Source organism: Podarcis vaucheri (genome assembly GCF_965113315.1).
Source record: "Podarcis vaucheri genome assembly, chromosome: Z".
Classification (NCBI taxonomy): Eukaryota; Metazoa; Chordata; class Lepidosauria; order Squamata; family Lacertidae; genus Podarcis; species Podarcis vaucheri.
Genome location: NC_138758.1, coordinates 51,847,772 through 51,918,505, shown reverse-complemented (window position 1 = coordinate 51,918,505; position 70,734 = coordinate 51,847,772). Strand labels below are relative to the sequence as shown.

Below are 70,734 nucleotides of genomic sequence, written 5' to 3'. Positions count from 1 at the left end.
TGCGGGCAGAGGGGACTTTCCCACTGAATCTTCATCGCCAGCCGAGTCCTTGGGAAGAGGAGAAAGCGCCCAAGGATGTTGAAGCCCCCCCTCCCTGCAAAGCCCCTCTTTGCCCAAAATAGCCGGCCACTTAGCGGCCTGCCCAAGGAAGTAGCCACTTTGCCCAGGAGCTTCTATGCTCTCTGCTGAGGAGCAGAGGCAGCCCTGCCCACACAGCCAAGGCCTTGAACCCGCTCAAGATTTATTTGCCGCGACATTGGCACCAACTCCGAACATCTGGCATTCAGCTGATAATGGCCTGCGGTGCAGAGGAAGCAACACTTTCCCTTTTCTGCGCTCTTCTCAGCGGGGCAGCAGGCGAGGAGCCGCCAGGCAGAATAGGCCTTCTGGCTGGTGTGCAAAAACAGCTCTGCTCTGGTGGGGACTGGCTGCAGCACTCTGCACGCGCTCAGAGGCACCCTGCATCCCAGCCAGCAAAGCAGTAAAACACACACAAAAACTCCAGGCCAGAGTCTTCGTATCTTTGATTCTTGTAAAACGGGGAACGGCAGTTCCCAAACGAAATCCTGCAAGAGAAGCAAGTTCACAAAATCTTGATAAAATCATCAACTGCTGTTGGGGCCACCAAGCTAGGACACAGGGATTTTTTTGGGGGTGGGTGGGGTGTCCCAGGGATGCAGTAATGGCACCCCAGTCCAAAAGGGTCGCTGAGGGCAGACAAGTGCAGCTCTACATTTTGTGCAGAAGGGAAATAATGACCGACCCCCCCCACCATCCTGTGTCTGTAGCCTCACGGAGGAAAAAGAGAAGCTGCTTCCCCAGATGGTGCTACTGTTTGAACCTTGAACTGTCACCCAGGAACATGGATGCTACGTACTGGTTGCTTAGCGACAAATTCATTTCCCGGGCTGCTGGTGTTGGGGTAGGGAGAAGGTCCCCGGGGGTGTCTTTCTGCCCCCGTCCGTTCCTGCTTGCAACACCACCACCATCCTGCCATCACAAAGGCGGCACTGCTGAGAACCACCAGTGACATCCTGGGAGGTGAAGTTTTGACTCCGGGGGGGGGCTGTATTCCCCCCCCCCGTCCTCCCCTGACCGCTCACCCCGTCATTCACAGCTCTTTTATCAGCAGAGCCTCCTCTTGAGACATTTCTTCCTGCAGTTGCACAATTCACACGCACGCCATGCAATGCGCTGCTTCTCTCCCTAGTGAATTCTAGATGTTGGTGGCCTTCAGCTGCAGGCTGGCCAGGCAGGGCTGGGGGGAGTTGCAGCCTCTGACGCTATGGGTTCCCCATTCCTGATTTGCTCTCTAATCGTCTCCTAGACGCACTCACTTCCAGGCTCCCCAGTGCTCCCCCAGGTCCTGCCCCCACAAAGTCCCCATCCTTGTGCACATCCCATGGCTGCCCCCTTCCTCAGCAGGGGATTCGAGAGCTGTGTGAGCAGCTCTAGTGGGAGGGAGCAGCCGGTTTAACATCCTTTTTAATAGGCACCAAGACTTTCTGTCACCATTTTGCTTGTAACTGCTGGTCATAACACCCTGGAGAATTGCACCGCTCATGCTGCGTGTGACTTAACTGGTGCAAGGCTTGCGTGGGGAATCAGAGCAGAGTGAGGCCTCAGAGGGGTACAGAGCCCTCATTCTCATGTGCCAAGTTCTCTCGGTCCCAAACATTGGGAGGGCAGGTGGGGTTCTGGGGACACAGGTGGCATTGCACTGAAATACATACATCACGGACAGAAATGTTTTTACTTGGGAGATCACCTTGCCCCATATATGCCCACTCAACGCCTTCAATTGGCGGAACTGGCACTGTTACAGGCATGACATAATATGCATTCCACACTTGTAAGAAATTGGTATTTTAGTGTGGCAGCACCTACACTTTGGAACTCCTTACCTATTGATATCAGGCAGACGCCTTCCAGTCTACTTTTTTAAAAGGTAAAGGTAAACGGGCCCCTGACCATTAGGTCCAGTCGTGACTGACTCTGGGGTTGTGGCGCTCATCTCGCTTTATTGGCCGAGGGAGCCGGCGTGCAGCTTCCGGGTCATGTGGCCAGCAGGACTAAGCTGTTTCTGGCGAACCAGAGCAGCGCCCGAAACGCTGTTTACCTTCCCTACTTGCACTTTGATGTGCTTTCAAACTGCTAGGTTGGCAGGAGCTGGGACGGAGTAACGGGAGCTCACCCCAACATGGGGATTCGAACCGCCGATCTTCTGATCGGCAAGCCCTAGGCTCTGTGGTTAAGCCCACAGCGCCACCCGCGTCTACATTTTTAGGCACCTGCTAAAAACATTCCTGTTTGGACAAGCCTACCCAAGTTGCTGCAAGTTCCCATCTGTTTGAGTCTATTGTTATTTTCACTTTTCCAAAGTCTCGAATTACTCTTGTTAATTCTTCTTATTGATAATTGTATTGTTTTATAATTATTTTTAAAACTGCTTTGAGGTTCTGTTTTGGGCTTCTTTAAAAAAACAACAACAAGCAGTGTATAAATCTTACGAAATTAATAACAAGCAAATAGTATATTAAGCGTACAAATCTGTCAATTGACTCAGGGCATGTCTGTATCTGGACTGCTGGGCTGGCAGGAAAATGATGTGTTGATTCCATGCTGTCGAAGAGAAAGGATACCCACCATAGTGTTTCTTCTATGCAGACTGACAACCCGACATAAGAAGGATAAAACCCAGAGACCCCTTATGCAAAGAAGACAAGGTTTGATCTCCCTTTCCCCTTTCAAGACTTGGACTCTATGACTTAGGTAACTTTACTTATTCTACATGCCTATTTCAGGGTCCTATAAGGACCTTCCCCAGGCCATCTGCTTCAACCCCTTGCCATTCAAGAATCGCAGCTAAAGAATCCCTGACAAACTGATAGCCAACCTCTGCTTAAAATGCTCCAATGAAGGAAAAATCCCCCGCTCTCCCAGGTGGTCCGTTCCACTGCTGAGCGACTCTTGCTGACAGAAAGTTCTTCCTAGTGATTAGTAATATTCTCTTTTCTTGTCATTTGAAGCCATTGGTTCGGCTCCCGCCCTCTGGAGCAGCAGAAAACAAGCTTGCTCCATCCAATATGGGAAAGCTCTTCAGATATTTGATTATGGCTACCATATCTCCAGGGACGCGGGTGGCGCTGTGGGTTAAACCACAGAGCCTAGGATTTGCCAATCAGAAGGTCGACGGTTCGAATGCCCGTGACGGGGTGAGCTCCCATTGCTCGGTCCCTGCTCCTGCCAACCTAGCAGTTCAAAAACACGTCAAAGTGCAAGTAGATAAATAGGTACCACTCTGGTGGGGAAGGTAAATGGCATTTCCATGCGCTGCTCTGGTTTTCCAGAAGTGGCTTAGTCATGCTGGCCACATGACCCGGAAGCTGTACGCCGGCTCCCTCGGCCAATAAAGCGAGATGAGCGCCACAACCCCAGAGTCAGCCACAACTGGACTTAATTGTCAGGGGTCCCTTTACCTTTACCTGCCATATCTCCTCTCAGTCTCCTCTTCTCCAAATTGAACATACCCAACTCCCACAACAGTTCATCAAAAAAGTTTGTAAGAAGCTGTGCAAGGGGCTAGTTAAAGATTCAGAAATATTTAATTCTGACCATAAACATACTGTACTGCAAAAGCTTTTTAAAAATTGTTTTGTTTTTTCATCTTTCAATTTTCACCTGTTGTTTTAATTGTTATCTTACATACATTCAAAAAATATTTTCCAAAATGCCAACAGCACCCCTAACCCCAAAGACTTCTATAAACACATGGAAACCTTCAGAGAGACTTGCTAGAGTGAAACTGTTCGAATCTTCCATGTGACATGATCATAGAATTGTAGAGTTGGAAGGGAGGGACCACAAGGGTCATCTAGTCCAACCCCCTGCAATGTGGGGATTTTTGCCCATCATGCACTTGAACCCTCAACCCTTTAGATTAAGCGTCTCATGCTCTGCTGACTAAACTTCACCATGTCTGCCTGCACCTCTGTTATTCCTTGTAACTGTGTTCAGTCTTCATGGGAGAACCTCCATGTTATATTTTGTTGTTTGTTCATTAAGTTTTGACAATTTAATAAAAATATTTGGGTTTTTTTTGTGGTGGAAAGATTTATGAACCCCAAACATTCATGTCTTTGAGTCTTCCTTAGGGCTTTCATAAATAATGTAAATCCAATCTCTTAACAAAACTCAGTTAACGACATTCGTCAAAACTAACGAGGGTAGCCATGTGTCCTACTTTACAGAGGAGAGAGCTCTGATTTGAAGGACAACGCTCTATTCCGAAGGGCCACTGGCTCCAAGTCAGTGATAAAGAATGACCAGAAGGGACTTTTGCAGAGCTTCTGCAGCTGCTGACCAACAAACTGAGCAGGCAGCCACACAGGCCAGCCCCTTCCATGATATTCATTATAGTGGCACCTCGGGTTAAGTACTTAATTCATTCCAGAGGTCCGTTCTTAACCAGAAACTGTTCTTAACCTGAAGCACCACTTTAGCTAATGGAGCCTCCTGCTGCCGCCGCGCCGCCGGAGCATGATTTCTGTTCTCATCCTGAAGCAAAGTTCTTAACCTGAAGCACTATTTCTGGGTTAGCGGAGTCTGTAACCTGAAGCGTCTGTAACCTGAAGTGTCTGTAACCTGAGGTACCACTGTATTGTTGTTGTTGTTGTTGTTGTTGTTGTTATTATTATTATTATTATTATTATTATTATTATTATTATTATTTTACCATTATTTCTTGTTATAAACGAAGGTCCCCCTTTCTTCCACTCACAGCCCCCAAATCTATTAGGATATTCTAATTCTATACATTTCCATATTCTGCTTTACATATTTTTATATTACATATTACCATGATTTCTTGTTATAAATGAAGGTCCACCCGCCAATCTTTTTTTCGGGGAGGGGGAGCCAGCCAAATCCTTTACAATATTCTAATACAGTGTTTCCTCGGGTTAAGTACTTAATTCGTTCCGGAGGTCCGTTCTTAACCAGAAACTGTTCTTAACCTGAAGCGCCACTTTAGCTGATGGGGCCTCCTGCTGCTGCCACGCCGCCGGAGCCCGATTTCTCTTCTCATCCTGAAGCAAAGTTCTTAACCTGAAGCACTATTTCTGGGTTAGCGGAGTCTGTAACCTGAAGCGTCTGTAACCTGAGGTGCCACTGTAAACTTCTGTCGAAATTGCAGTCATTATTTCTAAATTTGCATTGATGCTATCAGTTGACATACGCAAATTTTATGCAGACCTCTTTCTCCCTCCTTCTGGTGCTGATAATGCCAAGGTTGCAGGTTCTATCCCCGTAAGGGGCCGCTGCATGTTCCTGCCTTTCAGGGGGTTGGACTAGATGGCCCTCAGGGACCCTTCCAACCCTACGATTCTCTCTCTCTCTTTGGCCATGTCTAAGCCACCACCCTAAAACAAACCTTTCTTTTCTTCAAATAATCTTTATTAGTTTCTCAATTAGATACTCCACATACACATATTGTATTACATTTTACATTTATACTTGCTCTTCAGAGCTGACTTCCCTCCTTCCTCCTTCTGGTTTTTTATATCACATACAATTTTGTCACTTTATTTTCTTCCATTTTATATATTGTGATTCATTTTCCATATTTGCCCATAGTGTATCCATAAACAAATAAGTCCTCATGTTTATACAATTCTTGTTGTCTGTCTGTATTCATTTACCACTACTGTTAGTTAAACTGGTTTCCTTATACATTTTGCTTCTTCTTATTTTCATCATCCATCACTGTTCTTAATCTTTCCCGTTATGAGGTTTGTTTCCAATTCTACTGGTTTTACTATTTCATCTTATCTTTCCTATATACAACATAAATTTTCCCCATTCTTTATGAAATGTTTCTTCGCCCTGCTGTCTAATTTTCCCTGTTAATTTGGCTATTTATGCATATTCCATTGCCTCCTGTCACCATTCTTCTGCTGTTGGTAATTGCTGCTGTTTCCAAACCTGGCCTAGCGGTAGCCTCTCCGCTGTTGCTGCATATAAAAACAGTTTCTGGTCATTCTTAACTCTATCTTCTCCTACCATTCCTAACAAGAATGCCACTGGCTTTTTTCAAAAACATTTCTCTAAAGATCTTCTTTAGCTCATTGTATATATTTTTGATTTATATTGTATCTTACCGGCCCAGTGTTTTTTCCTACTTTCTTCAGTTTAAGCTTGAATTTTGCTATAAGGAGCTGATGATCTGAGCCACAGTCCGCTCCAGGTCTTGTTTTTGCTGACTGTATAGAGCTTCTCCATCTTTGGCTGCAGAGAATATAATCAATCTGATTTCGATGTTGCCCATCTGGGGATGTCCATGTGTAGAGTCGTCTCTTGTGTTGTTGGAAAAGCGTGTTTGTGATGACCAGCTTGTTCTCTCAGCCCTGAGTGCTCACGGGAAGGACAGATCCTGAAGCTGAGGCTCCAAGACTTTGGCCACCTCCTGAGAAGAGAAGACTCCCTGGAAAAGACCCTGATGCTGGGAAAGATAGAGGGCACAAGGAGAAGGGGACGACAGAGGACGAGATGGTGGGACAGTGTCCTTGAAGCTACCAGCATGAGTTTGACCAAACTGCGGGAGGCAGTGGAAGACAGGAGGGCCTGGCGTGCTCTGGTCCAGGGGGTCACAAAGAGGCAGACATGACTAAATGACTAAACAACAACAACATATATTTTTGGGGAAGCAAAGCTTTCTTCTTGGTGGGCTGTGTCTCCTTAATGTTACTTGAAGTGCTATCTCATATGTCTACTCAGAAATGAGCCCCAGATACTTCAGGGATGCTTATTCCCAAGCAAGGGGGCCCAGGACAGGTAAGTTAGCGCCACAGCTCAACAGGGCACACGATCCGCATTCAGAAGGCCACGGGTTTGATCAGCCACACTGATTATTTGTTAAATTTATATCCTGCTTTTCCATGTATGGTAGGAATGTGTATAGATGCTAGGCGATAATATTTATTAGATCTTATCCTTCCTCCCTCGTGTTTGTGAGTTCAGCAGAGTGCATCCCTTTGCAGCTTAAACGGGAAGCCTAGATATCATTGTCCAGTTTTAGCCTTTTACTTTAAGTAATCCAGGATGCTTTAAAGCAGGCTGGATTTTCCTGGTATTTCCTCCTTTTCTCCCACTTAAAACAGTAATCACACAAGCAGTCTTGCAAGAGATAAAAATAACATTTACTCACTCAGGATACTTGTGGAAGAGTAACAGACACAGCAGCTTTGTTCAGGCTTAACATGGCAATTCAGTTACAAAGACACACTTAAATCCCGCTTAGGATGGGAGTCTGAGCAACGGAGCTCAGGCATGTAGGTTGTTCTCACCTTTCTGGCTTGGTGATGAGATGAAGAAGTGAGAGTGACTGAGGGGCCAAAAAAAGAGCCCAGAGGAAGAGACCGGCCAGGTGAGGAGGTTGCCTGTGGCTACACCCTTCCGCTCTCGGGGTTCAGAGGGAGTGGCTCTCTCAGAGGTCTCTCTGGCAAACCAAACTTAGCAAAACATAACTATACAGCTTTTAGAAGACATTTGAAGGCTGCTCTGTACAGGGAAGTTTTTAATGCTTTACAGTCATACCTTGGGTTACAGACGCTTCAGGTTGCGTTTTTTCAGGATGCGGACTGCCGAAACCCAGAATTACCGGAACGGGTTACTTCCAGGTTTCAGTGGTCGCGCATGCGCAGAAGCGCTAAATTGCACTTGCACATGCGCAGAAGCACCAAATCGCAACCCGCGCGTGCACAAACACGCCACTGCAGGTTTTGAACGTGCTTCCTACATGAATCACGTTTGCAACCCAAGCATCCACTATATTATGTTTTGCCAGATGGGCAGGGTATAAATAATGAAATTATTATTATTATTATTATTATTATTATTATTATTATTTAAATAAGAAGAGCTGAGAACATGGAAAACAATAATTAAAAAAACAAACATTGATAAAAATTTATATATGTTATATATATATATATATCTTCATAGAATTGTAGAGTTGGAAGGGACTGTGTGGGCCATATATTTGTGTGTGTTAAAAACATACAGATAACACACTGAAAACAGCACAGCAACAGTCTTTTCCTTAAAAACAGTCAGCCCAAAGTCTGTTGGAATGAAACAGTCTGCCAGCAGAAAGACAGCAAGGAAGGAGCCATCCTGGCTTCTCCAGGGAGGGAATTCCAAAGTTGCCTGGGAGGAGCCACCACTGAGAAGGCCCTCTCCTGCATCCCCACCAAAGGTCGTGGGGGCCAAAAGAAGGTCCTGAAGACCTCAGAGCCTGGGCAGGTTCTTTTGAAGTCATGTGGTTTTTTAGGCACACCTAAGCCGTGTTGCTTTTTGGGTTCAGCTTCTGTTAGTTTTTAGTTGCATCCTCGCATACATGTGCAAATATAAAAGTTTATTATTTATGTGGTGATTCTGTCAGGCCTTTTAAACTTCACATAGCTTAGGGCCTCAGTGTGTCTTAAACTAGCCATTCGAGTCACCCTCAGCTGGTGGAGCCTTCACAGCGTCCAAACTGGCCCCTACAAATCAACCCGGAATGTCAAGTACCCTTCATAAGGTAAAGGTAAAGGGACCCCTGACCATTAGGTCCAGTCGTGGCCGACTCTGGGGTTGCGGCACTCATCTCGCTTTATTGGCCGAGGGAGCCGGCGTGCAGCTTCCAGGTCATGTGGCCAGCAGGACTAAGCCGCTTCTGGTGAACCAGAGCAGCGCACGGAAACGCTGTTTACCTTTCCGCCGGAGCGGTACCTATTTATCTACTTGCACTTCAACGTGCTTTCGAACTGCTAGCTTGGCAGGAGCAGGGACCGAGCAACGGGAGCTCAACCTGTCGTGGGGATTCGAAACGCCAACCCTCTGATCGGCAAGTCCTAGGCTCTGTGGTTTAACCCACAGCGCCACCCACGTCCCTAGTACCTTTCATACATATTTGTAAAAAGAGCCGTATCAAAAGCAAAAAAACCAACACCATAAGTAGGCAGTTTGTGTCTGTCAAAAGGAACTGTGTTGGTCCGCTGTGGGCCAACTGCTGTGGTTTGACCAGTCCAGAAGAAGCCAGACCACAGTGAGCAGTTAAACTAGGGAACTCCCTGCCACAGGAGCAGAGGGCTATGGAAGGCTCTTGGCGGCAATGGCTGTGCTGCTCTGCGTCCACAGCTGGAAGCCGCAGGAGGGGAGAGGGCTCCTGCGTTCAGGTTGTGATTGAGGGCTTCCCATTGAGACATGTGGCTGCCCACTGGGCTACAGAGTCTCCTTTGGCCTGATCCTCAGGCTCTCAGGCACCAGCCTCCATCTCAGCAGAGCGTCTGGCTGGGCAGGGCATCTCTCTGCCCCGGGGGAGACCTTGCTAGGGCCCAGCAGGGCTGAGCAATAAATCAGGCTGAGTTCCTCTCCCTCCCTCAATTTTTTAATGAGCTTCTTCTCTGGCCATGAAAGCCCCCACGAGCACCCTTTAGCAACTTCCTTTCCCCTCCTGCTTGAGCTATGGCAAAGGTCCCAGTTTATCTTCCTGGCTGCCACATTCTGAGGCTGGTTTATGAGCCCCCGTTTCATATCACAATTTCTTTTCTTTTCTTAACATGGTCATGGAGAAAGCCAAGGAGGCAACTAAACTGTGTCCACCTTGACCACCATTTGGAGGCAGGAAGTGAACTGGATGAAGGTCCAGTAGCGGCTGGGACTCCTGACCCGGGGGTGCCCACGTTGTGAGGGTGAGGGGAGCCCCAGTCAATCCTTTCCAGACTGAAACCTAAGCCCAAGGATCTGGCTGTTTCCACTCCTGGAGACTCACGCGAGGGCACTTGCCTTCTCCAGCTCAGCGAACAACGCAGAGCAAGAAGGCTTTCCCAATTAGTGATTTAAAGCAGACTATGCCAAGGCCATTTGCAACAGCCGCAACTCCTCCACTCCTGAAACCATCTCTCACCTATGTCATGGGATGAGGTAGGCTGGCACCACCAGTTGAACCGTCCATCCTGCACTATCTGTGCTCTGGTCGCTTGGAAGATTTAAACCCCAGTAAGGTACGTGGCTGGCGCTGTGGGTTGAACCACAGAGCCTAGGGCTTGCCGATCAGAAGGTCAGCGGTTTGAATCCCCGCGACGGGGTGAGCTCCTGTTGCTCAGTCCCTGCTCCTGCCGATCTACCAGTTTGAAGTGCAAGTAGATAAATAGGTACTGCTCTGGCGGGAAGGTAAACGGTGTTTCCATGCGCTGTTCTGGTTTGCCAGAAGCGGATTAGTCCTGCTGGCCACATGACCCGGAAGTTGTACGCTGGCTCCCTCGGCCAGTAAAGCGAGATGAGCGCCGCAACCCCAGAGTCGGCCACGACTGGACCTAATGGTCAGGGGTCCCTTTACCTTTACCTAAGGTACTGAACTGGGCCTAGGTTTCTGCATTGGCTTCCTGCCTCCTGCAGAGATCCTCTTTTTCACGGTGTTGGCTTTGCAACTCCAGCAAATCTGTGCCTGTCAGACCAGGGGGTGGGAAGTGGGAAGTGGGGCGGAGAGGCTGAGCTGCCTGCCTGCCTGCTTGCTCCCCACACAAGGAGGGCCAGTGCTACTCTCTTCCCCAATGGGCAGGGTGGACGCTAAGCTACAATTCAGGACAGCTTTTGCAGGATCCGTTTCAGCGCCAACCTGGACTTAACATGAGTCCATACGCAGCCCCCGCCCTTTAGGTCGCAAGCTCTGTTCTGGAACTTACGTGTGAAGGAAGGAGGTTTCTTTGTGGATAAACAGCAGTGCCTTATATATAACCACAGCCTTCTCATACCTGGAAGCCTGGAAGCCACCATGTTTCAGTTTAGGAAGTTAGTGCTCAAAGGGACTGGAGAATGGCTCAAAATGCTGTAAATCCAGACACCAGGCAAATCTTATTGGGTGGGGCTCTTTTGCCCTTGACTTATCGTTGAGTGTTAGTTGTGCATCTTATTATAGCTATAGCGATGCATCACAATTTTATGTGTGATTCTTCTGTAAGCTGAAGACTTTTGCAATAAAAATATACGGCAAGGAGGGGGAGAGATGATAATAATAATAATAATAATAATAATAATAATAATAATAATAATAATAGTTGTTGCTGTTGTTTGTACCCTGTCCATCTGATTGGGTTTCCGCAGCCACTCTGGGTGGTTTCCAAGACATGAAAACTTAATAAAACATCAAACATTAAAAACTTCCCTAAACAGGGCTGCCTTCATATATCTTCTAAAAGTCAGGTAGTTGTTTATTTCCTTGACATCTGATGGGAGTGCGTTCCACATGGCAGGCACCACCACCGAGAAGGCCCTCTGCCTACTTCCCTGTTACTCACTTGTCACAGTGAGGAAACCACCAGAAGGCCCTCAGAGCTGGACCTCAGTGGAGGTGAAGACGCTCCTTCAGGTACATTGGGCTGAGGCCATTTAGGGCTTTAAAGGTCAGCACCAACACTTTGAACTGTGCTCAGAAACGTGTTGTTGTTGTTGTTTAGTTATTTAGTCGTGTCCGACTCTTCGTGACCCCCTGGACCAGAGCAAGCCAGGCACTCCTGTCTTCCACTGCCTCCCGCAGTTTGGTCAAACTCATGTTTGACCAAACTCATGCTCGGAAACGTACTGGGAGCCAATGCAGATCTCTCAGGACCGGTGTCATGTGGTCTTGCCAGCCGCTTCCAGTCACCAGTCTGGCTGCTGCATTCTGGATTAGTTGTAGTTTCCGAGTCACCTTCAAAGGTAGCCCCACGTAGAGTGCATTGCAGTAGTCCAAGCAGGAGATAACAAGAGCATGCACCACTCTGGTGAGACAGTCTGCAGGCAGATAGGGTCTCAGCCTACGTACCAGATGGAGCTGGTAAACAGCTGCCCTGGACACAGAGTTGACCTGCGCCTCCATGGACAGCTGTGAGTCCAAAATGACTCCCAGGCTGCGCACTTCAGTGGCACAGTTACCCCATTCAGCGGCGGAGCAAGCCGATTGGGTGCCTGGGGTGGCACGCGTGCCCTGTGCCTAGGGATGGGGCCAGCTGCCCGTGGGGCAGGGCAAGCCGGGGCAGGACGCTCCGTGGGGCCTCCCAGGAGTGTGCCTGCCTCCTCCCACTCAGCCGCCCTACAGCTGAGGGGGAGATGGCAGCTGGACCATTTGGGGCAGGCAGAGCATGCACACGCCCAAGCACCACGTCTCTCCCAAAAGAGATGTGTGGCTCGGGCGCATTGCAGCCCCACCAAAGCTCACTATGGCCAATGGCAGGACTCTTCTGGCAGATGAGAACAACAGCAGCAACAACAACAACAACAATTTTTTATTTATACCCCGCCCTCCCCAGCCAAGATCAGGCTCAGGGCGGCTAACAACCAATAATAAAAACAAGATTAAAATACAACATTAAAACATTAGGATGCAGCCTCATCACAGGAGGAGAAAGGAAAAAGAAAGAGGGGGAGGGGATCAAATTGGCTCCAAGCCAAAGGCGAGGCGGAACAACTCTGCCTTACAGGCCCTGCGGAAAGAAATCAGATCCTGCAGGGCCCTGGTCTCACGAGGCAGAGCGTTCCACCAGGCCGGGGCCAGTGTTGAAAAGGCCCTGGCCCTGGTTGAGGCTAATCTGACTTCCTTAGGGCTCGGGACTTCTAGGGTGTTGCTATATATGGACCTTAAGGTCCTCCATGGGGCATACCGGGAGAGGCGGTCCCGTAGGTACGAGGGTCCTAGGCCATGATCCACAACATCTGTGTGAAGCACATTGAAAGCACAACTAAAGCACCTGAGAACTGCAGTTTGTGAAAGATGCCCTGAACTCTCAGTGAGGGGAAAACCAAATTTCCCAGAATTCTTTGGTCATGTATGTTGAATAGGCTTTCAATGTCCGGTGTGTAGATGGGCCTGAAGTCTCCAAAATAAGCCTTTCTCCACTTTGCAGGAAACCTGTGGTTAGGGATGATGAGAGCTACAGCCACCGGGATTGGCAGGTGGGAGGAGGGGCTCCCCACCCCGGCATGAAATGAACCCCTCAGCAAGCACCCCTGCCTGGGCGTGGGAGGCTCCGAATCAGAGGGATGGCCTCATAAACCATTGATGCAATACCTATAAAGCGCATTTGAACACTGTGTCCACACACTGTCTCTCTGAAGCACGTTCCAAACACAGCCTTTCCCCCAGGGAATCCTGGGCACTGGACGTATTCCCAGCAACCCTGAACTGAATCCAGTGCCCAGAATTGATTTGCAGAGTGGAGCTGAGGAGAAGAAGGGCTTCAGACTTGGATTAGAAATATCCTGTGTGTATGCAGTCTAGTAGCTTTGCTTTTTGACCCTCCAGAAGAGAATTTCACTGTTTGTTCATGTGCCGGCATAAGAACCAGTGCCGGATTTACGTATAAGCTAAACAGCAAAAGCTTAGGGCCACACTCTCTTGGGAAACCCCCCCCCCCAATTATGAGTCTTTGTAAATTGTAAAGGAATTTTTGTTATTGCCCAATGCCAATGTGTTTACATTATTAAGTTTGTTATGAATAAAAAAATCATTTTAAGTTAGAGCTTAATAATTATTTCACTATTAATATACTTCTTCTTAATTGTATTTCACTATTAATATACTTCTTAAGTGTTTTTCGGTTACCAGTTACTTTGACAAAATGCATATTTTGTTATGTGCAAATGGCTTTAGATACCTATTAGGTCCATAGTTCTAGTTACAGGTAGGTAGCCGTGTTGGTCTGCCGTAGTCGAAAAAATTTAAAAATTCCTTCCAGTAGCACCTTAGAGACCAACTAAGTTTGTGATTGGTATGAGATTTGGTGTGCATGAAGTATCTGAAGAAGTGTGCATGCACACGAAAGCTCATACCAATAACAAACTTAGTTGGTCTCTAAGGTGCTACTGGAAGGAATTTTTTTATTAGGTCCATAAATTACCATATAGCATATATTCAACATAAAAAAGCAGCGACCATTTGTTGTTGACAAAGGACAGCTGGACATAGAAAGGGCCCCATTACCTTCAGGAGCTGAGGGCCGCATCAAACCTCAATCCGGCCCTGATAAGAGCCTGCTGAATCAGGCCAGTCATAGAATCACAGAATTGTAGAATTGGAAAGGGACCCTGGGGGTCATCTAGTCCAGCCCCCTGCAAAGCAGGGATCTCAGCTCAAGCATCCATGACAGATGGCCATCCAACCTCTACTTAGAAACCTCCAAATAAGGAGAGTCCACAGCCTGTTCCACGGTCAAACAGCTCTTACTGTCAAAAAGTTTTTCCGTTTGTTTAGTCGGAATCTCCTCTCGTCACTTGAAGCCATTGGTTTCTCCAGAGTAGGAGGAAACACACTTGCTCCCTCTTCCACCTGACAGCCCTTGAGATATTTGAAGATGGCCATCATGTGTCCTCTCACTCTCCTCTTCTCTAGGCTACACAGACCCATCTCCTTCAAGTGTTCCTCATAAGGCTTGGCTTCCAGGTCCTTGATCATTCTTGGTCGCCCTCCTCTGCACACCTTCCAGCTTGTCAGCGTCCTTCTTAAATTGTGGTGCCCAAAATTGGACACAGTATTCCAGATGTGGTCTGACCAAGGCAGAATAGAGTGGGACTATGACTTCCCTTGATCTGGACACTCGACTTCTCTTGATGCATTTGCCTTTTTTTCCTGCTGCATCACCCTGCGGACTCATGTTGAGCTTGTGGTCCACTAAGAACCCTAGATCCTCTCCACATGTCCTGCTAGTCAGCCAGGTCTCCCTCGTCTTATATTTGTGCATCTGCCTAACTGCAGAACCTGACATTTGTCCATACTGAAATTTGTTTTGTTAGTTTGGGCCCAGTTCTCCAATCTGTTATAAGGTCATTTTGAATTCTGGTTCTGCCTTCTGAAGCATTAGCCACCTTTCCAGTTTTAGTGCCACCTGCAAATTCCTTCACCTAAGTTGTTTATAAAGACACTGAACGACAACAGGCCCAGGACAGAACCCTGCGACACCCCACCTGTCACTTATCTCCAGGATTAAAAGGAACCATTAGTTAGCACTCTTTGTGTTCAGTCAGTTAAAGATAAAGGTAAAGGACCATTAGGTCCAGTCGTGACTGACTCTGGGGTTGTGGCGCTCATCTCGCTTTACTGGCCAAGGGAGCCGGCGTACAGCTTCCGGGTCATGTGGCCAGCAGGTCTAAGCCGCTTCTGGCGAACCAGAGCAGCGCACAGAAACGCCGTTTACCTTCCTGCCAGAGCGGTACCTATGTATCTACTTGCACTTTTTGGTGTGCTTTGAACTGCTAGGTTGGCAGGAGCAGGGACTGAGCAACGGGAGCTCACTCTGTCGTGGGGATTCGAACCACCAACCAAGTCCTAGGCTCTGTGGTTTAACCCATAGCGCCACCCTCGCCCCTAATATATGCTCTTAGGCTCCACTTTTTCTGGGCCCAAATGCCCGATAATTCCTTTGAGGGGAAATGGCTTCCACATCAGTTTTCCTGTCACACTCTCTTCTCCTGCATTTCCACCCGTGATCTTTCCTTTCTCCTGCGCTTGGAAGGGGAGCCTCTCCAACGGTCTTTTAAGTGGGTGGTCTGTTTGGCTGCTGAAGAGGTCAGACCTTTCCTTGCAGGTAGCCCAGTATCTTCCAAGATGACACTCCCCTTGACCCTTTGCTCCCCAGGAGTAGACGTGCGACGTGTCTCTCTCGACCGAGCAACAGCTGATGGCGCTGCGTACATGATGCTGAACCAAGGCGCTCCAGACCAGATCGAAGTCCCAAGGGAAGAGGTGGAGAGGCTGAGAGTGAGAGGTGGAGAGGGGGTTTACTTATTTCTAACGTATTGCCTTCTGATGCCACTTTTCTTGATTCTGCCCCTCCTCGTTTGCACCCTGTGAGGGAGGTGAAGCTGAGAGGCAGCGACTGGCCCCCAAGGTCACCCAGGGAGCTTCAGGGCTGAGCGGGAATTCGAACCCTGGTCTCTCCCAGGGCCTGCTCCAACACTCTGACCCCTGCACCCAACGGCGGCAACTTAAGGCCCATGGGCCAGAAGAGGCACAGGAAGGCCGTTTAACCGGCCCCCAAACCAACCGATGTTGTAAATGACTATGTTAATGTTAAAATGAAAAGAAAGAAAGATGAAAATTGACTAAGTAAATTTTATGTGAAAATAGTTTTGGAAAACCACTACAATGGAACCGCTACAATATGGAAACTGAGCTAGGGGGATTCAAGGAAGTCATTCAACAATGTTAACTAAAGTGGAATTATTGTATGTTTGTTTGCACATGCCCAGACGCCGGAAATCGCTTCTGCGCATGTCCCCAGTGCCAGAAATTGCTTCTGTGCAGGTGTGATTTTCAGCATCTGGGCATGCGCAGAAGCGTTTTCTGGCACCACAGACATGCGCAGAGGCAATTTCTGGCATGGCACTGCGCTGGTCTGGATTAGGGTTAGGGTTAGGGTTACGGTAAGGGTAAGGGTTAGGGTTAGGGCTAGGGTTAGGGTAAGGGGTAGGGGTAGGGGTAGGGGTAGGGGTAGGGGTTAGGGTTAAGGGTAGGGGTAGGGGTAGGGGTAGGGGTAGGGGTTAGGGTTAAGGGTAGGGTTACGGTTAGGGGTAGGGGTTAGGGGTTAGGGGTAGGGGTAGGGGTAGGGTTAGGGTTAGGTTTAGGTTTAGGGGTAGGGGTTAGGGTTAGGGGTAGGGTTAGGGTTAGGGTTAGGGTTAGGATTAGGGTTAGGGTTAGGGCTAGGGCTAGGGCTAGGGCTAGGGCTAGGGCTAGGGGTAGGGTTAGGGGTTAGGATTAGGGTTAGGGTTAGGGTTTAGGGTTAGGGCGCTCATCACCAAACTCTGGGGTTGCGGCAAGTCCTAGGCTCTGTGGTTTAACCCACAGCGCCCCCCGCGTCCCGTTCGGTCAGTTAACCAGCTACAAATCCACCTAACAGTTTCCTTGTTCAACCGACATTCCACCAGCTTCCTTCCAAGAATATCATGGGGGACTTTGTCAAAATCAAGAGACACTTTGCCTAGAGTGTAAGGTCCAACAAATTCCTCCATTGCCTTGCTGGCAATTTCATCTCCCAGAAGGTGGAAGAAGCAACAATGGGATCGCCCACCTTGGACGTGGTCCTCCCCAACAGGCCCCTCTATTCCAGCATCCTTTTCTCACAGTGGATAAACAGTCACCTCTGACGCAAGCGGGACTCCAGCTCAAGAGCCCTCTCCGCTCCCAACAACTTCAAACTATGAAAGCAGAGCACAGTCATCGGGGTTGGTAGCTATTGATAGCCCTCTCCTCTTCCATTAATTTGCCTGATCCTCTTTTAAAACCATCCAAGTTAGTGCCTCTTGTGGGAGTGAGTTCCACAGTTTAACAATTTGTTAAAGTGGAAGGGTGCAGCCTGTCCCCTTCAGGCATTCCCTAAAATGGGCCAATCGCCAGCCAGGGAAAAGGGGGTTGGTTTTTGGATGCAGCAACCTGGACACTGAGGAGGCACTTGGGGTGAGGGTGGGGACACAATTTGTGGGGTGCGCCAAAGGCTCACCTTCTTCCAACTCACCTAAGCCTTGGGGGTGTGTGTGGCCATTTCCTCCTGCCGTAGAGGTTATATCAGGGGTCAGCAAACTTTTTCAGCAGGGGGCCGGTCCACTGTCCCCCCCGACCTTATAGGGGGCCGGACTATATTTTGAAATAAAAAATTAAAAAATGAACGAATGTCTATGCCCCACAAATAGCGTTTTAAATAAAAGCCCACATTAAACTCATGTAAAAAGACGCTGATTACCGTACTGTCCACGGGCCGGATTTAGAAGGTGTTTGGGTCAGATCCGGCCCCCCGGCCTTAGTTTGCCTACCCATGGGTTATAATCATTTGTAGGAGGAGCACTGCATCCATTTCCCTCGGGGCTCGTTTTTCAATTGTGTACAAAGGTATTTCAGGAAGAACTCTTGCTTTGCTTGCTCCTTCGCCTTTTCTGTCTTTTGTTTGTGGTGCTGAGGTCCATCTGGTTGTTTTCTATCAGCTGTAACTCACTAAAAAGATGAATACATTGGTACCTCGGGTTAAGTACTTAATTCGCTCTGGAGGTCCGTTCTTAACCTGATACTGTTCTTAACCTGAAGCACCACTTTAGCTAATGGGGCCTCCCGCTGCCGCCGCGCTGCCGGAGCACGATTTCTGTTCTCATCCTGAAGCAAAGTTCTTAACCCGAGGTACTATTTCTAGGGTAGCGGAGTCTGTAACCTGAAGTGTATGTAACCCGAGGTACCATTGTATAAGATTAAGCTGTAGGTGTAAAATTTAAAATGAAGTGCATTTTCACTTCGCGTGTGTGTGTGTGTGACGTAACTACCTAGCAACTCTGCGGTCTATTTCATTTACACATAAAAAAGAATTCCAATGTATGTACTACTTGAAAACTGATTGCATTCTTCAAAATATAAAATAAAAGTAAACTATGATTAGGAATAGATATAACAAAAACTAATTTGAATAAAACTGCGCCTCTCAGAGTTCTCTACTGAGGTCTGCGCCCTAGGCGGCCTGATGAGAGCCCCAGCCCTGTGCGCGTGTTTGTGCGCGTGTGAGCGGGGGTTGCGGGGAGGCTGCACCGAGCGCCTTCAGGGGTTCCTTCCCGGCCTCTGACGAGGATCTCTTGGCCCTTTCGGCCTGGTGGGACTCCGACTCCCACGGGGAAGCACGGACAATGGCCAGGGACGTTGAGAGTTTGACGCGGCCCTGCCGGAGAGCGGCGCGCAGGCCGAGGAAGAGCGCAGGGGAAGAGCGCAGCCAGGCGGGAGCGCGTCAGTCTGTCGGTAGACGTTCCCGGGGACGACGCTGGAGGCCTTCAGAACCCGAACCAGACACCTGGGTCCGCCTTGCTCAGCGCCTCAGCGGCTCTCCAAGGCAAGGAGAGTCCCTTTCAGCCCTGCTTGGAGACGCTGAGCGGGATGAACTCGAGGACGTCCTGAGCGCCAGGCGGACGCTCCGCCACTGAACCGCGTTGGTCCTTCTCCTCTGCGCCCTGTAGCGCATCAGCCGCCCCCAGAGGAGACCTGGTTGGGGGAAATACTCTTGTGTAAAAGGGAGAACCGCTGCAGAAAGAGGGGCTGCGCTGGCCGCTCTCTTTTGTTGCATGGATTTCCCCATCACCGCGTTAAAAAAGGCAAAATGCTAGGAACACGTTATTTTAAATTGCTCATCCCCTCGTTTGAAGGTGGTTCGGAATCCTTTTTCAGGCTCGCTATGGGACGTTTGTTTGGCGCGTTCCTCCGCCCCTGCCGCGCCGACCCTCCGTCTTCCTGCGCTTCTTTATGTTATGATGATCATGTTTAATGCATCTATTAGCGATGCGCGTGTGCTGCGGCTGCTGCTCGAGAGCATAACGCGCCGGTGGCTTACCATATTATTATTACACAATAATAAAATTAATACATTACAATATTTTATCATAATTACCGTTTATAATGTTAAAGTACAAATTATAATATTATATAAAATGTATAGTATACAAACATAGTATAACAACAATAATTTTAATGTACCCCCTGAATATATAATAATAATAGTAATATATAAATATTTTATGATATTTTTTGTATTAACATTACTATGATATCTTACAAAGTGTGTTATAAATTATATAACACAATATTGCATAACAACTATAATATTTATGTCTTCTGCCCTCAATATATTATTACATAATTATCATACATTGTAATTTATGTTAACATTATAATTGATAATGTATTGCAAGCATGCTATGAATTGTAATATAGTATATTTAAGTATATAATGTTATGGTATAACAGTAACATTGATATTTCTCCCCGCCTTCCGAATTACCCAAATCTCTAATACTGTAATTTGGAGCGTGATTTGCTGAGCGGCTGGAAGAAAATAAAAACGGCACTTGAGGCTGGGCGCGGGGAAAACACATAAAAACCGCCGCCCCCGTTTTATTTCCACCGGCGGTGGAGGCACGAAGTTCTCCGGCTGACGCCTGTTCTCTTTCAGGCAAAGAAAAGATGCTAACGAGTCTTTTCTGGGAAAAAAATCCGAAACATTTTATCAAGTCCCTCCGAAAGGATGAATTACACTTTTTAAATGGGGGGTGGGTGGGTTTAATTTTCCCTCCTCTCTCCCCCAATCTCATATTAAGCAGCAGTGACTGGCTCGGTGTCTTTTGCTCGGTCCTGGACTCCCCTGAAACCCAGGAATTCTCTTGGCCGAGGCGAACCGGCCCGGCTCAATCTCCGCGGCGCCGCAGTCTGCGCGCTTTGGGGCTGCTGGCCAGTTCCCCGGGCTGACCGTGAGGAGCGAAGCGCGCCGCTGGGGAGGCCCGGTCGACGTCACGCGCGCGTGCACCCACCCAACCCTCCAGGGTGAGGGAAAACAAACCCGGAGGGAGACTCCCCAAGAGGAGAAGGCCGCTGAATACCCCCATGCCCCCTCCCCCGTGGAGCACAGAGTTCGGTCGCTTCAGTCTGGAGGGGGGGGGACCAGGACAGCAGCGGGGCTCTAGCTGTGCGGGGGCTGCGTGGGGGGGGGAGAGCTTTGCTAGGGAAGGAGGGATGGGGGGGGTGTCCTGTGGCAACTACTCCCGAGTGGGGTGGGTGGGGGAAAACCAGCCCCCAAGTGCCCTTCCGCACGCGCTTTGTCCTTCTCAGTCCTTTCTTCCCTTCTTGTAATAGTAGTAGTAGTAGTAATAGTAATAATAATAATAGTAGTAACAGCAACAGCAACTGCAACAACAACAGCAACAATTTTGTTGGGAGGCTTCCAACAAAATATTAAAATACAATAGTATATTAAACATTCAAAGCTTCCCTAGACAGGGCTGCCTTCAGATGTCTTCTAAAAGTCTGGTAGTTGTTTATTTCCTTGACATCTGGTGGGAGGGCGTTCCACAGGGAAGGCGCCACCACCAAGAAGTCCCTCTGCCTGGTTCCCTGTAACTTTGCTTCTCGCAATGAGGGAACCGCCAGAAGGCCCTCAGAGCTGGACCTCAGTGTCCGGGCTGAACAATGGGAGTGGAGACGCTCCTTCAGGGATACTGGACTGAGGCCGTTTAGGGCTTTAAAGCTCAACACCAACACTTTGGATTGTGCTCGGAAACGTCCTGGGAGCCAGTGCAGCCCTTTTGCCTCTGCCGCTGCTCCTGAGTAGCCGGTGCGCCCCGTCGGGGCCACAAGTCCATGGAAGCCAGTCCCGAGTTGGGCTGATGAGGACGGGACGTTTCGTCTTCGGGCTGCGCGGGGAGGCGGGGCAAGCGGAGATCTGCTCAAAGGCCGCGGTGGGGGGAAGCCCTGCCCCCACTGGGTGGGTGGGGGTTCTGACTCCCGACGCCCCACCCCGCGGGTATAGTGGAGCCCTAACTCTCCACTCCTCAGCGCCCTCCTTCCCCGGCTGGGCGCTTCTTACTCCCGCCCACCCCCACCCCACCTCCACCCCCCAAGCCTCAAGAGGCGGCGGAGGAGACTGGGCAAGCACAGTCTTCCTCGCCCAGCTCCATAGGCGGCTGCCCTCCCGTGCCCATCGGTCGCTCGGTCGGTCCCGCTGCCAGTCTTCCCTTAGGTCCGGGTCCCGCCGCCGCCATCTCCGCCGGTTGAGGCTCAGACGCTGCCCGGCTCTCCTACTTTCCCAGAGATGATGGATTACACCTACGACGATGATCTGGACGAGCTTTGCCCAGTCTGCGGGGACAAGGTATCCGGCTATCACTACGGGCTGCTCACCTGCGAGAGTTGCAAGGTAAGGGCCGGCCGTCGAGGGACAGCGACCCGCTCGGGACTGCCTCCCGCAGCCGAGAAAGGGGTTTAGGGGTCGTCTTCTTAGGAAGGAGAGGAGAGCTTTGAGATCAGGGACCCCCAAATTTGGACCCCCAAACATGTTTCAGGGCAGCAGGGTCGGCTTGTGGGGGCGGATGCCCATCTTTTAAAAATTTGCAGGCTCCCCCTTCCCCAACGAACTCCGCTCCACCCGCCGACTGAATAATGACCCCCCCGGGTGGGATTATCATAATAAATGCCGCATTGAAAATTGGATATCGCCCTGGGCGTCTTAACTGCAGCGCCCTAAAACACCCCGGAGCAAAACCGTCGGTGCAGAAAATTATGGTGGCGTATTTTAATACATGACGCTGGACGCGCGTATTCAAAAGAGGTTCATCTCTCGGCTAGGGACGGGGTTTACAAATATTTGCAGGGCAAAACGGCGAGAACAGGATTGAAAAGAAAATAATTAGGACGCAAACAAAATTTGAATTATTATCGCTATCACTGCTTCATTGTTATATGAAATAGTGGTAACTGCTTCATTATTATTAAAGCTAATCATTAAAATTAAGCCATGCTACTAATATGAGCAAAATAGACGCAAATAATTATATTGATTAAAGTAGCTCCAAAAATATTGTTAAACGTATTTTTCTTAAGCACCAAGCCATCCTCATCGAACTCTGGATTACCCAGAGCTTCCGAACAGTATTTAATTAATCCCAGAACTTTACCATATTCCGTTGAAAATCCCGGTACATGTTTCGACCTGTAGAAGCTTCACTCGTCTTAATTTTCTGGGGCCCATCTCTGTCGCGCAGCCCCACAGCGCTCGCCCTGTAGAACCCACAATACGGCCTCAGTTCCTTTGGGGTTTCCCCCCCCCCCGATCATTTGTGATATTTTAGAGGACTGCGAATGTTTATCACTTCTCCTCGAACCCCGATTTTACGGATGGCGAGTTTTAAGGAGTCCGTGATCCGGGGCAAAAAATCGCATGCACCGCCGATTTAATGCCACTCCCGTTCAGGAGCGATAGGTTCCCTAAGTCTGTTCCGGGGAGGGGGTGGGGGCCGGGGGGCAAATGCTTCCCCTGCGCGGCCTTTTCGTCCCTAAAACTCTTTTCGAAAAATGCGCGGTAGGAATTCTTTGGAAATCTTTTCTGAGAATGAATAAAATGCTTCCGGAATAAACGAAATCGACTGATTTGAGGGCGACTCGATCAGGAAATGTGTCCTGGGAAATACATCCCGGTCTGGAGTTCTCAAAATGTGATTCAGAGAAGGAAATTCGTCTTTTGGGAAACCGCAAGTCTTAGCAGTTAATATTATTAAGTGCCTACCGAAAACTGGACCTAGGGGCGCGTTTGGCGGTTGTGGATCTGGGGACACTTTCCGGTGAGCAGCGTATGGACGTCAGGGTGTGGATGTGAAGGGGCAATTATTTTCCAAGAAATTGGTAGGTTTTTAGGCTCGGAGAAATATATGGCTGCGCGAAAGACGCGCGAGGACCCTGCGCGCCTCTTTCCCTGGAGCCGAGCGGGGGGAACCGAATGGAGCCCCGGAGCGCTGCTCTCGGCCCCTCTGTGCAAAAGGCCCGGCGGTGCTCAGGACCAGACCCGGCTGGCCCGCTCCGTCCTTCTCTCCAGGAACGGAGAGGGGTCTCCGGAGGCCGCCAGAGGACGGTGCTCGGCGGGGCCCCTGCTGGGAAGGGCCGCTTTGCAAGCGGCGGGTGCGGGAAGGGTTAAGGAGAAATTGGGGTGGGGGTGGGGTGAGGCGAATATTGAATATTGCCCCCCAGTCCCCTGCCGGATGATGACACCCAGCAACGCCATCCCCTTAAATGTCTGTTCTTGGACATTTTTCTGCTTTGTGGATTTATTTATTTGCCTGACGTTCTTCTGTTTTCCTTCGTTCAGTTCGGTTTAGTTTCTTTCCAGTTCCCGCGTCCTCCCTTGCTGTCTCTAACGGTGTTTTTGCTTGCTTGCTTGTTTTGAGACGGTGCTTTTGAGATTCCTGCCTTAATGGTGGGACCGAGGAAGGTGGGGGAGGGAGAGGCCCAGAGACGGGAGCCTCGGTTTGCCAGGATGCGTCTCCGGGTATGTCTGTCACATTTGTCGTGAGGCCCCCGCAAAGGAAGGCAAGGCCCCATGGAGTCTCTTCAAGCTTCTGGAGGTCCCCCCCCCGCATCATGTGTGTCTGGGGGGGGGAAATCGGCAAGCTCCAGCTTGAAGGCCCGGCCGCCCCCACCCTCACCACCAGCGAAAGGGAGATGCGCTTTCCCTGGGGGACTGGCAATGCCCTAAGCGCCTTGCGGTTGCCAGTTAGGTCCTGAGAGAGACTCTAGCCTTAAGAAACGTCTGCCACCCTCTCTCAGTCTCTGCCTGGGAAAAAGTGTATTGCTTCACTTACACTCCAGAATTATAATTAGGATTATTAAATGTATTGATCCCTCTTCACCAGTAGGTCCCAGGGCGGCTTACAGCAATCTGAAATTCAGAATTAACAATTGTGTGGGAAGCCGGCACTGCTCTCCCCCCCCCCCCGTGGTTCTTGCAGTTTAACATCCTGGCTGAAGGTTGGATTCCAGGAGGCAGAATATGGCAGGGCATGGGGTATCTGCAGGCAGGTGCCGGGGCTGAAGCGAGGGGGCCGGGGCGGTGGAGCCAACCGGGGAACCGTGCGCGTCTTGCCTTCTGAGAAGAGGCGCGCTCTTGAGGCTCCCTTTCCCCAGGGTGAGGCCGCCTCTTCTAGGGATTCATCCCCGGAGCTGAGCCGCCCACCTTATTCTGAGTCGAAGATCTTTTTATTTAATTGCCTGAGGTTGTGACGTCACCGGCGGCTTGCAGAAGTTCACAAGGCAAAATGAGTCGCTGAAATGTGCTTTATTTTAAATAATAGCAATATAATGTGATTCTCCTCCTTATGTGGCGGTGGTGATGGACTAATAATAATAATAATAATAATAAATTATTTTTACACAGCCCATTTAATTGGATTACCCTAGCCATTCTGTGAGTGGCTTCCAGTATATATAAACACATAGTAAAGCACAGTAAAACATTACACCTTATAGAGCTTCCCTATACAGGGCTGCCTTCAGATGTTTCCTAAATGTTATATAATTACTCATCTCCTGATGGGAGGGTGTTCCACAGGGCGGGCGCCACCACCGAGAAGGCCCTCTGCCTGGTTCCCTGTAGCTTCGCTTCTCGCAGGGAGGGAACCGCCAGAAGGCCCCCAAAGTTGGACCTCAGAGTGGGGGCCAGAATAGGACAGATTGATTAGACGCTAATTGTTATTGGAGCTGTGGTCCCCAAAGGGATCCCTGCCCCCCAGTTCTCCTCTGCTCCAGCCAGCATGGCCACCGGACTGGTTAGGGGTGATGGGAGTCGTACCCTTTGCTATCAAGTGCTGGGGTCCGGGGTGCCGCGGTTATTGCCCCCCCTCAGCCCTGAAACTGAAATTATATTATATTATATTATATTATATTATATTATATTATATTATATTATATTATATTATATTATATTATATTATATTATATTATATTATATTATATTATATTATATTATATTATATTATATTATATTATATTATATTATATTATATTATATTATATTATATTATATTATATTATATTATATTATATTATATTATATTATATTATATTATATTATATTATATTATATTATATTATATTATATTATATTATATTATATTATATATTATATTATATATTATATTATATTATATTATATTATATTATATTATATTATATTATATTATATTATATTATATTATATTATATTATATTATATTATATTATATTATTACTTTCACTCCCGGTGCGATGTGTGGTCTTCTGCATGTAGTTCCAAACTGTGATAATTTAGAACAGGTACTTTATAATAAGCAAACATCCAAACATGGAAGCTATTATTTTATTTTAAAAGGCACACGTTCGATCCCCAGTAGCTTGGGAACGTCCCCTGCCAAAACCCCGTGAGCTCTGCTGCCAGTCCATACAGGTAGCGTTGAGCCAGGTGAACCAAAGTTCTGCCTAGGTATGAGGCAGATTTCCATTTTCCTGAACTGCTAAGTTAACATGGTATAATCTTCTTCATCGGATGCATATGGGGACATGACTCTTGGGTTGTGGTATTGTTTAGAGATTGTTGTTTATTGTTTACGACTACTTTTGTAATGTTTGTAATTGTGTTGTTGTTTTTACATGTTGTAAGCTGCCTTGAATTATGGTTTTAACTTTGGAAAGGCAGCACACAGATAAAACCATTGAAAGACAGAGAGGACGTTAAGTGTGAAATCAGAGGGAAATTAAATGGATTTATGATTATGAACAGTATCACTATCATATTACAAAGGGCCCAAAAGTATAAAGTACAGTGGTACCTCAGGTTACATACGCTTCAGGTTACAGACGCCGCTAACCCAGAAATAGTGCTTCAGGTTAAGAACTTTGCTTCAGGATGAGAACAGAAATCGTACTCCGGCAGCCTAAAATGGTATCTCAGGTTAAGAACAGTTTCAGGTTAAGAACGGACCTCCGGATCGAATTAAGTACTTAACCTGAGGTACCACTGTAAAGACAAAAACAGTCTATGCCGACAGACTCACCATTAGAGAGACATGGCACAAAAGAAATAAACAACGAGGAAGGCAGAGGAAAGCAAGTGTTGGAGCAGTTGCTCCGCGATTGGCCCACGGATGGGGTCAGGTCGGTCTCCCCTTTGCAGTGTTGCTGTTCCTTGAACAGTCCCTCAGATAAAGGATGCAGAAATGGTTTCAGTCGCCCTTCCCAGAGCAGAGTTGATGATCATAATGCACATGGTACACGTGTCCTGGGGTACACTCTCACACGCATTCAGGTCTCCCGACTCCACCCTGCCGCTTTCCCAGTTGCCCCCCCTTGTGTCCCAAAGAGCGCCAGAGGGAACTGGGTTTTGAGACAAGGAGCAGAGCTAGCTATTTAAACCCAGAAGCAGCAGAATTATTTATTAAATTTGTATAGTGCTCTTCATCCAAAGATCCCAGGGCCGTTCACAACAGAAAAAATACAAAATGAGAGAACAAACACATAATAAAACATAAACTAACAAGCAAAGAACTCCCCTCGCAGAAACACCTTTAAAAGGACACAGAATGTTCCACTGGGCATACTCAGAGCGCACGTTTGAATCCTCCTCCCAAGGGACAGCTGCTTTGGGCAGGGCGGGGCTTGCAAGGCGAGGGGTGTGGGATCCACCTGTGACCCCCGTTTGTGGGGAATTCTTCGCGCCTTGAACTTCTCACACTCCCCCCCCCGCTCATCTTACCCTCAGGGCTTCTTCAAGAGAACCGTGCAGAACAGCAAGCACTACACGTGTACGGAGAACCAGAACTGCAAGATCGACAAGACGCAGCGCAAGAGGTGTCCCTATTGCCGCTTCCAGAAGTGCCTCGTGGTGGGCATGAAACTCGAAGGTGACTTCCGCGGGCAGAGTCTTGGGCGGGCGGGAGGGGGGCGAGTCTTTGCGACACGGAAGGTACCGTAGGTGCGAAAGCGCCTTCTGCCAAGCGGGCGGGGAGAGATCCTGACATCCAGCCTGTGTCCTGGATGCTGCTGCCTCCGAGCTAACCGCGGCCAGGAGGGCTTTCGCTCCGGTCCAAACAGGACGTGGGGACGTGGGACTTGACGTGGGGGGGGGGAGTGCGTGGAAGGACTGGCGACGTGACCCCTACCGGCCAGTTTTCTTCCTCGTTCCCCCTCTTAACCCCCGTTGCTTTTCTACCTCTGAGGGGACGAGGAAGCAAAACATATAGGTATACATGCATTTCGTGCCTAGGTCGTGAGAATGCAACACCTTCCCTGGCCAGGAGGCGCGTTTTTGAAAAGAGCGCGCCTCCACGCACAGCGTCCACCCAAACAACAGTGCCAGGAGGTTTAAAAGAGGCTTTTTGAGATGTTCTAGATCTGCTTCCTTTATATATTTAGCCTCTTCCCCCTCTACCCACCCCGTCCCCTAGTAATCCCCCCTTCTCCTTCTGCTGGGTTTCCATGTGTCCCGTGTGGGTCTCTAGAAGAGGGGCAGGGACCTTACCCTGCAAGGACTCTTGGAAGTGAGACCCTGTAAAATGCAAAGGAGCCGGGGAATTTTTCTGCCTATGCTGTCAAGCTCAGTTGCAAGCCACAATATCCTTATTGCTATTAATTCCGTGTTCCATTTGAGCCTAAGGCCGTTATCACTGGGAAAGTCGGATAATGAGGACAGTATTCTTGTGGTTCCTCAGTAACCAACCTGGAAGGCTTTAAAAGAGGGCGGGACGAATTCATGCAGGATTATAAGGCTAGCAATGGCAGCGATGCTTTCAGACGTGCTCAGGTCCTGCTCGCGTGTTTCCCGTGGGGGTATCTGGGTGGCCACTGTGAGAACAGGATGCGGGGCTGGACCCCCCCCTTGGGCTCCCCTTATGTTCTTGAGGCAAAATGCCTGCGCAGTGTCTTCTGACGCTCTTATGTCCAAGGAGCGTTTTGCGCTCCTCCCGCGTCATAACGCTGACTCTTTGAGAAAGGGCTAGCAATAGGGCGACAATTAAATCTGACAGGAGGAGTCCCTCCCCACGTCTCATTGCCCAGGCCCAATTCCTGATGCTCGGCGCGCTTTGCTGGAGAAGTCCTGAAAAAACCCCCGCATTTATTTTTATATTGCTTTTAAAGGCCGACTTTCCAGCTCTGTTTCCACTGAGTGGTCTGAAGACTGGTATATTTCCCATTTAGAGCCTAGCGATTAAAAAGCCTCAGTATCGATTCAATGCACACTATTTGCTGGTACTCCCAGTTTAAAACCCGACTTCCCAGCTCCGTTTCCGCTGCGGGTTTGCTGTCACGTTCGGGGACTTTTCTGCCTCGGAGAGCAGAGCGGAGGGCTGCCTGCAGCGGCAGCCTGGGGAGCAGGATGGGGCGGAGGCTCTGAGCGACATAAAGTGAAAGCAAATTCCTCCATGGGGTGGAAAGGAGGGGGCGAGGCTGGGCGCGGGTCCCGGGGGAGGCTGCTCCACAGCAGAGTAGTCTAGGTCTGGAAGGACACGTGTCTCCGGGAACCAATTGGGGTTTCAAATAATAAAAACAGGATAAAAATAAACACACAGAAAGATCACGTGAGAGCCATCTTCAAATACCTAAAGGGCTGTCGCATGGAAAATGGACCATGCTTGTTTTTTCCTGCTCCGGAGGGCAGGACCCGAACTCATGGCTTCAAGCGACAAGGCAGGAGGTTCATTCAGACTCAGCAGCAGGACGGCCAAAGCTGTTCGAGGGTGGAAGGGTCTCTCGCGGGAGGTGGTGGTCTCTGCTTCCTCGGAGGCTGGAGAGCCACCTGTCAGGGGTTCCGTAGTTGTGATTCCAGGGGTTGGACTAGATGACCCCTGGGGAACCCTTTCAAGAAACCCCAAGTAAAGGCTACCAGTTTTATCAGATCATGAAGGCTAGTTCCATAGTTGCCAGGCTTGCCGGGAGGATCGTCTTGAAGAGGGTGGTTCTGTTGCCTATGTCATAAAGCAATGCCAAATCATATAAAGTGTCCGGAGGTTCTACTCATTGTAAAAATCTCAAATATGTGCGTTTCTCTCCATTAAAGCTGTATCCCAGAGTAGTGCGGTACAAAGCGTCCAGTGTAAGATTTTGGGCTGTTTCCCACTGAGTTGCAATTATTATTAATATTAGTTAATAAATTAATTACATTTCTAGGCTGCCCTTCTTCCGAGGGTCACAGGGCGCTTTGCAATATAAAATCTCAAAAAACACATTCCTTAGTAACAGTTAAAAAACAATATCTCCCCACAGCTTAAAAGGCCACAGGTGATGATTATACCTCACCCCACCTGGTTTGGCTTCCCCAGCCACTTTGGGCGGCTTACAGCATATCTAAAATCTGGCTGAAGAGGAATGTTTTTGCCTGGCACTTAAAGATATGTAGAGATGGCACCAGGCTAGCCCCCCCCCCATGGGGAGAGCGTCCCATAAGTGGGGAGCCAACACAGGAAAGGCCCCTTCTCATCTTGCCGCCCTCTGGACCTCTCGTGGAGGGGCCACGTGAAGAAGGGTCTCAGAGCTTGTGGACAGACGTGGTCCTTGACGAGTTGTGCTCCTGCGCCATTTAAGGCTTTGTAGGTCAAATCCAGCACTGAACTGGGCCTGAAAACTAAGTGGCAGCCAGTTGAGCCACAGTTGGGATTATATGCTCAAACTGTCTTATTCATGCGGCCAAGGTCATATATAAGACCACTTCTTTTGACAATACATTTACATTTGCATCATCAAAAATATTCAGTAACATTAATTTTGGGCAACGAACAATAGTTTCTTTAGCAATATTTATCATTCATGTCAAGAATAAATTCCAAAAATCTTGCACCAAATTACAGTAAATGGTAATATGTACGAAGTTTATTGCAGTCCCTCCAAATAGTAGGTGATAAAGAAGGAAATACTTTTGACATTTGCAAAGGAGTGCAATAAGATCTGTGCAATAATTTCAAGGAATTTTCCCAAAGAAATCTGGAAGCAGATTTTTAAGGGCTGTGATCCCCAAATTTTATTCCCATCCTTGGGAATAATTTGTGTGCAAATATCTAGTTCCCATATCTTTTTGAGGGGGTTCCATAGATCCATTGATAACCTACATTAAGCAATATAGAGTATAATTAACATCTAATCCCTTCCCTCCTCTATCCATTGCAATTTTCAAATTTGGTGAAGGGTGACTGTTTTTCTACACACCCCTCACCCTCTCCAGTTGCCCATCCAGACTCAGGCACGCTCATGGGTGAGCTGTGTGATAAGCCGGTGGAGATAGGGTTTTCTTGTATGTGGGGTACTTTGTACATGCTCAGAAGCACCCTCCACACATATCCCAAGGCATGTGGATGAAAGCAGGCAGTGCCAAGAAGGGGTGTCTGTGTGTTTATGTGGGCAGTAGGGGTGTAACAATTTCCTGTATCATAAAGGGATGCACTTTTGCTTAAAAACACTGAAAAAGGGACTAATTATTCTCAGTTATGGAAAAAGCTTGCCCTGAAATGAAAAGTTGGAAACATTGTATATGTAAAGTTACTACTCATAACTATGAGCACTTTTTAAAGCTTCATGGAACTGTTTATAACTTTTACAGCTGCCTGGAACTTCCTAAAACTGCTGAGAATGTTCAAGAAGAATGCAGATATTGGTCTATATGGAAAGATTTGTGGGCAAACAACTAAACTTCTTAATTTTTAATATTTCTTTCTGTGGCAATATACAATTGTGGTTGGAGAAGCCCAGTTGGATGGGCAGAGTATAAATATAACCATAATCATTACAATGTCGCACAATATCCTCAATTTATTCTCAGCAATAAGAAGTGATGGACCATGTACAAAACATTGTACATGTATTAGAAAATTTGCAAGCTCCATTTTTCCTGTATACATGCTATGCATAATACATTATACAGTTACATATACAGAAATCGATGTACTGATTTCGGGGTGACCTTTTTTCAAAAGGTTTGGAAATGACAGTTCATTCCTTTGTTTTTAGGCAAAAGTTCATCTAACTAAACTACAGGAACATGAGGTTGTAAAAAAGTTACAACCCTAGCGGACACTTCCCTTTCCAGAGATCCCAGGAGAAAGGAATAAAAAATAATACTGTATTCAGATTTGTTTTTTTTTTTTTGTTTAAATCCCAGCAGTCCGGACATTTGTTCCGGCGAGTGCTCAGCTTTTTCTACCGTTGCAAGGAAATAGCCTCCTATCCTGAGCAGTACCGAGTGTCCAGCCACGCAGTGGACTGGGATGGATGCGGGTCTCACTGGAGTCCCTTGGGCGCGCCCATTGCGCAGAACATGGCTGGCCGGAGCCCCCTCTGACAGCAGGCACCATGGGGGGGGGAGATCTGCTCGGTGGTGAAGTGCCCCCACTTTGCATGCCAAAGGCTCCAGGTTCAATCCCTGGCACCCCCCCTAAAAGGACCCTTGGCCGGAGAGCTGCTGCCAGCACAGCAGACAATACCGGTGGGTTAGATGGACACCAGATTCTTCTGTTCTGTGCCTCGGCGGAGCAGCTGTGATGAGACCTTTGGCCCCACCCCGGAGGTTTCTGAGCTACAATTCCCCTCAGCCCCCGCTGATGGGAGTTGTAGTCGAAAATATTTGTTTGCATTTATATCCCGCCTCGTTCTCCGAGGAGCTTAAGGCGGCCGAGGTACAGGGTTCTCCCCTATTTAATCCCATCTAGCAATACCACTGCAGTGCCCCTGAGCGCATGCAGAGTGCCCGTACGCTTTGACGCCTTGCGACTGGCCTTAGCCTTGCCCGTGTCTGGTGGGCTTCGCGTGGCTTTATCCGCCAGGGGTCGCCGCGAGGGGCGGAGAAGGGCTATAGTTCAGAAGGTCTCCCAGGCTCAGTGGCGTAGCGTGGGTTGTCAGCACCCGGGGCAAGGCAAGTAATTTGCGCCCCCTAACCCGTGGATTTGCGCCCCCTAACCCTAACCCCGGTGCGGCCAGCCCCCCCTGCACCCCCCACGCTACGCCACTGCCCAGGCTTAGACCCCAGGGACATCTCCAGCAAGCAGGGCTGGGAGAAGACTCCTGAGGAGACGCTGCCAGTCAGTTGTAGACAATACCAGGACTCTATAGACCAGGACTCTATAGACTGACTTGGCATAAGACAACTGCCCCACGTTCTTCTGCGTGGAGCAAATGGGCGCACGAAAAAGGGAACGAAAGAGAAGGAGCGGCACACATTCCAACACAACACCCTGGTCGGGTGCTATTTATTCATTATTCATTCATTAATTGCATTTATATCCCCTCTTTTCCTTGGAAGAGCTCAATGTGGCATCCACGTAGCGTCCAGAGTGGGGCAATTTAATCCTAACGACAGCCCTGTGAGGTAGCTAGAGTGACAAGCAGTGACTGGCCGGGGGGGGGGCAAAGTTGTATGAAATATTGTGGGAGGGCTAAGCCCCTTCCCGCATAATCGATCACACACATCACTTGAGTAGCAATGCCCATCAACGGGGGGGGGACTGCCCCCCTCAAATATTTGATTAGGGGGTGGGGAAAGGGACCTCGACCCCCAGGAGTTGGCTTCTATGGACTGGCCTCTAATGCCACACGCAGGGAGCTTCGAGGCCGAGTGGGAGGATTTGAACCCAGGTCTCTCCCAGGTCCAAGTAAACTAATCACTATGCCACTCCGGATCTCTCAAAAAGAGCTCCTTCAACAACGGAGGCCAAAAGGCAACATGAAAGTGTAGTGATTTGGGAGGACTAGAGGAAAGGGAGGGGGCGCTGACCCCAGCCGCTCTTAAAGGGCTCAAAAGAACAGGAAGGATGTGCGCGAGAGCAGGAGTGACGCGAGGAATCAGGGCATCATTGGCATGGCGCATAATTGCACAGGGGTGCGCGCAGACGTCTTTGCTAGCGGCCACCGAGGAAACTCAGCGGTAGGCAGAGGACTTCCCAAGGTGGCAGAGATGGAGAGCCCACGGCCATGTTGGCTGCCAGTCCGGCGAGCGACGGGCCACGGGGGGTCGACCACACCTGAACTCCCCATTCTCATTTCCCGTCGACCGGCTTGCAGGAATTGGTGGGACTTTGCTGGGAGGTCCCTTCCCCAGCTTTCTGAATGATTTAATTTGTAACGCACTGCCTTTCTGGCCAAGGAACCCAAGGCGGCTCACCATTTTCGAATGCAGAAACCAATAAATTACACAGCATAAACCAAGAAGTTCTCGCTGAAGTAGGAACCAGACCGAGGTGAGGAGTTGAGTTTTGGCGCGCCTCTTCCGCTCCAGCGGAGACGAGGAGCCCGCGGTTCTCCAGATGTGGTCCCCAGGCTCCGGCAGCCTCTGGAGAGCCGCAGGCCCCTCATCCCCGGCGCTCCGAGCTTGGGGGGGGGGGCTGTTGCGCCAGCAGCCTGCTTCCAAGTTCACCTGGAGGATGGGCAGCGCCAGAAAAGCATCTCGGACCACCGAGGTCTTTGGCTGGACCTCCAGATGTCATTTGCTGGCTGGGCCGCTGGCTTCTAGCTCATGCGCAGACCGCTGGGGCGCACAGATGGGGCGGGTCGTTCCCCCTCCAAAGTAGGAACAAGGACCTCCAGAAAGTTAGCACCTGAGCACGTCGTTCCTCCTTTTCAAGTCGGTTTCAACTTTTAATATTAGCTCGGGCTTACTAGCCCCGAATGGCCCTTTGCCCCAGGACTCGGAGCTCCGGCAGAGGCGTTTCCGTGGCCAGTGGCCGCCGCCAGCCTTCCTTCCTCGCTCCGGAGGAAGGTGGGAGGCGAAGCCGCGTCCTCTGCCAATGGACCCCGCGGGATGGCCGGGCCTCCTCTTCTCCCGGGTTCGTGGGAGTCGCTCTTGGCGGCTGGAACCCTCTCTGGCTTCTCCCTCCCGCTTCCCCTCTTCTCAGGGACTAGGGCGGGAGGTGGGATGTGGGGCGAGTTTCTTCTTTTGGAAGCGGGGGAGGAGAGCGCTCGCTTCCAGGGCGCGCTTCCAAGGCAGCTGCTGCGCTTTTGGGAACAGTGTCGGCATCGGGGATGGAGCCCGGGGGAGGTCAGCAGAGAAGCACCTGCGCGGGTTTCACAACCGTGACACATTCTTGCGCTCTGCTCGAGGGTCGCGGCGCGGGCAGTGGCGCGAAATAACAACAGGGATAGGGGTCTTTACGCCTAGGACCACACGCTCCGCCCCCTCACTAGGACCATCCTGCAGCCATCCTCTTCCCCCTGAAGCCCCGAGGGTCTAGCGTCCACACAGGGTTCAGATGCGCATTAAAAGGGCTAGCCAGCACGCCCTGTTTAAATCCAAACGTGTTTCAAAGTCACAGTGTGCACGCAACCTGCAGTGTCTCCAAAGCGGGGCGGAGCAGGGGCCAGATTCGTGGCGTTCCCCCACCCCGCGTGCAGTCGTTTGAACGCAGCCTGGGCCTTCCCGGTCGGATTTTGTCTGACGCCTTTTCCCCGCTTTCTCTCCCTTTGCCCCTTCTTCTCCTCCTCCTCCCTCCCTCCTCCCTCCAGCCGTGCGCGCCGACCGCATGCGGGGTGGCCGGAACAAGTTCGGGCCCATGTACAAGCGGGACCGAGCCATGAAACAGCAGAAGAAGGCGCTGATCCGCGCCAACAGCTTCAAACTGGAGACGGCGGCCCAGCCGCCCATCGTGTCCCCGGTGCAGGCGGCCGCGGAGTACGGCGGGCTCTCGGCCTCGCTGCACGGCCTCAGCCACCACCACCACCACCAGCCTGGGGTGGCAAAGGCGCTGCCCCCGTCCGGCAGCGGCGGCAGCAGCTCCGGCAGCAGCTCCGGCGGCGGCGGTGGCAACGGAATAAGCAGCTCCACCGCCATGGCGCCCGTCGACTACGAGCGCAGCTCCTACGGGACGCCCGCGCTGGCCATGCCGGTGCCCTCGGGTCACGGGCCGCTCTCGGGTTACCACTACCAGTCCTTCGCCAACCGGGCCATCAAGTCCGAGTTCCCGGACCCGTACGCGACGCATCCAAACGAGGCAGCCCCGCCGTACCCCTACCCGGAGGTCTACCCCAGCGGCGGCTCCGCAGCCCCTGGGGGCGACTTGCCCGACGTGATCCTGAAGCTGCTGCAGCACGAGCCCGACGAGGCGCAACTCAAGGCCCGCATCCTGGCCTGCCTGCAGGAGGAGCAGAGCAAGGCCCGCCACGAGAAGCTCAACGCCTTTGGCGTCATGTGTAAGATGGCGGATCAGACCCTCTTCGCCATCGTCGAGTGGGCGCGCAGCTGCATCTTCTTCAAAGAGCTGGAGGTGAGTGGGGGGCGGGGGGGGCGGGGCGGGGTTGCTGCTTTTGGCTGGGGGGGGGGCCCGAACCCCGAGAGGAAATGGCTTCCCACCACCTACATCTCCCCGACTTGGGCATGTTTCCAGCGGTTGCTTTGTTTGGTCCCGGGGGGTGGGGTGGGGTGGGGTGAGGAGGAAGGTTGAACTGTGGCTGGGGCGAGGCCTGCTTTGAGCACGTGCAGAGCGCCGGCAGCGAACGCAGGGCAAGTCTTCTGCCAGGTAAGGACTCCCACAGCTTCACCTGCGCTCAGTAATTTACCTTGGGAACCCTCTTTGAGGCGCCCACCTGGCTCAGGGGCTGCCACGCGAAAGGGCAGCTGGTGCCCCGTTCTCTCTGCGGGGGTCCAGGCTGCCCCTTGCCTTCCTCCCCAGGCCCTGTGGGCGAGCGGCGGTGGGAGCCTGGGAAGCCTTGGCAAAGGGCAGTTGATTGTTCGCTGCACCCAACAGCGACTTCAGCTCAGAGTTGCTCAGGGACAGCCTGAAAGAATGTCCTGCCCACTATGCCCCATGGTCACTGGTGTCCATTTGGGCTGATGGGACAGAAGGCTGGGCCGCCCCCTGGACAGGTTGCAAACGAGAATGGGGAGGCTGCTGAGAGCGAGCAGAGGCTGGCAGGCCCACAGGTGCCTCCTTGGCCAAAGGGGTCTTAAGAGTAAGCCCCATAGAGTGCAGTGGGGCTTACCCGCAGGTAAGTGTGTGTGTGATTTCAGGCATGGCTGCTTCCCTCAATGCTTGGAAAGGGGTGTGGATATTGAGGCATGCCCTCCCCTTAGTCCACTTCGCCTGTGCAGAAGGGATCTGCTTCATCCCATATTTTGGGGTCCCAGGCGGAACAACAGACCCACATGGACCGTCTCCCTCCTGAACCTTACGGAAGGGCAGGTGTGCGTGTGAGAGTGGGGAGGGGCCACTTCTGTGCTCAGCCCTCAGCTGAGAGTGGATTCGGGACCTCACTTGGGCCCGGGGAATCCGGGTTCAAATCCCTTTCCGAAAGGTAAAGGGACCCCTGACTGTTAGGTCCAGTGGCAGATGACTCTGGGGTTGCACGCTCCATCTCTATAGGCCGAGGGAGCCGGCGTTTGTCCGCAGACAGCTTCCGGATCCTGTGGCCAGAAGGACTAAGCCACTTCTGGTGAACCATAGCAGCGCACGGAATCTCTTTCCTAAATGGTGGGCTTATTCACCACTTGGAGAAAATGCATTATGAGCGGCAGAGTGTGAATCTGTGGTGGTGTGAGATTTGCACCCAGGACTCCTCAGTGGATCAGCAACCTCTGCACTGTACAAGCCCTTGAGGAAATGGCTACAATAAATAAGACCAAAGCAATAGCCGCTGTAGAAATGCTTTCAAATGAATGAAAATTCATGTGTTCATTAGCAATGACGGGGCTTTCACATTTAAAATACCTAAATGAGCTCTCCCCAGTGTGGCTTTATAGTGTCCCACTAAAACTGCTATCAGAGTTTTAAAACACCCACTAGCCAGGTAATTGATGGGCATAACTCATTTGAGGTCCGGCCAATGTGGGAGGAAGAGGGCTCAGCTGGCAAATGGGGCTCCGGAAGATTCCTCTGTTAAGGAGCCAGAGGCACCGCCAGGGTCCCTGGGCTCTCATTGCCTGCCTTCCTCCAAGGCCGGTGGATCTCTGTAGCCCTCTCTCCTCACTCCAGGCAGGCAACAAACTGCTCTCCGATTGCAACTTCGCTTTTTAGATCTGGGTTTAAGATCTTCTGCACGAAACAGGTCTGCCATTGGAAAGCCATTGCTTGGATGTATAAATAAAATCTCAGAGCACATCGCAACAATTGTGCATAAAACCATACAAGAAAAGCTATATAACAAAGTTGACATTAAAGTAAAGGTAAAGGGACCCCTGACCATTAGGTCCAGTCGTGGCCGACTCTGGGGTTGCGGTGCTCTTCTCGCTTTATTGGCCGAGGGAGCCGGCGTACAGCTTCCGGGTCATGTGGCCAGCAGGACTAAGCCGCTTCTGGTGAACCAGAGCAGTGCACGGAAACGCCATTTACCTTCCCGCAGGAGCGGTACCTATTTATCTGCTTGCACTTTGAAGTGCTTTCGAACTGCTAGGTGGGCAGGAGCAGGGACCGAGCAACGGGAGCTCAGCCTGTCGCGGGGAATTGAACCGCCAACCTTCTGATCGGCAAGTCCTAGGCTCTGTGGTTTAATCCACAACGCCACCCGCGTCCCTAAAGTTAACATTATTAATCAGCTAAAGGCTGTGGAAAGGTGTGTTCTTAATTGCCTGCATAAGCCTTATGGGATAGAAAAGAATTTAGCAGGTATGTGAACGATGAAACAGAAGGGGCCTGGATTCCATGCCGTGTGAGCAAAGGAAATAGTTTATTATTTGTTTGTTTGTTTTTACATTTATAGCCCACTTTTCCCTCCAAAGAGCTCAAGCTGTTACACATAGTTCTCTTCCTATCTCTTTATTCTCACAACAGCCCTGTCATTTAGGGTAAGGGAAAGTGACTGGATCAAGGCCGCTTAGCAAGGTCCTTCAGGCCTTGTTCAAAACTGCAACCATGACGGCTCCAGAGGGTTCTCCTGACTGGGGGGCGGGGGGGGGAAGGTGATCTCCAACACCTGTTTTCAATGCCAGTGCTCACCAACTTGGGACAGCATGGTGTAATGGTTAGAGTGTCAGACTAGGAAAAAGTTAACAGTAGATTGGGAACAAAATTCTCTAGGCAGTTTGTCCTGAAATTATGATGAACTTAACACCAGTGTGTACCTCACAGGGTAGTTTTGAGAATAAAATAGAGGGGAGCCAAGGGAGACCATGGAGGCCAAGGTGGAATATACCGTATTTTTTGCTCAATAAGATGCACTTTCCCCCTCCTAAAAAGTAAGGGGAAATGTGTGTGCGTCTTATAGGGCGAATGCAGGCTGTGCAGCTTTCGCTGAAGCCCCTTCCATTTCTCCTCCCGCTTTGCTGGAGAGACGCTGAGCAGAGAGGGAGAGAACATTTTTTTCTTGTTCTCCTCCTCTAAAACTAGGTGCGTCTTATGGTCGGGTGCGTCTTATAGCGCGAAAAATACGGCAAATGTATTATAGCAGTAAAAGGGGGGTTAGGGAAATGCGTGGGGTGTAAGGTGAACAGTGGCTACTAGTCATGATGGCACCTCCAGAGTGAATACTAGTTACCTGGGGCTCAACCGTGGGAGAGAACTGCTAACACCCCCCCACCCTGCAAATGTCCGGCTTGTGGTCTTCCCAGGGGCATCTGTTGGCCACTCTGGGAAATGGGCTGCTGGCCTGCAAGCCCCAAATCCTCTGGAATAGACAGGAAGGCTAATCTTGTTCTAGGACAAAAGTCATTCCCCAGCTATTGCTAATCTCTCTTTACTGTGATGTAGACATCACAGTTCCCGTCTTCAAAGACACAGCCTCCTCTCCCCAGAAACGAGGGCTTGAACATGGTGAGGGGGCAGGTATTAGTCCCTGGTCTGGACTTTGTGTAGAAATGAAATCTCTCCACCACAATAATGAGCTTCAGAACTTATCTCAGTACTAGCCACACTAAGACCAAACACTGCAGAATATCAAAGAAAGACATTGCAAACAGGAGGTGGGCTTCAGTCCTTTATGTAGTTCAATGGACTTCCCTCTCTCTGATCCTGTGCTGGCTCATCAGTGCAGAACTTCTGCAACAACTGCTGCTCCTAGCCATCTGCAGAAAGCACATGCCATGGCCCCCCAAATTTCAGCTTCCAGCTCATGTTTCCAGAGGTGCGTCATCAGGTACTGAAATGGAAAAATACCAGCCTCCTCTGATGCTTTTGCTGGAGTGGAACCTCCTGTCTAAGGTAAACGCCCCTTTACAGCGTTTTCAATACAGTGCACTCAAACACAGCAATTTATTTACATTAAAACTTACAACTTTAATTGGGGGGTGGGGGAGGCAGAGAGAGCAGACAACTTGGTGGTTAATACTTTGTCTCGCAGAACCGTTGCTCCAATCTTGCTCCAGCCCTGATGAGAGTAAGTGGTGGAGCCTGGTGCCCTACATCCTTGCTCAGAGTTAGTGGCCAGACCCACACTGTAGATTTAAAGTCCTCTTAAAGGTAAAGGGACCCCTGACCATTAGGTCCAGTTGTGGCCGACTCTGGGGTTGCGGCGCTCATCTCGCCTTATTGGCCGAGGGAGCCGGCGTGCAGCTTCCGGATCATGTGGCCAGCATGACTAAGCCACTTCTGGCGAACCAGAGCTGCGCACAGAAACGTCATTTACCTTCCCGCCGGAGTGGCACCTATTGATCTACTTGCACTTGGACGTGCTTTCGAACTGCTAGGTTGGCAGGAGCAGGGACTGAGCAATGGGAGCTCACCCCGTCATGGGGATTCGAACCGCTGAACTTCTGATCGGCAAGCCCTAGGCTCTGTGGTTTAACCCACAGCGCCACCCACGTCCCTTTTAAAGTCCTCTTACACCACTTTAAATAGCCTTGGCTTCCCCTGAGAATTCTGGGAGTTGTAGTTTTTAAGGGTGCTAAGAGTCACTAGGGGAGCTTTCTCTCTCCCAGAACTTCAGTCCCCAATGTGGTGCAACAGTCAGAAACTTAGCCAGGGCCTGGGCAGCCTGATGTGGTGCAGAAGTGCCAGCCCAAAGAAGACTGGGCGTCTGGATTGGGACCAAGCCATTCTCTAGCCGCGCGCTGTTCTCCCAGCAACATACATACTCTGTTCCTGCAAAAGAGGCATGTCTCTTCATGGAGGACAGCGGTGCCACTGGGTGGAAGCTGCAGGAGGGAAGAGGGCTGGCTGCTCTTGGGCTTAAGTCCTGGTTGTGGGTTTCCCCTTGGGATGATGGGCCATGGGCCTGATCCACCAGGCTCTTCCTACGTTCTTACGGCTACCAGCCCTGAGGTCTGTGCTCTGCCTCCCACACCCAGAGGCAACAATACTGTTGAATACCACTTGCTGGAAATTGCAGGAGGGGGGAGAGATGCTCTTGGCCGCTTGGGTGCCTGGGGCAGCACGCACAGGGGCAGGGCACACCGCGGGGCCTCCAGAGTCCGCCTGCCTCCTCCCACTCAGCCGCCTTGCAGCTGGGGGGAGGTAGCAGGGGGACCGTTTGGGCAGAGCAGAGCCTACATGTTCCCAGGAGAGACGTGTGGCTTGTGTGCGCTGCAGGCCCGTAGTGAGCGCCGCCCGGCATTTTGCCACCCCCTCAGTGGTGACACCCGGGGGGGCTGCACCCACCGCAGCCCCCTTCCTCCGCCACTGGGTCACGGGTTCATGTCCTTCACAGGTTTCCCAGAGAGGGCATCTGGGGGGGGGGTCACTGGACAAGGTGGGCCATTGGCCTCATCCAGGAGACTCTGATGTTCTTGTGAATGTCCTCCTGGCCAGCCCTGGGTACTTCCAAACCCTGAGTTTGAAGCCAGGGTGCCCTTTGCAACCCCTCCCAAACCGCTCCTTTCCTCCAGGGACTGCAGCAGCCCCCGAACTCTGCAATGGGCCCAAGCTGTGCCAGTGTGTCAGAACCCCCCAGCCCCCCCCAACCCCTTTTGGTACATAATTGTGCAGAAGGCCGAGGGGACCGGCTGTGTTGCCACTGGGCTAATTGGCCTCTTGACACCAGTTCCCAGTGCAATATTCTGCCCCTCGCCCCCCCACCCCACCCGCCTTCTCCCAGGGCAGCCAGATTGAAATCAGATTTAACCTCCCAGATATATCGTTTCATTTAAGGGCTAGTAATTCTGTCAGTCCGACTCTGACAAACGAGAGCCTCGCCTGCCAATCTGCGGGCAAGAGTGATGTGCTGCTGTTCCTGGGGTGTCAAGCGCCGGAGAGTTACAGGCTCCGCTGGCCTTCAGGAGGCAAGACTAATAACCGGCCAGGCCAGGGGAGATTTGGGCGGGGGGCGGGGAGGCGGTTTCTTGTTTATGGAGGGAGGTGTGTGGCGAGGGATAGGTGGGGGCGGGGGGGGGGAGAGGTCAGAGCTGATACCCATAAATACCCTCTCTTAAGTGAGCTGAGATGAGATGTGTCAAGGCTTGAAGGAAGATTTGCGGGGATGGAGTGTCTGGGCAGGGAGGTGGAATAGATTGCTCTTGGGGTTGTCCTGGGTTGGGGCCCTTCTGTCCTCTTCCACTGACAACCTATAATTTAATAAATTATATAGAGATGGATTTCTCCTGGCGATGGGAGGCTTGAGGGTGGCTCCAAGCAGTGGGGACCTGACCGGATGGGTGCTGTGGCTTGGTCTGGGCTGAGGTCTCGTGATTTGTATTTGAGTGGCCAGCAGGGTGTGGATGGAGAAATCTGAGGCTGCCTACAAGAAAGAACCAGCATAGTCATTCAGAGTGTCGGACTAAGACCTGGGAGAGACCAGGGTTCAAATCCCCAACTGGCTGCCATGAAGCTCACTGAGTGTGACCTCAGTCCATTCACTGCCTCTCCAGCCCAACCCCTCACAGGGTTGTCGTGGGAATTGAATGAGGAAGGGGAGGAAACCATGTACACCACCTTGAGCTCCTGGGGGGGGGGAAAGTTGGGATATAAATGCTAATGCTAATAATATGAGACGCAGGTGGCGCTGTGGGTTAAACCACAGAGCCTAGGACTTGCCGATCAGAAGGTCGCCAGTTCGAATCCCCATGACGGGGTGAGCTCCCGTTGCTCAGTCCCATCTCCTGCCCACCTAGCAGTTCGAAAGCATATCAAAGTGCAAGTAGATAAATAGATACCACTCCGGTGGGAAGGTAAACAGCATTTCCGTGCGCTGCTCTGGTTCCAGAAGAGGCTTAGCCATGCTGGCCACATGACCCAGAAGCTGTCGGCCAATAAAGCGAGATGAGCGCCGCAACCCCAGAGTCGGCCACGACTGGACCTAATGGTCAGGGGTCCCTTTACCTTTACCCTTTTAATGCTAATAATAATGCTAATAATAATTTAAAAAAATGATAAAACATTTGAAGATATTAGTACTGTGCAAGTTATCAGTGCTGTGAATTGATGAGTCGACACAGGGGGGAGTGGTTTTGTGTTCAAACTGTGGGAGAGGGGAAATGTTTTGCAATAGCGACTCTGAAATAATTGGAGACGGCAGGAACGTGCCTTGGGGGTAGAAGCAAAGACCCCCTTCTGCGGATAGATTGGACAATTGCAGTGTCTGGGTCCTCCCTCCAGACTGATGTGTGGGTTCTACTTTGCAGCGTTTCCCTGGCGCAGTAAGAGTGCGTTTGTGGTGGAGTTGCACCGGACTGTCCCAATATCATTCTAGTTTATTAGTTGTTCTGCAGTGTTATTGTGCCATTACTATCTGAATGAGCAACTCTTGTGCAACAGATGCTGAATGAAAAGACGCCCCCGCCCACTGCTCCACACAATAGCCATCACAGTTCTGGTATGAAATACTATAGGATTTCGGCAGGAAGTTATGGGGCATGCCCCAGTTTTGCTCCCTGAAACTTCTGCAGGGGCAAACTGTCCTGAAAGCGGGATAACCTATAACCACCCTGATACCTAGAGATGGGAAGGCCTGGAAAAAACCCAGGAAAATCGAAAAAAAACCCAGTTTTTTTTCCATTTCCCCCCAAAGCCGTTTCCCCCCAGAATGTTTTTTTTAAAAATAGTTTGATATAGTTTGAATATTCCACACATTTCTTTTTTTCAATTTTCTTGAAAAATACGGCTTTGGAAAAAAACAGAAAAAAGCCCCCCCCAATTTTCCCGTCCCCCCCAGGCCTTCCAGCACCCCCCCCCTTTTAGAGGTCCCTATCAACTGACACCAGGCAGGTTCTCTCACTGTACTCTTTCCAGCAACGGCTCAAAACATTTTCATTAAGGCTGTTGTAAACATCTGATCGCGTAGAAGCTGCATGTGATTTGCTTCCTTTTAACCACTGCTGACTTTAATCACCTTTTGAATACTCTTAAATACCTGCTTTTAACTGTGTTTTATCAATCGTTTTAATGTTCTGTTGTATATCTTTGTTAACTGTTTAGAAGCTCTCTTACTACCATGCGGTTTATTATATATAATCACAAATTCAATTAAAAAACCCTCACACACTCCTTTTCCCTTCAAACAGAGTTTGAGTCTTAGTGCAACATGCTATTCAGTAACCGGATGTTGGTTACTTCTGGGCCTGGCATGCAGAAAAATTGAAAGCTGTTTTTTAGAAGTCCATGAGAAAAATGACAAATAGGAAGAGGAAGAAGAAATGGAAAATGACAGCAGTAGTTCAGAAAATGAGATAGGAGAAACTGCATGTATATGTTGTGTCTTCTGTTTCTTTTCTTTTTAAAGCTCTACTCAAAGGGTAGACCTTCTATGGAGCTTAAATATTGAGGTGGACCTTAACTTCATTTGCTGTTGGTGCTAAGGGGCAAATCTGATTATTTTTTATGTTGATGGTTTCTTGCTTTTTTTGTTGCTTTTGAGGGAAAGAGGGCTGCTTACCCCGTTTTATTGCAAGCATAATACTTTCATATACATTGCATTTCACACAATTTGTAAAACTACTCCACACTGAACATTTTTTCAATTTCCCCAAGATTTCTATTTTTTTTCTGGAAAAAACCAGGGGGGGAAACATTTTTTTCTCATGGCATCAAGATTTCTGGAAATTTTACACCTCTGCTGATACCATCATGACCAGTTTTGGAACTTAGTTCGCTTCCGAGATCTGTGGCTAGTTTCCTGATGGAATCCCTTCTTCCCTGGGACTCTCCTGTGTCTGATAAATACTTTGAAAGCTCATTGGAGAGACTGTGGTGGGATGGTTTGCAAAGGAGGGCCATGGCTGGTCTTGGCCTCAGCTGTAATTATCTTCATAGGATCATAGAATTGTAGAGTTGGGAGGGACCCTCAGGGTCATCCAGTCCAGCCCCCTGCAAAGCAGGAATCTCAGCTAAAACATCCAGGACAGATGGCCAAACCCAACTCTGCTTAAAAACCTTCAAAGAAGGAGATCCCACCACCACCTTCTCAGGTAGTCTAGTCCACTGTTGGACAGTTCTTACTGTTAGAAAGTTCTTCCTAGTGTTTTGTTGGAACCCCATTTTTTAAGAAGTTGAATCCTTTGGTTCGGGTTCCACCCATCAGAGCAGCAGAAAAGCAGATTGCTTCATCTGCCAAGTGACAAGCCTTCATATATTTGAAGACGGTTATCCCTTCACCTCTTAGTCTTTTCTTCTCCAGGCTAAACATCCCCAAATCCTTCAAGCTTTCATCATCAGTCTTGATTGTGAACAGAGCTCCCCCCCCCCGGAACTCACCAGAACTTAGTTCCTGCACCTCTCAGGTGGGAACCACAGCCATTATAAGAGAACAATAGAGGCGTTCAGGGTGAGTTGCAGCACCTCGTTTTCTGGAAAAATAGCACTGGTTTTGAGACCGTTGATCTTCTTGGTCCCCCTCCCCTGCACACATTTCAACTTGTCAACATCCTTCTTAAATTGTCGCACCCAGAACTGGACACAAGACTCCAGGTGGGATCTGTCCAAGGCAGAATAGAGCAATACTATGACTTCCAATGATCGGGACACTAGACTTCTGTTGATGCCACATAGGATTGCATTACAGTCGTACTTTGGTTGTTGAACGGAATCTATTCCGGGAGTCCGCTCAACTTCTGAAAATGTTCAACAACCAAGGCACGACTTCTGATTGGCTGCAAGAGCTTCCTGCACTCAATCAGAAGCCACAGAAGCCACGTCGGACGTTCAGCTTCCAGAGAATATTAAAAAACCGGAACATTCACTTCTTAAGTTGTTTAGTCGTGTCCGACTCTTCGTGACCCCCTGGACCAGAGCACGCCAGGCTCTCCTGTCTTCCACTGCCTCCCGCAGTTTGGTCAAACTCATGCTGGTAGCTTCGAGAACACTGTCCCACCATCTCGTCCTCTGCCGTCCCCTTCTCCTTGTGCCCTCCATCTTTCCCAACATCAGGGTCTTTTCCAGGGAGTCTTCTCTTCTCCTGAGGTGGCCAAAGTCTTGGAGCCTCAGCTTCAGGATCTGTCCTTCCAGTGAGCACTCAGGGCTGATTTCCTTCCGAATGGATAGGTTGGATCTTCTTGCAGTCCATGGGACTCTCAAGAGTCTCCTCCAGCACCAGAACTCAAAAGCATCAATTCTCCGGCGATCAGCCTTCTTTATGGTCCAGCTCTCACTTCCATACGTCACTACTGGGAAAACCATAGCTTCCCCGGCAAAATAGCAAAATACACCAGAACAATTAAAAAACAGTAATAATGTAATGTACCCCCGCTTCTTATAGTAATGTGTCTACAGGGACAACAACAGCAATATTATCTGATACTAAAACTGAAAGTTATGATACATTTACGGCTCCATCTGGACGGACTCATTTTGTTGGTTTGCCTACAGATTTTTGGCTGGGGCAGGTGGGGACATCCTTTCCGCTGTGGAGTTTGTGCTTAACTTATGTGGATGGTTTTTGAATCTGGTTGAGCTAAACCCAGAAGAAAGCACCTGTTTCCCTTGGAATAGGGGGAATCTCCACTCCCATTAACTATAAGGGAGAGGTGATATTTTGTCTGCATTTTGATGGAAAAGTACCGAGTCCACACAACGTGAGCCAATACAATATCCTGAAGAAGGATTTTGAGAAGCTGGAATGAGGTCAGAGGAAAGCGACCGAAGATAAAGTCTCTTGCGACCCAGACTTAAAATGAATGTCTGAGGGATATGGTGGTGTTTAGACTGGAGAAGAGGAGACTGTGGTGGCCATATTCAGATATCGGAAGGGTCGTTGGAAGATAGGGCAAGCTGCTCCAGATGGGGGGAACCCAACTATCAGATTCAAGTTACAAGAAAGGAGACTCAGCCTAAACATTAGGGAAGACCTTTCTGACAGTAAGAGCTGTCCAACAGTGGAACAGATTTCCCCAGAAGGTTGTTCACTCTCCATGGAGGTTTTTAAGCAGAAGTTGGGTGGCCATCAGTCATGGATTCTTTAGCTGAGATCCCTGCATTGCAGGGGGGATGGACTAGATGGCCCTTGGGGTCCCTTCCAGCCCTACAAATCTGTGATTCCAAGTGAGCTGAAACACAATTATCTTTCAAAATTTGTACTTCTCTGAATTAAGTAATGCGGTTCCCCATCCAGTGTGTACAATAATGCATACATTAGGAGGAATTGTGCCTAAAAAGGCATGCATTAATAAAATTAGATATAAAAATGCATTATGTTAGGGGGAACTGATTGCAGAGATGTTTTAAGTTCATCAAAGTTGCATCTAAAAAAATAGTGCTTATTAGGTGAAATTCACAATTAAATGCTGATGAATTTTCATGAGGATTTCTTATTTTTTTACTTGTGGAAATGTGGAAAGCTGAACTTAATATTAGAAAAACAAGAAACTGAAATTGACAGATTCATGTTGACCCCAGCCAACATGGCTAGAGGTCTGCAGCGACGACGGGAGTTGTAGTCTGATAACATCTGTAGGGAAGGCTGCGCAAGGGCTCACATTTGCATTTTTTGCTTTCTTTTAGGCAGGGTTAAATGTCCTGCACACCCAGTTCTTGGGACTGAGAAGGGGAAGGAGAAAGTTGCAAGCCTGTTGTTCTGGGCTGACATCTAGGCAGGCAATTAAACAACATCTTGTTTTCCTGATGATCTTGGTGGTGGTTGGGGGAGGGGAGAGGTCAGTCTCTGCGACATCTGAAGGGTGTTAACCTCTTATTAACACCTTCAATTTGTGAAAGGTTTTGATTGTCATCTCCTGGCCCAGCTTTGTCCCTTCCCAATTGTCGAGGGGACGCATCCAATCTTCACCAAATAATTGTGCCCTCTGCAACTCACCCCCCCCCCCCGTGCAGTGGCTGCATCCGTAGCAGCCTCTCAGAGAGACTTGTGGACACGTTTCATTTTGAGTGATCATAACAGCACAAAAAGCGGTTGCTGGATCAGGCCACTGGTCCATTGAGTCCAACATCCTGCTCTCAGATGCCTCGGATGGGAAACTTTGGCACCCTCCTGACTAGAAGACATTGACAGCCCTCTCTACCTCCTCCATGAATTTGCTCGGTCCTCTATTCAAGCCATCCCAGTCGGTGGCCATCACTGCCTCCTGTGGGAGGGAGCCCCATAGTTTAACTTTTCTCTGTCTTCCAATATCTCCCAATATTCAACTTCATTGGCATTCCTCCACACCATGTGTGATTTTATAAGCTTTCGTCGTGACGCTTCTGTGTTGTTTTTTAAAAAAAAGATATTTATTAAAAGTTTTTAAGATATAACAAGAAAAAGAAAAAATAAACATACAAAATAAAAAAACAGTTAAAAACACACATTAATTTTCAATAACATATCTTCCATACACTTATTTCCTCGGACCTCCTCATACCTCCCTTCTTTGTATTCCAGTTCGATTTGTTAGTTCAGCAAATCCTTACCATTAAACTTTTACCCATTTGTAAAAAAAATTCATATCTCTTGAAGCATTACAGCTGGAAACCGCTTAGTTTCTATCCAACATCCTTCTAACATTCATAAATTTTACAATGTTTCTGTAAGTAGTCTTTGAATTTCTTCCAGTCTTCTTTCACTGACTCTTCACCCTGGTCTCGGATTCTGCCAGTCATTTCTGCCAATTCCATGTAGTCAATCACCTTCATCTGCCATTCTTCCACGTCGTGACGCTTCTGACTTGCCTTTTCTCTCCAAAGTTTCCAAAGTCTTTTCTCTTCAAAGTCTCCAAAGTTGCAACCTTTCTTGGTAGGCAAGTCACTCCATCCAATCTGTCCTCTGGGCTGCCCTTTTCTGCACCTTTCCCACCTTGTGGTTGGCATCCATCTGTCTCGAGAAGGCAAGCCGCTGCTTTTTAGCAGTGACCTCCCCGCGGTGCAAGCCCAGGCAGTGTGTCTGGAGGTCCTGGGCTGCTCAGATGATGCGCTCAGCCTGCTTCTTCCAAAGGAGAGCACAGCAAGACGTTTGGCACCAGCTAAACGGGGAGGAGGTTAAGGGGTGATATGATAGCCATGTTCAAATATATAAAAGGATGTCACCTAGAGGAGGGAGAAAGGTTGTTTTCTGCTGCTCCAGAGAAGCGGACACGGAGCAATGGATCCAAACTACAAGAAAGAAGATTCCACCTAAACATTAGGAAGAACTTCCTGACAGTGAGAGCTGTTCGACAGTGGAATTTGCTGCCAAGGAGTGTGGTGGAGTCTCCTACTTTGGAGGTCTTTAAGCAGAGGCTTGACAACCATATGTCAGGAGTGCTCTGATGGTGTTTCCTGCTTGGCAGGGGGTTGGACTCGATGGCCCTTGGGGTCTCTTCCAGCTCTATGATTCTATGATTCTAAGTGTAAGAGTTGCTTGATGGAGGCATGCAAAGAGCCACACTCCACATTTGTGTTGGGTTTGCTCCTTAGCCTTTTCCCCTCCCAAAGATATCTTGCAAGGCAGCAGAGTTTTAAGGTCAGTTTTCCTTCTCCTAGATGGGCTCCCTTCCCAGGTGGACAAGCCCCACCTGCCCCTCACTTTCCTCTGCAGCGCAGGCAGAAACTGCCTTCTTGACCGTTGGACCTGCTCTTGGTCTCACCTGCTCAATGCGTGAGAACCTTGTCTTCGCATGCAGGGGAAGTTCATAACTCACTGAGGGTTTGAAACCCATTGGCTCCCCTCACCTGGTTTAGCCGGCCCGTCGAGGCCATTGCTGCTAGGCTCGTGGCTCCTGTCTCATGCTGGCAGCTTCTGGGACCCACAGTTGAGAGCTGAGTGCAGGGTGGGGACCAAAGGGGAATGGGCTACCTCAGAAGGAGCACCATGTGTCCCCCCACCTCAGGTACTGCCCCTCCCCTAACATGCCATACACCCCAACTCTACAATGTCCTTTTTTTAGATGAGGCAACAGCACCTGCAGACATCTCTGTGGGGAACAGGGGGTTGGGAGAGCCTCTGCCTCTCCTCTGCCTTCCCCCCTTTTTGTGGCTGCTCTCAATGGCGCAGAAGCAAGGGCAGTGGAAGCAGTGCGCAGCCCCAAGCTCCACAGGGCTCTCCTTGGTTTGGGAGCAGAGGCAACGGGTGACCTGTGCAACGCCCAAATTCTGCACCCCTCTGCCTCCCTCCCTCCCAAATCATAGTTGCAGTGTCCCCAACGGTGCTCTGCACCCAGCGCAACTGAACTGGCCCCACTCCCCTAAACCTGCCTCTGGCAGAGACTACACATCTTGAACTGGTGTGTTCAAACCCCTCCTGGTGACCTGCATGGAAGAATTTGGCTTGAGGTCTTCAAATCTCCTGGAGTTCTTGGTTCATGGATAGGAGGCCTGTTGACTTCCACGTGCCACGATGGCTCTGCGCTGCCTCCGCAGTCGGGGGCAGGAATGCTTCTGAACGCCAGTCCTGGAAACTGGCGCAGGAGGGGGCAGAGGGCGGCTGTGATGGAATCCTGCCTGCTGGTTTGCCAAGAGAGCCACCTGGTTGTCCAGCGCGAGAGCGGGATGTCCTTCTGGTGTCCTTGGCCTGTTCCACTTGCAGTTCAAGGAACCCATTCCCTCTGCACTCCCTGAACTCTGCGGCACACTTCTTGCGCAAGCCAGGCACATTACGCAGACCTTGAAACAATTTGCACCTCTAAATAGCTACTTGGGACCGGTGCTCTTTGTATTGGAGCGCTGTGCACCAAAGGTCATCGGTCAGAGGGACACGGGCTTGTAGGTGTCTCTCACCCCCCACCCCAATTCCTCTCGGAAAGCTTTGATGCCCGAAAAGACACTTTCTGTAACTACCAAGGAGTTAATTGTCAGCTTTGAGCAGTGGAGTCCTAGCCCACATTGCGTCCTGCTGTTATGAAGGTTTGCGGAGACAATTAAAAGCCCTTCTCCTTTCCCCACTAGCACACACACACACACACACACACACACACACTATACCTCTTTTTGGCTGCTGCTGATAATTGGTGGGTCAGGGGTGTGGGGAAACTCTGCCTTTCCTAGCAGTTAGAACTGACTCTTTGTGAACCGAGGTTCATTGCCTAACACCATCAAGCAGCAGACTCCACTAGCACCATATTTTGATTGGTGTGATCTGTCTCTGCTTAGGTCTCCTGGACGAGATCTGTGCCTTGGCCATTAGCATGGAGGTCCCTAAAGCAAACTCCCAGTCTGCATGTGCAAAGGGGGTGATCTCATGACAAAAAGAGACTGTGGGAATTGCACTTTGTTCGTGTTCATTTCTTCCTTGTTTGCACCATGCACACACTTTGAAACAGGTATTGCTTTGTTTGCACCCTGTGGGGAGATAGTGCTTTGCTTACACCCTTGTAGGACAGGGAGGGAAGAGGAGACCCCCCAGGCAAGGTTGAAAGAGAAAGTGGTCGTCTCTGAGGTCTGGGGAGGCTGGCTGCAGGTTCAACCGCTGCTGCCCTCGTTCTCAGTTGCTCATCTGCAAAATGGCAACAACGGGAGCCGACTTCCCCTCTAGGTTTGTTAGGTGGGCAGGTGTAATTAACGTCTTTGCAAATAAGGAGCGCATAGACATTGCTAGCAACAGGAACTCCTTGAGTGGGGCAGCTCCCGGGATTATGCATTGGCTGAGGCAGGAATGTTGAGTCCTGGAAGTCTCCTGCAACTCCACCTCCCATTCCCTGAGCAATCTCTCTCAGGGTAAGTGTGCAAACCCTATAAAAAGCTTTTCTTTTCTCCCGGAACCTGCTTTATTGCCACTCTCTGCTGGGGAATCCCGGCGTCCTCTGCTTCCCTCCTTCCACATCTGTCTTTTTTCTATTATAAGTGCCTTGCTCAATGGGTGCAGAAGCCTGAGCTCTCGGGAGGAAGTGTAGGGCTCTGTGTGTGTGTGTGTGTGTGTGTGTGTGTGTGCATCTTCACAGTCCATGAAATGCTCTGCTCGCTTTTGCCAACACTGTCAAGGTGTCTGCTGCAGGAGAGTAGCAACATTTTGGGGAAGCAGGTGGACTGAGGGGAGCTTGAAAGAGGGGCAAGGCAGCAAGCAGCTCTCTCTTGTGGGGCAGAGGGGGAAATGAGGGAAGGGCATAATGTCCAAACTGACACTGCCCAGAGCTTTTGGGACTTTGACAAGCTTGATTGGGAGTCAGTTTTACTTTCTCTGTTGCATTTTGGATTTTACTGCAGTATTTTCGACTGCCCTGTGTTTCAGCTGAACCCTTTTGGGGGGTTGGAAGAAACTTTTTATTCTGCTTTGCCCAGAGAACTATACAATGGGACAATTCACAATTATCTAAGTACATAAACTAAACTGATAATAAACTGCCCTGCTTACTGAAGTGTTCCTTTTTAGTGTGTGTGTGTGTGTGTGGGGGGGTGCCCCCTGACACTCACCCATCCAACCTCAGTTTCACTTCTGGCTCCTAGACTGAAGACTGTTCTCTGCGGGGGGTGTCCCTTGGAGAAGCCGGACCCCTGGCTTGGCCTTGCTGGCAGCTGCCTTGGTCAGTGGGGATGAGTTTGTGATGACCTGCCCTCCTCATGGAGGCATCTGGGAGCTTGTGGGCAATCTTGCTATACTTGGTTGTGGTGTGTCCTCACTGAAACGTTTGCAGGTGCAAACTGCTTCCTTTCCAATCAGTGCCTGTCCCATAACTTCCTGCTGAAATCCTGCAACATTGCATACCACAAAGGCTCCCATTTGCTTGTTTGTTTGTTTTGTCCCACTTTTGTTGTGCTATATAGCACAAGAGATGCCCCTCCAGGGGTCAACATTTTGGGAACTTTGGGAGAACTATGTCCAGAAGAAGCCCACCACTAACGAGCTATTACTATTGCAGAATACACCTGACAGTGTGTGTGTGTGTGTGTGTGTGTGTGTGTCCCCGTCCCTGGTCTGGAGAGGCCCCAAAGTGTTTTGGGGGGTGTTTCATTTATCCAAAACGCATCTTGCAAGTCTTGACAGAGGAAGGGCCACAACTCCGGGGGTGGAACAAATGCTTTGCATGCAGAAGTTCTCCTGTTCAATCCCCAGTGGCCTCATCTCCAGGTAGGGCTGGGGTCACCCCCTGCCTGAGACCCTGGAGAGCCAGGGCTGCCAGTCAGGGTATGCTGGGTGTGCCAAGTGGACCAGCGCTCTGACCGAGTACAAGGCAGTAATCCTTTCCACAGTCCAGTAGGGTAAAGGTACCCTTGACCGTTAGGTCCAGTCGCGGACATCTCTGGGGTTGCGCGCTCATCTTGCTCTATGGGCTGAAGGAGCTGGTGTTTGTCCACAGACCGCTTGACTAAGCCGCTTCTGGCGAACCACAGCAGCGCATGGAAACGCTGCTTACCTTCCTGCCGGAGTGGTACCTATTTATCTACTTGCACTTGACGTGCTTTCGAACTGCTAGGTTGGCAGGAGCAGGAACCGAGCAACGGGAGCTCACCCTGTCGCAGGGATTCGAATCGCCGACCTTCTGATTGGCAAGCCCTAGGCTCTGTGGTTTAGACCACAGCGTCACACCACATAAGAGGGTATTATTATGATTATCCTCCTGGGTGGGTGTGAGAGAGTATACAACTTGTGGAAGCCACCAGGTGGAGATCCTTGGAGGCGTCCTCTGCACCCCCAAACCTCCACAAGACTGCTGTGGATTTAGCAACGCAGCACCCCCCCTCCTCTGCAACCTGCCCCCATCCTTCCTGGGCACGCAGGTGAGGGGGAGGGCACCCCGTTGGCACCGGGGAGTAAAGTGGGGCTTTCCCTAACAGCCGGTTCCTTCCACTCTGCATTCCTTCACGCTGCTGGAGGAGCACGTACTGTGTCCCGGAGGGCAAAATGTATCGACAGCAGCCTCCCGAGAGACACTGGCCTTTTTGTGTGCAAACAACGGGGTGGTTCTCCCTCCCTTAGGGATGGGGGATGCGCCCAGCAAGACACTGTGTTGAGAACTGGGCCAGATGCCAGGGGCTTCAGATAAGAGCGCTGATGAGCCAAGCAGCCATTGTGCTTGCTTTGCAGCTGGGGGCGGGGTCTCCACTGCCACCCTTGCTGAGCTGCCCCCACAAACTGCCCCTGGAGCCTGAGGAGGAGGCAGGGAGGCTGAAACAATTCATTGTACTTCCTTCCTTTCTTCCTGCCTTCCTTTCAAGGCGCTCTAAGCAGTGCTCATGGTCTCTGTGTGTGTCTTCCTCCCCTTCCTTGCTGAATCTTCACAACAACCCTGTGAGGTGTAGTCTAGGCTGAGAAGCAGCGACTGGCCCAATGTTCCTCAGTGGGTCTGCCCTACTTTCCAGAAAGCACTTCTTTGCTGTCCTTACTCTCTGCATTCATGTCCCCCCTCAAGGCTCTCACCCACAAAGCAGTCCTGCCAGGTAGTCTAGCCTGAGAGGCAGAGGCTGCCCCCCCCAGGGAAGCTTCATGGGGGAGCAGGGATTCGAAGCCCGGCCCCCCAGCTCCTTGTCCAACCTGCTAACTGGCTCTGGGAGCCCCTCCTGGCCCCTCTGCGGAGCGGGGCCCTGGCCCTGGATGCCTGCCCCAGATGCTGACCCACAGAAGCTGGTGTCCTCATAAATTTGCCCACTAAAAAAGTTGCAGCAAGGGACTGTTTTTGCCACGGCAGATAAAGCCATAAATCTTTTGGTGGTTTATCAACCTGTGTCCCCAAGTGCTGTTCAGCCCTGCGGACTGGAGAGCCCTGGCTCTGTCCTGTTCACACAAGCACTTGGCCGAGTGAGGCACTTGCAGGATGTCCCAATGTGCTCAATTTCCAGAATCCTACAAGTCTAGAAGGTGGTGGGCAAAGTTGTGACTTGGGGGAACAATCGGAAACTCTTGTGGAACCTTAAAGGCCAAGAAATGTATTGCTGCGACTCCAACTCACTCTACCAGGTGCCTGAATTGAAATCTTAGTTGGGGGAAGCGGTATGGTGGGAGCAGAATGGCAAGGAGATGCAATAATTAGTCAGCGACAATTAAGGCGTAAAGGGAAAGGGACCCCTGACCGTTAAGTCCAGTCGCGGACGACTCTGGGGTTGCGCGCTCATCTTGCTCTATAAGCCGAGGGAGCTGGCATTCGTCAGCAGACAGCTTCCGGGTATGTGGCCAGAAGGAGTAAGCCGCTTCTGGCGAACCAGAGCAGCGCACGGAAACACCATTTACCTTCCTGCTAGAGCGGTACCTATTTATCTACATGCACTTGGATGTGCTTTCGAACTGCTAGGTTGGCAGGAGCAGGGACTGAGCAACGGGAGCTCACCCTGTTGCGGGGATTCGAACCTCCGACATTCTGATCGGCAAGCCCTAGGCTCTGTGGTTTAGACTACAGCGCCACCCACGTCCCTTAAATATATATTAAGGCTTAAATATATGTTAAACTGGCACAGCTTTAACCTTTTACGCTAGCAGGTTGGTGATAATTGACCTAGAAGCCACTGAAGGATACTTTGCATCTGCCCCATGGAGTTCTGGCAGGGCTGGCTCCAGGTTTTTAAGTGGGGCCCAAGTGTTTGCTGGTGGGTGGCTTTCTCTGTCAGGTGGGCTTACCTGGCTGTGGGGACCACCTTCTAAGCACCTCTGGTTCTTAGGTGCCTTTGAAAGATCCCAGAATGGTGTTAGGTCAGGTGCTGTGTGCAAAATTTTTAAAAAGTGGCTGTGTGTAGCCACAAGGCCCCTATCAGTGTGCTCAGCTGGTGGGGGGGGGGATTACAGGGTGCCTGGTGGGCAGGCATCCTCCGTAGGTCTTGCTGAAGTCCTGGGGCCCTGCCTATAAAGTGAGAGAAGGGAGCTGGGCATGTTTAGCCTGGAGAAGAGGAGGTTAAGGGGTGATATGATAGCCATGTTCAAATATATAAAAGGATGTCACATAGAGGAGGGAGAAAGGTTGTTTTCTGCTGCTCCAGAGAAGCGGACACGGAGCAATGGATCCAAACTACAAGAAAGAAGATTCCACCTAAACCTTAGGAAGAACTTCCTGACAGTCAGAGCTGTTCGACAGTGGAATTTGCTGCCAAGGAGTGTGGTGGAGTCTCCTACTTTGGAGGTCTTTAAGCAGAGGCTTGACAACCATATGTCAGGAGTGCTCTGATGGGGTTTCCTGCTTGGCAGGGGGTTGGACTCGATGGCCCTTGTGGTCTCTTCCAACTCTAGGATTCTATGATTCTAAGAGCCCTTACATCAGATGCATGTGGCCTCTCGTTTAACACCTGGCAGGATCCGGACATGGAAAGGGCCCCAGCTCAGTGGCAAAACATCTGCTCTGCATGTTGAAGGTCATGCCACTCTTGTCAAAGCCCCGGAATATCTGAATGACTAAGACCATTGACACAAATGCCCCGGAGTTCCTTCTCCTCCTCCATGGATCCCGGCTGGCTTAGGAAACAAGCCAGGAAGTGGCTTGAACATGAGTGGAGAACTCCGGTCAGATTCTTGCTCTTGATGGGGTCACACTCCTTCTGAAGGAGCAGGTGTGTAGCTCGGGGTCCTTCTGCTGTCACCTGAAGCTAAGGTGGCCTTGGTAGTGTGGAGCGCCTTCCTTCAGCTTTGGCTGGTGGCCAGCTACGTCCTTATCTGGACGGGGAAAGCCTAACTTCTGTTGCCTATGCATAGTTCAGCCTCCGAAAATTGTTTTTTAAACTTAAGCTGGTGCAGAGTTTGGTGACCAGGTTGCGCTCACTGGGATGAGACCATTTGAGCGTGTGACACTGAGGGTGACCCAGTGGCGCTGGCTGCCAGTTAGTCTCTAGGCCTGGTTCAAAGTGCTGGTTTCGGCCTCTACAGCCTAAATGGCTCAGGATTGCAGTACCTCAAGGACCTCAAGGGCTGCCTCTTCCCACACGAACTAACCTGGACCCCAAGGTCATCCTCTGAGGCCCTTCTCCACGTGGCTCCTCCTTGAGAGGTCCAGAAGGTGGCAACACGAGACGGGGCCTTTTCTGCAGTGGCCCCCCATTTGTGGGATGCTCTCCCCAGGGAGGCTCGCCTGGCGCCTGCGTTCTATATCTTTAGGGGTCGGGCGAAAATGCTTTTCTTCAGCCAGGCATTCTTTGTGGGAGGAAGGTTATTGGTTTGTTCTTTAGGTTTTTTTTTTAATGTATTTTGTGTTCTCATTTAGTATTTTTATGTTGTGAATTGCCAAGAGATTTTCGGATGAAGGATGATATACAAATGCCATTATTATTATTATTATTATTATTGCTATTACAAAATCCTCTTTGGAGGAAGCTTCTCAGCTGTTTCCTCCTCCTCCTCTTCCTCCCAGGTGGGTGACCAGATGAAGCTGCTGCAGAACTGCTGGAGTGAGCTGCTGGTCTTTGACTACATTTTCCGCCAAGTGCATCATGGGAAGGACCACAGCATCCTGCTGGTGACAGGCCAGGAGGTAAAAGCACTAAGTCTCTGCAGGTTCCGCAATGGCCCTGCTCAGAAATGCTGCAGCAAAATGTCGTCGCGCGAAGTGCCACTGCTGTTGCTCGGGATTCTGGCCACTTCCTTTCCTTTCCCCATGCCCACCCCCTTGTCTCATCGCCCCCACCCCCAAATGTTGGTCAGCCTTCTTTGCCCACTGGGCATCTGGGTTTTTTTTTTTTGGGGGTGTGGGCATTCCCTCTACATTCTTCCGCCCCAAAATCCCACCCCCACCAAACATGGCTGGGACAGTTTTGGCTACGTAAAAAACAGCGCACATGGAGAGCTGTTATTGCTGTGGGTAGATAAGAACGATGACTTGCCAGGAACGTACAGAGTGTAAGAGGACACAGGTCCCCTGCCCCACGGCAGAGGGAGATAGGGGCTGGGGGTGGGGGAAGAGAATTTGCAAGTACTCCATTGCACATATTTAGACTTTGGGTTGCAGTATTCTGCACACTTACTTGGGAGGAAGCCCTATGGGATGCTAAGGGACATCACTTGTGAGTCAGCCTGCGATGGATCGCCTGGCTAGTTAGACTTTGGTCGTTATTACTTATCCTTCTGTGTACAGCCAGCACCCAGATATAACCATATTTCTTGTAATTTAGTCAACAACTCAGCCCATTAACTGCTGCCTTAACAGCTGCTTGCTCAAAAGTCTTTCTGGTGGAGGTCACCCCCCACCGCCCAGCTCTTGAACCTCCTTGTTCCCCTGACAAGATGGTACTTTTCGGGGGGTCCTGAGCCCTGCCCACCACTCCTTTCTTCCAGGTGAACATGTCGACCGTTACCATGCAGGCGGGATCCATCCTGAACAACTTGATGTTGAGAGCGCATCAGCTAGTGGCTCACTTCCATTCTCTCCAGGTGGACAGGCAGGAGTTTGTCTGCTTGAAGTTCCTCATCCTCTTCAGCCTTGGTAAGTGCCGAGGGGCGTGGGTGGGGCAGCGAGGGACCTGGGAAGAGCAAACAGGGGCTGCCATGGAGAGCCCCCTCCCACCCTGAGATCTCAACCACAAGAGGTGTTTGGAGGAGACTTGCTTGCTTGTGGGTTCGTCTGTCTGGCGGATGGGGCTGGAAGCCCCCTGTGTCTTTGCTTCCTCCCTACTGCCAGAAGGACGTTTTAAGAGCATGGCTGCTCGACTCCAGCCTCTTCCTCTCACAGTGCCCAGGCAAGCAGGACTTAAGCAATGAGGGCCCCACCCCTGACCTCTTGCGGCCTCCAGCAGCTGGTAAACTGGAACATTGCTGGACAGGCCTTTCCAAAAACATGGATGTTGGCCGTCTCCTTGAGCGTGTTGTTGAGAGCTGAGGCCATGAAGCAGTTACTGTTCATCTGTGTTTGTGTCCCGAAGAATTCAGGGACAGCCTCGAATGTGGTCAGCCATTGGAGATTACAGCCCTGCCTATCGCCCAGAGGAACTGTGCACAACTTCTGACCTTGACAGGGAAATGTGGGAGTGCGGTCTGCAAAGGAGTCAGTTTTGTCTTGACTGGTACCTGCCTCTGATCCCTGCCCCCAAAGACCCCTTCTTTCTGCTCAGAAGTTGATTAGCACCAGTTCAGGCAGCCTTGCCTCCCCCCCCCCCCGCGCATGGCAGTGGAACGGGGCCGTCTGTGTGGGTGTGAGCGACACTTCCGCCCCCTCCACAACCTCTCCTACAAATGGTTGTACCAGGAGTGGTTTAGGGCGGTGTTGGCTGCCTCTGCTAGGCCTGCAAGGTTGCGCACCAGCCCTGGGGCGGCAGGGGTCAAGCAGTGACTGCTTTTGCACTGGGAAGTTAGTGCTGATTGGTCTGTCCGGCCCAGCATTGCCTACACTGACCGGCAGCTGCTGCTGCTCTTTGGGGTCTCAGGCTTGCTGTTTTATCCCAGCCTGTACCCATAGAATGCCATTTGGCAGCTGAACCCAGCGACTGAAATGCAGAGCTTCTGCCTGTTCTGTGGAAGTGCTCAGCGTTGCACTTCTCTTGAGGGAAACGACACCAGCAGCAGTATCCTTCCTGGACGTCTGCCAAAGCTGTAGTCCAGGCTCCTTTTGAGAAAAAAAAGGTTAAGAAAAGTTTCCTCCTTCCGGCAAATGCTGTGTTTGCCAGTTTCATGCCTAAAACCCGCCGGGGATTCTGTACCTGAATTGTGCAACCTGAATGCAAATCAAGCCTCTTTATTTTGCATAAATCGAGGCTGGATGAGACGAGTGGCAACCTCCTGTTTCCACATTGTCCAGCCAGGTGCCCTGGTGGAAAAACCACAACCAGGGCTTGAGCACATCAACACTCTTCCCTCCTGCCAGAGCTATAGCTAGGCGATCTTGCGCCCCTGGCAGAACCGTCCAGATTGCACCCCCGAGCCACGGACAAATTAGCTCTTCTTTCCACCTCTCCTCCCCCCCCATTCAATTCTCCCTCTATTCTTATGAGGCAATAATCAATATTTATATTTATGGACATATTTTAAGCTGATTTTGCCCCCCCCCCATTGCTTGCACGCCTGGCGGGGGTCCACCTCACCACCCCCTAGCTATGGACCTGCCTCCCCTCAGCCAGTTATGACCCAGTGGTCCAGCTGTGAAACCGTTCCATGCTTCCTTCTGTACAGCATCCCTCTAGGGACACTTCCTGCAGTGGCCAAGAGACCGGGGTATGGAAGTCAGAACCGCCAGCTAAAGGTTGCAACTTGAGCAATAATGGAAATTGAGAACTGGTCTAGACACACGCAGCTCTTCTAGCTCCTTGATCTTGAACTCAAAGCTCCATAAACAGGCAAGAGAACGTTGCAGGTTTGGCTGCTTCAGATTTAACACACTCAAAAGATTCTAAGTACCACCCATTCCCTGCCTTGCCCCTTAGCCACAAGGTGCAAAGCGACAGGAACTGCAGCCGTCCCCACGCCCAAAGAGAGCAAGGCTTCAAGCTCCGGAACTGAGCAAAGGCAGCAAACAGGGCTCTCTCCACACAACTGGAAGGCAGAGACACCTCTGCTTCAGACGGTGGAAGTGGAGCATAACCATTGTGACTAGTGGCCTTTGATAGCCCTCTCCTCCTCCTCCTCCAGGACTTTTCCCAGTCCTCTTCTAAAGCCATCTAAGTTGGTGGCCGTCCTGGGGGAGAGAGATCCATGGTTTAACCATGCACTGTGTGAGGAAGGGCTTCCTTTACTCCTTCCAGAAGAATTCTGGAAGGTCAAATGATCTTCTTCAGAGCATATAAGACAAGGTCTGCCGTTGGGTCAGGCCCGAGGGGTCCCATGGAGTCCAGAACCCTGGTCTCACAGATGCCCCCATGGGCAGATCATAGGCAGGACCTGAGTGCCAGTGCACTCTGGCCTCCTGTGGGTTTTCAGCAACTGGTGTTTCTCTTTGGCTTCGCGGCAAAGGACACCCCCACCCCCGCCTCCACGATGCCTTCCCTTCCCTTTTTGCGCATTGCGTTAAAACTTCCAGCTGCCGGTGTGGAAGCTTTTCTCCTTCCCCGAAGAAAACCAGGAACAAAAGGTTGCCCTCTGCCCATGCCCCGTGCCCAACATCCCTCTCTGAGCGTGGTGCCGATTATGCTGCAAGCCGTGTGCCCTCGGCTGTACGGGAGCTGCCACCTCCTCACTTATATATGCCGGCTGTATTTGCCCTGAATAAAAGAATGTCTTCTCTCTCTCTCTCTCTCTCCCTCCAGCTCACAATCTGCACTTGGCATCTGTGTGTATGTGTGTGTTTGTGTGTGTGTGCATGCACAAACACAGGGGTGCGAGAGCGGGGAGGAAAGGGCGCCATTTGAGTCTAAATAGATTTTTCTCCTGAGCAGGTAAAAGAGGTTTAATTAAAATTAGGGCTTCTCTGAACAGCAATATTTATGAGGGACGGCACAGGTTAGCTTTGTTCTCCAGAAGGGCTTAATAGAAGCTTAATGGATTGACCCCCCCCCTCCACACGCGCCTGCCTGACTTCCATTCTCCAGCCAGCCACTTGAGGGGATGCGGAGCAAGAGCGGCTTTTATGCGCCTGCATTCCCTTAAGCGATTGCAATTTATCAGAAGCCTCCAGCAGACAAAAGCGGCGCTGAATGCAAAGAACTCTTGAGGGCATAGAAATTGTCCCGGCAGCTCCGCCTGTGTGTGGGGCGGCTTTTGTCACAGGACGGAGTCTTTGCAGCCGCTCTCTCAATGGAGCGCGTCGATGTTATTTGGACAACATTCTTTATGCCTTGCAGGAATGAAAAGATTATTCAAATATTCAATTAAACCGTGAATAGGGTTTCTTCTGCAAACCAGGTGAGTTGATCAAGATGAACCCTCTATTGTTGCTCCACCTCAAAGTGTGTGTGTGGGGGGTGGGGGGTGGGGGGGTAGGGAAGAGAAGGCTTCAGCAACGTAACTTCTAGGGTGTGCGAGTGTGAGGGCTGCGTGTCCCCCTCCCCCTCTTTCTCCTGGAAACGAAAACCACGATAATGTTATGCAGATGAAGAGATTCCATAATTGCGTGCCTGATTATCCCAGCGGTGACTCAGAAATGAAAGGGGGCAGTCAGCGCCTCAGGTGCTCAGCACAAGGCCCAGGTCAGGGGAACGTGGAAAAAGCCCCGAGGCAGGATGGGGCCCGTGGCCCTCCCAGACCTGCAGTCTGTTCTCCCAGTGGCCAGTGAGACGCCCGTTATGGGAAACCCATAAGCAGCGGCCAAGTGCCAGAGAGTGCCCTCTCCCCTCCTGCTGTTTCCGCCTGTGGGTCCCCAGATGTTGTTGGACTACAACTCCCATCATCCCTGAGCTCTGGCCTTGCTAGCTAGGGGTGATGGGAGTTGTAGTCCAACAACATCTGGGGACCCACAGGTTGAGAAAGGCTGATGCAGTGGTTCTCCACCTGTGGGTCTCCAGATGTCGTTCCAATCCTCTTGGAAAGCCGTCCATGTTGGTGGCCACCCCTGCCTCCTGCAGGAGGGAGTTCCATAGTTAAACTCTTCTCTGTGTGAAGAAGTACCATATTTTTGCTCTACAAGACGCACCAGACCACAAGACGCACCTAGTTTTTGAAGGAGGAAAACAAGAAGAAAAAAAATTCTGAATCTCAGAAGCCAGAACAGCACGAGGGATCGCTGCGCAGTGAAAGCAGCAATCCCTCTTGCTGTTCTGGCTTCTGGGACAGCTGCGCAGCCTGCATTCGCTCCATAAGACACACACACATTTCCCCTTACTTTTTAGGAGGGAAAAAGTGAGTCTTATAGAGCAAAAAATACGGTATTTTCTTTGATCTGTCCTGAATCTTCCAACTTTCAGCTTCGTTGGCTATCCCCGAGTTTTGGCGTGAGGAGAGAGGAAGAAAAGTTTTCCTCTGCCCGCTTTCTCTGTGCCACGTGTAATTCTATGAGCATTGATGTTGCCGCTGCCTCTTTCTCACTTTTCCTCTACACAAAAAAGTCCCAATTGCTGCAACCTTTCTTCACAGGGGAGTCCCTACATCCCCAGTGAACTTTGGGCTTCCAAATTTCAGTGGCGCCCTGTGCAATGCCAAAATCCAGCCCCCCCCAATTGCCTTCCGTTTCACATTGTTGCAGCACTCGCCACGGTGCCCTCTCAGCTCAGCGCCCAGTGCAGAGAAACTGTTGCGCTCCCCTAAATCCAGCTTTGCCATTCCCTCATCCTTTGGGTTGCCCTTCTCTGAACTCTGCACATCCCTTTTTGAGGCCAGGGCACCAGAAGTGTTGCACCACAGATTTGTCTAATGCCATTGTGATACTGGCACTCCACCTTTTGGGAAGACCTTGTTGGCCTTTAGTTGGGCTGGGTCCAGAACTTGGCACGGCTGAGAGAAGCAAGTCCTGAGTGTTTTATAGGGATGAGAGCCTTGCAGTCCTCTAACTGCCATCAGCCCTGGCCAGCCTGGTCAGGGACTATGGGAGCTGTGTGTCCAGCAATGCTTGGAGGGCAGCAGGCCACCCAGAACTGCTTTACAGAGGACACAAGGGCAGGTCCCTGCCCCAAGGACCCTGCAGCCTACAATTCTACCCAGGTGGGATGCAGCAGGAAGCAGTATGTTGTTGTTGTTGTTGTTGTTGTTGTTGTTGTTGTTTTCAGTTACAGGTGGTTAGGCTCGGTTGTATCCCCTGGGAACTGTGTGCAAGCCTTAGGGTGAGGTATTTAAACCAGCCCTTTCTTCAGAACCCTGAGGACTGAAATCTCACTGCTGTTTTTAAGGGAAGTGCCGTCGTTTTGCAGGAGAGCACCTTCACCTGCAGGAGGTCCCAGGTTCACGGCTTGGACTGTGCTTTGCCTGAGGCTCTGGAGCTCTGCTGTCCTTCAGTGCCAGCAAACTCCAGTTTCATTGGAGTTCTCTTGTTTTGAGAGAGGGAGAAAAACTTCCCTCTTTCCTCTGTGCCTTCCATCATTTTATACACTTCTGCCACGCTGCCTCTTACTCACCTTTTCTCCAAATCAAAACGTCCCCAGGGCTGCAACCTCCAGCCATGGCTCCACCCTCACCTTGGTCATTCTGACGGCCCCTTTCAGAATCTTTTCTAATGCTTCAATGCCCTTCCTGCCCCACCGCCAAAATGGGAAAAGTGCTTATAAACACATACATACAAAAAACCCCAAACCCAAACAGATTTATTTCTTTAAAAAGATCAGCAGCCACAAGTGCAACTAAAATGGTTATATAATAATAATAATAATAATAATAATAATAAATTTTATTTATATCCCGCCCTCCCCAGCCGAAGCCGGGCTCAGGGCGGCTAACAACAATCAAATAATCAGTCAAATGATCACAAAATCTAAAAATATTTCATTATAAAAATTAATTAAATCAAATTGATGGCAACCAATTAAGTAAAATTCTGTGCAGGTTGCCAGAGGAGGGAGTCAGGCTGCGCCCTGACCAAAGGCCTGGTGGAACAACTCTGTCTTGCAGGCCCTGCGGAAGGATGTCAGGTCCTGCAGGGCCCTAGTCTCTTGTGACAGAGCATTCCACCAGTTTGGAGCCGCAGCCGATATATCCACTGATATATCCACTGATTTGATACATAAAGACACCTGCACTTAAGTTATTTCGGGGAAAAACCCTTGTATCAACTTATATACCAAATGATCTTACGCCTTCAAAACAATCAGGTTTGGGTGGTCTTTCAGAATTAAGGGTGGAATCTTAATGTTTAAGGGTATCAGAAGACAGTGTCCAGAGGTCCAACATTCTTGAAACGATGACCATTTTTGTCATGGTTTCAGCCAAACCCTCCGTGGAGGAGCTACAAGTACAACTCCACCTCCTCAGACAAACAGCATCAAAACATTCCTTTTGGTAGATTTATAAATCTCTTCATAGGTTTCTTCATCCATTTCTATTGTTGTCACAGTCTCCTCAACATCACCCAAAATCTTATTTAAGTGCTGGTCACAAGCATGTAATCTGCCTCGAAGTTTTCGGTCATTTCTCATTTTCACATCCATTCGTTCATCAAGACCAAGCCTGATGAGATCCAATGACTCTTCTGCAGAATTTGTGGTTTGTTGCTGCTCCACCTCATCCGCCATTTTTTCAAAGCCCCTTCAATGCCCTTTGGGAGGTGAGGCCAGAATTCTGTGGTTCTAGGCTGAGTGTTGGGAGTGAGAGGGAGGGAGGAGAGGTTTTGGTGGCACCCCCAGAGCGTGGCCCGCTGTGTCTTCCCAGTTAGCCTTGAAAAGCCTCATCTCCCCCTTGTGAGCGTGGCAAGAACAGGTGGCTGCCCACCACGGAGCTGGAGCCCCCTCCCACTGCTGCTGCTTGGCCCCTGTGGCCACGCTCAGCGGATGAAGTCAGGCCCAAGGAAGCACGCTTGCACTGGCAGCTTTTGCCCAGTTTTCAAGAGCAGTGTACACGAGCAGGCACATTTTCAGGCAGGTGCACAGCTTAAGAGGCATATGCTTATCGCTACACCTTCACACCTGTCTCTCTCACCCTCCTACCCCTTGCTTTTTGGCTGAGCTGCTTCAGGCACCTTGGATCATGGTTTCCATGTCAGCTGAGCCCTGCTGTCACCTGGGAAGGCCAAACAGATTAAGCCCCAATCCCTCCAGCCGGTGTTTAGAGAGGAACACAACAGAGTGGCTTTGAAGTGAAGGTTTGTTTAGGGAACACCATAATGCAAGAAGAAGAACTGATTGTCCGATACAGTTTGTTTTTCTCGCATAGCCTTTACCAGCGTGATGCTCATCTGCAAAGCATAAGGCTGGCAAGGTCAGTCCTTGTTCATCCAGGCAGATGAAGCTTATGAAGGTAGGAAGAGCCATTAGCTGGATCAGGCCAATGAGCTATCTAGTCCTGTTCTCACAGTGGCTGACTAGATGCTCGTGGGAAACCAGCAAGCAGGATCCTTGCACAAGAGCAGGTCTCCTCTCCTGTGTTTTCCTGCATCTGGTATTCAGAAGCCTCTCTGCCTCTTGACCACGGAGACACAGTACAGTAACTGTGGCTCGTCTCCTCCTCCTCCATGGATTTGTCCAAACCTCCATCAAGGCTCTCCAAATTGGTGGCCATCATTGCCTCCTGTTGGGACGCGGGTGGCGCTGTGGGTTAAACCACAGAGCCTAGGACTTGCCGATCAGAAGGTCGGCGGTTCAAATCCCCCCAGTGGGGTGAGCTCCCGTTGCTCGGTTCCTGCTCCTGCCAACCTAGCAGTTCAAAAGCACCTCAAAGTGCAAGTAGATAAATAGGCAGCGCTCCAGCGGGAAGGTAAACGGCGTTTCCGTGCGCTGCTCCGGTTTGCCAGAAGTGGCTTAGTCATGCTGGCCACATGACCCGGAAGCTGTACGCCAGCTCCTTCGGCCAGTAAAGCGAGATGAGTGCCACAACCCCAGAGTTGGCCACGACTGGACCTAATGGTCAGGGGTCCCTTTACCTTTACCGCCTCCTGTGGGAGGGAGTTTCATAGTTTAATGTTGTGCTACATGAAGAACTACTTCCTTTTCTCTGCCCTGAATCTCCCAACATTTAGCTTGGTTGGATGTCTACGAGTTCTGGCGTCATCAGGCGAGAGGGAGGGGGGGAACTCTGCTTTCTCCACACCACATGCAATTGTATATGCTTCCTTCAGGTCACATCAAGTCCCCTTTTCTCTTTTCCCCTGTGAGCCTCTCCATCAACCTCAGCCGTTTTGCAGATATCAGCCAGTGGCTTGTGCGAGCTCTGCAAGGGACACCTTCCATGCCTGTGCGCCCAGGAGGAAGTCCCTCCCTTCAAGAGAGGTTCCCCCACTCAACGCATGTCCCCCCTTATTCCCCCCCCCGCTGCAGATGTGAAATACTTGGAGAATTCCAGCGTGGTGAAGGAAGCCCAGGAGAAGGCTCACGCAGCCCTGATGCAGTACACCGTCTGCAACTACCCGCACGCCACGGACAAGTTCCGCCAGCTTCTGATGCAGCTGTCTGACATCCGCTCCCTGAGCATGCAAGCGGAGGAGTACCTGTACCACAAGCACCTGAGCGGGGAAGTCCCCTGCAACAACCTCCTGATTGAGATGCTTCACGCCAAGCGGAGTTGAGAGCGCCCAGAAAGGCTCTCCGCCCCCCTTTCGTCTGGGGAAGAGACTCATGGCAGCAGAGGGGCAAGGGGGGTGGCAGGGAGGATTGGAGGGGTGCATCGAGTGACAGGGAGGAAGGGTGAGTGTCCCGTCTTCCCCTCCCCACAGGCGACCTCTCCACGTTCCGTCTTTCCTACAGAGCCCAACACTTGCCTGCCTTTTGGTGTGATTCCTCCTGAGTCCCAGGCTCTCGCTCTCTAAAAGCCATGGGGCTCAGCTGTGTGGGGACTGCCCTTGGAGGCCATTTAGGGGACACTTTGGGTGGGAGTTTGTTTTCCTAAGTGGGCGGAAGAGAAGTCTTCTCTCAGGGTGTGTGAGAGTGGAGGCATCTGCCCAAGCTCTCCACCTGTTCTCCAGGCATGGTCCTCTAGCTAGGTTGCTGGGGAAAGAGAGAAAAAGGCCCAGTGCAGCTACCCATTGGAAGGCCCCTGCACCTCACCTGTCCCTCTGCAGGTAGTGGCCTTGTTGGCCACAAGGATGATTTCTGTGGCCCATGGGCCACCACGAGAGTGAGTTTGTTGTGCCTCAGATACACTGAAGCCCCTCTTCCCCTTGGGGCTTCATTTTGGGAGACCTTTCTCCGAGGCCTTGCAGCTATGAGTTGAGCAAGTCAGGTGCTCCTTTTATTTTGATTTTGTTATCTGTTTATTGCATTCATATATCTATATATATCTATATATATTCTTCCCCCTCCCGTGCACATCACATTCCCTGAGCCTCTACTCTGCGTTGGGAGGATACGATAACCGATGTTTGTTTCCTGAATGTATTTTTTGCCGTTGTACCTTCGGAGCAGGTGCTCAGATCGTCTTTCTGTGTGCTTCCTGGGGTGGGGTCTTCCTTCGTCTGCCGCTGGACACAACCACTACTGTGGCTGGACAAATAGACCCAGCTAGAAGCACTGCTTGCCCAGCCCATGACCTAGGCAGCTCTTACTACCCTGAGTGGTTTGATGGAGACCCAGACACACGTACCCCTCTCACAGGGCCTCCCCATCTCCTTCTGAGGAGCATCACACCAGGGTGTGACCCACAGACACCAGTGTGCTTGTGGGGCTTGGGGCAAGAGGCTGCATTCCTGTACAGTGGTACTTCTGGTTACGTACTTACCGTAATTCGTTCCGGAGGTCCGTTCTTAACCTGAAACGGTTCTTAACCTGAGGTACCACTTTAGCTAATGGGGCCTCCTGCTGCCACTGCACTGCCATTGCACGGTTTCTGTTCTCATCCTGAAGCAAAGTTCTTAACCCAAGGTACTATTTCTGGGTTAGCGGAGTCTGTAACCCAAAGCGCCTGTAACCTGAGGTACTACTGTATTGCAATATCTTTTTGAGCGTTTTTTTGAGGGAGGCTCCGCAGCCTTTGCCAATCCTATGCCCCAACTACTGGGACTGCAGGACAGTAGCATCTTATGTGCATCTAATCTGGTGTGATTTCAACCATACGCGGTTGAAGGTCGGCTGATTCAAATTTCAATATTTAAATCCAGGCGAGGATCTTAAAACCTCTTTTTGTGCCATGTCTGCTTGGGCTTGGCAATGTGCTTTCACACTCTCTGCTTCAGTTGGGGAGCTCTGGTTTTCATCTACATGAAACTACTGATTGGGATCATCTGGAGTTTAGTCTTGTTGGTCTTCCAGAGGGCCTGCTGTGGTTTGGTACGAGCCCTCCTGGAACATGGCTTGAACCCCCGAGGACATTAGAACTGTAAAGTTGGAAGGGCCATCTAGTCCGGCCTCCTGCAGGGCAGGGGATCTCAACTACATCATACATGACAGGTGGCCACCCAACCTCTGCTTAAATACCTCCAAGGAAGAAAGTGTCCAGCATCTCTCACAGAAGTCTGCTCCACTGTCAATTTACTGTCAGCAAATTCTTCTTGATATTGAGTTGGAATATCCTTTCTTCTAACTTAAATCCATTGGTTTGGGTCCTAACCTTTGGAGCTGGAGGAAACAAACTTGCTCTGTCCTCCATGTGACAGCCCTGGAGTTATTTGAAGATGGTGAACTCTCAGTCTCCTCTTTCCAGGCTAAACACACCCAGTTCCAACAACCGCTCCTCGTAAGGCTTGGCTTCCAGACCCTGTGTCATCTTGGTCACCATCCTCTGCACATGTTCCAACTTGTCAACATCCTTCCTAAACTGTGGAGCCCAGAACAGGACGCAGTCTTCCCAGTGTGGTCTGACCAAGGCAGAATAGAGAGGGACTATGACTTCCCTTGATCTGGACACTAGACTTCTGATAACTCAGCCTAGAATAGCTTCGGTTTTTTTGCTTCTGCATCACACCGTTGACTCATGATAAACTTGTGGTCTTCTAAGACCCATATATCCTTTCCCCATGTATTACTTAGCCCCCTCTTATATTTGTACAGCTGTTTCTTCCTACCTAAGTGTAGAAGCATATATTTGTCCCTATTGAAATTCATTTTGTTAGTTTTGTTAGTTCTTTGATATGTTAAAGTCATCTTGAATCCTGAGTCTGCAGCATTAGCTATCCCTCCCCACCTGCAGATTCCTTAATCCAAGTCATTTATAAAGACGTTGAACAACAACAGGACAGAACCCTGTGGAACACCACTTGTCACTTTGTTCCAGCATGGTAAGGAACCATTAGTGAGCTCTCTTTGGGTTTAGTCGGTCAACCAGCTACAGATCTACAGCCTACGTTTACCAGCTTATCTGCAAGACTATCATGGGAGACTTTGTCAAAAGCCTCACTGAAATGAAGATATATTATGTCCACAGCATTCCCTGGATCCACCAATGCTGTAACTCGATCAAGATCAGAAATTAGATTCGTCTGGCATGCCTTATTTTTGAGAAACTCATGCTGTGTCTTAGAAATCACAGCATCCTTTTCTAAGTGCTCACAGATTGATTGTTGAATTATCTGTTCTAGGACCTTTCCTGGTATCAATGTCAAGCTCACTGGTCAGTGGTTACATGGGTCTGCTTTCCCTCTCTTTGAAGATGGGGACACCTCCAGTCTGTAGGGACCTCACCTGTTCTCCAAGAATTCTCAAAGATCATAGATAGAGACTCTGAGATCACATCTGCAAGCTCCTTTGGTACCCTTGGGTGCAGCTCATCAGGTCCTGGAGATCTGAATTCATTTGAAGTAGCCAGGTGTTCCCTTACCACCTCTTTTCCTATCTTGGGCTGCAGCATCTTCCAGACATCATTGATTCAGTTAGCACCAGGTTGGGCATCGCTTTCCTTGTGGGTGAAGACAGAGGCAGAGTAGGTGTTGAATAGTTCTGCCTTCTCTCTTGTCATGCAATAGCATTTCCCCGTCTTCTCCATGCAGAGGACCCTCCTCTTGCTTGTTCTTCCTCTTGCTTTGAAAACAGTAATAAAATGTCAGGAATGACTCAGTTGTTTTATAGCAGAGGTTGCACCAGATGATGGCAGGGCTTCCGTGTTTGTTTTCTCCTTGCTCCCCTTTTCTCAGTGAAAGCACTCAGGCCCCCCCGCCCTTGCCCTGTGACCGAGTGGAGCTCCTCTCTGATCTGGGGTTGGTGGCGCCCCATCAGAGCCAAGCCACAGCTCTGAGGAGGAGCAGCTGTGAGGCTGTTGTGTGCCTTCCCACCAGACCTTTGCAGAGCCTTTGATGAAGAAGCCTTCAGATGCTTTGACAATGCTGCTGTGATCGCTTCATCCCCCCTCCCCCCTGTGGGTTTTGATTACACTGCTGCATTTTCTGCTCCACATATAATGTTTGGACTAATTTTGTGTATCTTTTCTGGTTTGAAAGAGTTGGAGAAGACAGTTTGGAAGTGCCAAGCTCTGTCTGTATTATGTTTTTTTCCCTTATGAAATAAAAAGTGCTCTTATGTGTCTCCCTTCTCAACATTTTACTCAGAAGGTCCTTCTGAGCATTGGTTAGTGGTGAACTATCTTACCAAATAAGACATTCCAATAAATTTTTCAATTCACTTATAGCTCTCTGTGTGTGCGTGTTTTCTTTTCCTCCCCTCCTCAAAAAAGTCTGCATCTTTGGTTGGGTACCATTCAGGGCGGTGTGGAGAAAGGCGCTCTGCACCTGCTCAGAGACTCTGCTCAATTTATCATTACATTACAGGTTCAGTGCTGAGTCCTGCCATGAGAGCATGATATGGGTGGTCAACACCTTGGGTGCAAGAAGTTTCCACCAGCAGGGCCAGATCCCTGTCTCTGCACATTTCTCTCCCTCTCTGAAGGACATCTTTTGGCAGCAGATGGTAGGCAGGCTATTTACAGGCCTCCTGGGGCTGAAGATGTTCGGATCGTGTCCTCACAAGTGAGCCTGGGAATAG

At 50.2% G+C, this 70,734-nt stretch overlaps 1 protein-coding gene and 1 pseudogene across 2 annotated transcripts; one reads left to right on the top strand and one right to left on the bottom strand.

Annotated features, from left to right (window-relative positions):
- Positions 1-21,468: 21,468 nt before the first annotated feature.
- NR5A1 (nuclear receptor subfamily 5 group A member 1) lies at positions 21,469-70,380 on the top strand. Its single transcript, XM_082208946.1, has 6 exons — positions 21,469-21,719; positions 27,084-27,225; positions 34,802-35,559; positions 56,748-56,867; positions 57,668-57,815; positions 66,148-70,380. The coding sequence occupies exons 1-6, from the start codon at positions 21,615-21,617 to the stop codon at positions 66,393-66,395; spliced, it is 1,521 nt and encodes a 506-aa protein (XP_082065072.1). The 5' UTR covers positions 21,469-21,614; the 3' UTR covers positions 66,396-70,380.
- On the bottom strand, positions 63,914-65,504 carry LOC309524399 (U6 snRNA-associated Sm-like protein LSm3 pseudogene; annotated as a pseudogene). The gene has a single exon. The product of its transcript is annotated as a U6 snRNA-associated Sm-like protein LSm3 pseudogene (transcript).
- Positions 70,381-70,734: the final 354 nt, after the last annotated feature.

Excerpts from the sequence above, each read along its gene's own strand:
- NR5A1 (XM_082208946.1), top strand. The coding sequence starts at position 21,615 with ATGATGGATTACACCTACGACGATGATCTGGACGAGCTTTGCCCAGTC. Across the intron at positions 27,226-34,801 it reads GGTGGGCATGAAACTCGAAG|CCGTGCGCGCCGACCGCATG; the intron begins GTGACTTCCGCG and ends TCCTCCCTCCAG. Across the intron at positions 35,560-56,747 it reads TCTTCTTCAAAGAGCTGGAG|GTGGGTGACCAGATGAAGCT; the intron begins GTGAGTGGGGGG and ends TCTTCCTCCCAG.